The sequence below is a fragment of the Ipomoea nil genome, unplaced genomic scaffold (genome assembly GCF_001879475.1).
Source record: "Ipomoea nil cultivar Tokyo-kokei standard unplaced genomic scaffold, Asagao_1.1 scaffold0117, whole genome shotgun sequence".
Taxonomy (NCBI): Eukaryota; Viridiplantae; Streptophyta; class Magnoliopsida; order Solanales; family Convolvulaceae; genus Ipomoea; species Ipomoea nil.
This window is the reverse complement of record NW_017616545.1, coordinates 2,489,836-2,561,924: the sequence shown is the minus strand read 5'-3', so window position 1 is coordinate 2,561,924 and position 72,089 is coordinate 2,489,836. Positions and strand designations below refer to the sequence as shown.

Genomic DNA, 72,089 nt, shown 5'->3' with positions numbered 1-72,089 from the left:
TGACAACACAAGTGGCTGAATTGACTAAACAGATGAACTTATTGATGACTCGTGATAGTTCGAATAGAGAATTTTGTTCTTATTGCAATACATATGGTCATAATTCTTCTGTTTGTATGAATGCAGAGTCATCACAACCATCTTATGAGGAAGCTTATTACATGGGATCCAACATGGGTAGGCAACAACCAAGAAATGATCCATTTTCTAATACATATAATCCAGGTTGGCGAAATCACCCTAACTTCTCATGGAGAGATCAAGGTAATGCAAGACCAATGGGACCACCCGGATTCCAGCAACAAGGACTATCAGGATTCCAGCAGCAACAATACAGACCTTTCCAGCAGCCACCTGCACCACAACAGTCTCAACTTCCTGATCAGGAGAAATAGCCTCAATTGGAGGAGATGTTTATGCAATACATGGCTAACCAGGACACGATGATGAAGAAAATGGATGCAAAGATTGATAAGGTTGCACAGTCTAACCAAGCATCCATTCATAATTTAGAAGTGCAAGTAGGTCAGTTGGCTAAATTGGTTGCAGAAAAAGATCGAGGTAAGTTTCCTAGTACCACTGAAATAAACCCTAGGGAAGGAGCTATGGCTGTCACGTTGAGAAGTGGTAAGATATTGAATGAAATTATGAAAGAAAATGAACCCACGAGGGTTGAGAAAGAGAGTGAGAAAGAAGAGGAGCAAGTGCCAAAAGAGAATTCTAGTGATCAAAACCTTACTTTCTCTACAGTAAAACCATATATACCCCCCATACCATATCCACAGAGTTTGCAAAAGAGGAACCAGGACAATAACTTTAAAAGATTTTTAGAGGTTTTTAAAAAATTGCAAATTAATATTCCTTTTGCAGAAGCACTTGCCAATATGCCATCTTATGCCAAGTACATTAAGGAAATTGTATCTAATAAAAAGGAATTGGAAGAGTTTGCTACTGTGCACCTAAATGAGGAGTGTAGTGCTATTCTACAAAGCAAATTACCTCCTAAGCTAATGGATCCAGGAAGTTTTTCTATTCCTTGCACTATTGGTAATACTGTCATTGATAAATGCTTATGTGATCTAGGTGCCAGTATTAACCTTATGCCTTTAACTCTTTTCAAGAAGTTGGAAATAGCTGAAATGAAGCCAACAAAAATCTCTCTTCAACTTGCTGATAGATCAGTCAAGTACCCGCTTGGAGTAGTGGAGGATATATTGGTAAAAGTTGGTAAATTTTATTTTCCTGCTGATTTTCTGATTCTTGATATGGGTAGTGACACAGATACATCTCTTATACTTGGTAGGCCATTTTTGTTGACAGGAGGAATATTAATTGATATGCCTTTAGGGAAATTGATTTTTAGAGTAGGTAAAGAAAAAGAGGAATTCTCTATTTTTAAAGCTGTAAAATTACCGACTTTTGATGAATCATGTCTTTTTGTTGATGTTATTGAGAAACCTTCAGAAGAAGAATTTGTTAAGCATTCACCTAGTGAAACACAACATCAACTTGAACTTAAACTACCTTCATTGCGGTTCAAATACGAATTTTTGAGTGACTATGATACTTTTCTTATGTTTTCTTATGCTCATTTACTTCATGCAAAAGAAGAGAGATTGTGGAGAACATTGACTAAAGCTTGGCATGACAAAAATAATTTTTGGAGAGAATTCAATGTAGGGCAAGAAGTTTTGTTGTCTAGTTCTTGTCTTAAGCTTTTTCTAGAGAAATTGAAGTCTAGATGGTTTGGTCCTTCCATGGTCCCTAAAGTTTGTTCGTATGAGGCCATAGAGATGGAAAGAGAGAAAAATAGACCATTCATGGTTGCTTCACCAAAAGGCAGCCCCGGAAGAAACTGACAACTAAGAGGGAAGTTTCCTGTTTATTTCATTTTCTCATACTTGCTTTTATATTTAACATTGGGGACAATGTTGAGTTTGAGTGTGGGAAGGGAAAGTAAGATTAGATGATGTTTTCTGCAAGTTTTATGCAAAATAGGCAATATAAAAAAAAAAACTGCATCTTTTCTTGCAATTTTCTGCAACATTTTCTGCATTTTCTCTATTTTTCTGCATTTTGCTACAGTAAAATTCTGCATTTTTCTTTCTACATTTTCTGCACTAATTTTCTGCATTTTATGGGATTTTCAGTGTCATTTCTTTCATTTTCTGCAATTTCTTAGCAAAATAAAGTTTAAAAACTGCCATCTAATGACTATGTTGATTGGGAGATAAGTTCTAGTGTTTTGGGAGTGCATAATATCAATGAATGTGTTTGGCTATATATATGCTTGCATAGAGTTAGTTGTCAAATTCTGTCACACCGTGAGCTGTTGAGCCTAGAGGTTGCCCACTGCAACTTATTTTCTTTTTGAGTGTTTATTTGCCCTCTTTGATTGTGTTACTTCTAGAACTTGCTTCATACCATTTCATAGCTACATGTTATATGATGACACGAGAATGATTAAGGCATTAGGATTTAGCCTTATAGCCTTTAAAATGACCACATCCTTGCACATGTTATTTTTCCCCTAGTGAACCATTTTGAGCTTTATAATAAATATAAGACATTTTTCTTCATTAGCCAATCCCAAAGAACCTTTGCTCATAAAAAGAAGCCTTTTAACCCGTCCTTGAGTCAGTAGAAGTCATTATTTCATTTATCTGTGCAAGATGACCAAAAGTGATGAAGTATGGGTGAGATTGGAGTTGAAAGGTGATTGTACAATTGGTTTTCTTTGAGTGAGGAATTGTTTGTGTTAGGAATAAAGTGTAATGGTTTTGATATGCCAAATTTGTATTTGTAGATCCCCCAATTTTATTTATAGGTCTAGTAGAGTCTTAGACCGTGATCGGGAAATTATTTAATTTTGAAAAGAGAAAAACAGAGGAAAATGGATGAAAATAGAAGAAGAAGATATAAAGCCGAAAATCAAGAATTTGTCTGGAGAAAATGACAAATTGAAGAAGAAGTTGAATGATATGAATTCACGTCGCTACTACTCAAAGAAGATATCCCAGAAGAATTTTCGTGAAGAAAATTAATATTGGAAGAATGCATGAAGTTGACTTGGAGATCAAGCATCTATGGAAAGAAAGAAGTACATCAAATATCATTGGAGATTTAATCAAAAGCTGTACGGACGAAATGGCTCAAATTCGAAACTCACCATCAACAATTTTACAAGGTAAAATTTGAGAAGTCAAATTGAATTAATTTGATGGAGTTAGGCGCTAGTTTAAAGCTTTGGGCGCCGATTACAAGTGGAAATTGGGAAGCAATTTCACTTGGATGGCAATTGAGATGCAATTGCACTTGGGAGCCAATTCAAAGGAATTGGGAGCCGATTTCATAGAAATTGAAATTGGGAGCTAGTTTCGAAGGAGCCAGTTTCAGAGAAATTGAGATTAATTGAAATTGGGAGCTAGTTCAGAGAAATTGAAATTGGGAGCAAGTTTCAAATGGAATCAATTCAAGTTGGGAGCCAATGTAGAATTGAAATTGGGAGCCAATTCAAGTTGTAGTATGGGATGCAATTCAGATTGGGGACCAATTAAAAGAAGACATTGAGGAGCTATTGAATTGAGATGAAATTCAAAGAGAAGTCCAATTTCGAAGTCAACATTGAGAAGTAATTGGAGAAGTCCAATTTCGAAGTCAACATTGAGAAGTAATTGGAGAAGTCCAATTTCGAAGTCAACATTGAGAAGTAATTGGAGCACCAGGAGATGTTGGGAGCCAATTGCAAGTCAAAGTCAATTGGCAGCCAATTGCAATGGAGAAATTCAAATTGGGTGCCAATTACAAGCCAATTGAAATTGGGTGTCAATTACAAAGGAGAAATTCAAATTGGGTGGAAGTTCAAAGCCAGTTTGAAGTCTGAGAACACCCAGACGTGAGAATGAAGAAGATGAAGCAGAACTTACAGTGAAAAATACTAGTCTAACTAGTATGGGATTAAAATAAAGATTATTTTTTGAATCCCAGAGATACAAGGACCACTTCAGAGCTAATCAGAGAAGCCATTCTACACCAAAACTGAGACCCATATATTTCCATCCAACGTTAAAACAGAGGAATATCAGATGAAGTTTGGGAGCTCATTTACATGGAGATGAAGATCTTTCAAACGGCTAGCTTATCTCTTTCTGACATTTTTGCAGAAGATAAGATAAGATCTCTGACATGGGAGCGTCTCTTTCCAACGGACGAATTCTCATCACCAGCTATAAAATGATGAAGATATGAAGACTTGAAGAAAAGCAGTGAACAAGAGAGCAGAAAATTCGAATCCATCAAGGGATCGAATAGAGCAATTAATCTTAAAAGAGCAGAGAGCTAAAATTCTAAGAGCTAAAATCTTCAAGTGTGAGAAAAGAACTCAGAGAGCTTCAAGAGAAAAATATTCTGAGAGTTCTTAAACAGAGCAATGCAGAGCAAAATATCAAGTGCTTTACTTGATATATTCAAAGAGAGAAAACACTCAGAGCTGTCAAGAGAAATCATTCTAGAGTGTTTATCTTCATCAAAGAGACCTGCGCATCATTGAAGATCATCTACAGAGTCTCAGAAGTTGGAAGCAAGACAACACTTGTTTTGGAGCAAAACAAGAGAAGGGAGGAAAGTAGCACGGAGCTGTGAAATCCTGGATTGTCACACGGAGCTGTGAGATCCGAAGCAGCAGTGTCGGAGGCACTGGGCGTGATTGGTGTGGGCTTGGTGATCAAATTAAAGCACCAGATCACGGGATACGTTTCTACCGGAGTGTGGAAGACGGGGGGAAAGTAACGCGGAGTCGTGAAATCCTGGGATAGTAGCGCGGCGACGTGAAACCCGAAGCAGCAGTGTGGTGTCACTGGGCGTGATTAGTGCGGGCTTTGTGATCAAAGCACTAGATCACGGAAATTCATTGTATCTTGGAACCAAGGAGTGGTAGATATAGTGAATTGGCTCTTGGAGAAAAGAGCAAGTGGAGTAGGAGGATTACACCACCTCGCGAACCACTATAATTGTCTTGTGTTCTTTACTGCTTTCTTTACATACCGCTCTTTACATATACGCTCTCACGAAGATATACTGCTCACACAATCTCACACACACTTTATGTTTATTTATTTCCGCTGTGCACCATACTCTAACAATCTAGTTTAGAGTTTTGGTTTATCTCTGTCTTAGCAATTGTTGTGCTGTGCGAAAAAGTTTGACAGTCTATTCACCCCCCCCCCCCCTCTAGACTTTCACCTAACCTCTTTTGGGACCAACAATTGGTATCAGAGCAGGTGCCTATCCGAGTCAGAATTTGTCTCTAACTGATACCAACAATTGGTATCAGAGCCTGTAGCCTATTTGAGTCAGTTTATACCAACCTTTGGCATTTAAACACGTTGCCCAACTGGGTTAATTGTTTTTGACTGCTAGGCTGATCCATTCTACAAAGTGTGTGAATTGGATTAATCTTTCATATCTCTCGTGATGATGATGAAGAAAGATTTAGCTCAAAATCTATTATTCTCTCTTGATAAATTTGATGATTGGAAAGTTCGTATGCAGGTACACTTATCGGCTTTACACGATGAAATGTGGGAAGTTATTTCCACTGGCCCTATAGAAATATTAAAAGTCAATACGGCGTTTGTTATATCCCCGGATGCTCCACAGTACGTACAAAAGCCAAAATCGGAATGGACATCGGACGATAGAACGCGGAATAATCTTGACAATATTGCCAAGGATATTCTATTCAAAGCCGTTGATGATACAATATTTCCGAAGATCCGAAAGTGTGCCACTGCCAAAGAAATATGGGAAACTCTCATCAAGATTGGCGAAGGAGATGAACAAGAAAAAGACAATAAGCTCACAATCGCCATGAAGAAGTTCGAAGATTTCAAAATGCTCTCAAATGAAAGTGTTGCAGACATGGAAGCTCGAATGATCAAAGTTCTTGGAGAGATTAGTGATCTTGGCAAAAATATTAGCCAAAAAGAAATTAATCTCAAAATCCTACGAGGCTTACCATCTGCATGGGATATGAAGGTTACGGCTATGCGCGATCACCGAGATCTAAGAATGTTGTCAACAGACAAATTATTTAGTGATCTAAAAGCATATGAGTTCGAAATGAAGGCCAAAGATGATGATGTTCATGAAGCTCGAAATGCTGCTCTAATGGCCGAACAACCGTCAACCTCCAGGTCAGTAGAAAATAATGTTGATTTTATGACTGACGAACAATTTGCTCTTTTTGTCAAAAAGCTTAGAAGATTTATGCGAAAAGGAGACAACAAAAATTCTGCTCGTGGAAAATTCATCCCTCGCATAACACAAGAAGAAAAAGTCGAAGAAAATAAGGATTTGTGCTACAATTGCAGCAAACCTGGACATTTTAAAATAAATTGTCCGTATCCGACCGTTAGCAAGTATCAAGGAAAAAATGTTGAATCTACGCCGAACAAATCCAAAAGCAAAAGGTTCAAGCGCGACAAAAGAAAAGGTCTCGTTGGCAACGAACCAAACGAAAATGATGATTCGGAGGATTCATCATCAAGCGATGAAAGCTCATATTCGGATGATGATACGGCGCTAATATGCAAGTCAAATGAGTTGAGTACAAGTGAAGATTGTCTTATGGCTCTTGACGCAGAGGAAGAAGAGGTAAGTTCTAATTCTTTCAATTCTGTTAATTCCTCTTTTTCTCGTGAATCTATTGACAATCTAATGCGAGAATGTCAAGAGATTATGCTCACTCATCCTCAACTCAAGGAGCGCAATAATATTCTAATTCTTGAAAAAGAAGAAATGAATAAAAAATTGCAAGATGCTTTACTTGAAGTGAGTAAATTGAAGAATGAAAATATTCATCTTCAAGAAGAGTGTAAAGCAAGAGAGGTTAGAGAACATAATCTTAGAGCTACTATTGCTACGTTCACTAATTCGTCTAAAATTATAGATAAAATGGTGAACATGCAAAAGCCATCAGGAGATAGAACCGGAATTGGTTATGACTCCACATGTTCTCAAACCCCTCAAAATCTGACTAATTCTACTACTACTTTAAATAATAAAGTTCAAGTGGTAAAATTTGTTAAAAGTCAGAATAGCACAATGAGACAAGGACTTGGCTATCAATCAAATGCAAAGTTGAATGTTGAAAGGCCGAAACAAGTTTATACTACGGCAAAGCAACAAAAATTCTACAAGCAAAGATATGCCAAAGAGTCAAGTGCAAAAAGATTTCATAGAAAAGAGGGAAGCTTTTCTAGAAATAAAGTTGGGAGATTTTATCCCACTCAAAAAGATTGGTTGTGCAACAGATGTAATACTTTTTATAGATCAAAACAACCATTCTCTTCCCAGGTGCCAAAATATAAAAATAATTTTCAAAACCCGGCGCCAAAAATATTTTCTAAAGTGAGTTATGATTATCGTGTCTCAAATGGTTACAAATCGCCTCATCTTAATTCAATAAGATCAAGGTGGGTTTGGTTACCAAAAATCACTAACAGTAAAGGACCCAAGCAAGAATGGGTACCTAAAATTAATTAATCTTTTTTGCAGGATGTTTGGTACATTGATAGTGGTTGCTCACGCCACATGACTAGAAATAAATCCTATCTAGTTAATTTCAAAGAAATTGATGGACCAAAAGTTATATTCGGAGGAAATCAAAATTATGGAATTACAAAAGGAGTTGGCATGATCAAGAAAAATGGTTTGAAGATTGAAGATGTCTCTTTCGTTGAAGGATTAAAATTTAATTTGTTGAGCACTAGTCAATTTTGTGATAAAGGCTATCTTGTAGAATTTTCTAAAGATAATTGCCTAATCAAAAATGAGCTCACAAATGAGATTATTTTATCTGGAAAACAGCGAAAGAATATGTATATTGTGGATTGGAGCACTAGCAAAGATTCAGTGTGCCTAATGGCCAGAAATTCAAATGAAGCTAATTGGGAATGGCACAGAAAGCTCAACCACTTAAACTTCAAGACCATCAATCAGCTTGCAAAGAAGAATCTAGTAGAAGGCTTGCCAGATATTATCTTCAAGAAGGACCAAGTGTGTGATGCATGCCAACGCGGAAAGCAAATCAAATCATCATTCAAATCAAAGACACACGAGTCAACGTCAAGACCGCTAAGCTTACTACATATGGACTTATTTGGACCGGTTGATCCAATAAGTGTAAGTGGTAAGAAATATACTCTCGTTGTTGTTGATGATTTTTCCAGGTACACTTGGACCGTGTTTCTCAAAAAGAAAAATGAAGTTGAGCAAGTACTACCAAAGCTGTTGAAGCAACTACAAAATGAGAAAGAATTGCAAATATCAAAAATACGAACGGATCGCGGAACCGAGTTCGTGAATGGAGTTATACAAGCTTTTTGCAATTCACATGGAATTTCTCATCAATTATCTGCCGCAAGAACACCGCAACAAAACGGTGTTGCCGAAAGAAGAAACCGGACGCTCAAAGAAGCCGCACGAGTGATGATTAGTGCTGCCGGTCTCCCGAAACGCTATTGGGCGGAAGCTATCAACACTGCTTGTTACACGCAAAATCGAAGCATGATCCATAAGCAGCACAAGAAGACGCCATATGAGCTATATAAAGGGAGAAAACCAAATATTGGTTATTTCCATATTTTTGGATGCAAATGTTTTATTCATATTAATGATAAATTGCATCTAAAAGCTTTTGATGAGCGTGCAGATGAAGGAATTTTTCTAGGATATTCAGCTACCAGCAAGGCGTACAGAGTTCTGAATAAAAGATCAATGGTGGTTGAAGAATCCATACACGTGGTATTTGATGAAAAATCACAAATCAAAAATGGCGCTCTGGACGAAGAAATTGCACAAAATGGTAACAAGTGTCATATTGATTTTTGTGATACTAATGATACGTGTGAAGATGATGTTTTGCAGGGAATGGATGAGTTGGAAATTAATTCTCTAGAAAATCCCATCCCTCACCCAGAAGAAGTTGGAAATTCTTTAAATAATAATTTTGGGAGTGATGCCTCACGTGGGAATGGAAATGCAGTACAAGTTGGTGATCCAATTAATGATCAAATTGCATGTGATGTTGGTAATCAATTTCAAGACAATTTAATTGATGAAATTCGAACCAACACTGCAAATTCAAACAAATGGATCCACCCAGTACCATGCACCCATTTCAACCAGATTTAAGATGGCTCAAAAATCACCCTCCAGAATTAATTATTGGGAATATCCATGAAGGCGTGAAAACAAGATCATCTACCATGGAAGCATTGTTCACGTGTTATCTATCTCAGATTGAACCAAAAGAAATTGACGAAGCTCTCAATGATCCGGATTGGATAAACGCTATGCAAGAGGAGCTCGATCAATTCAAAAGAAATGATGTTTGGGAACTTGTTCCAAGACCGGCGAACCACAATGTTGTAGGAACCAAATGGGTCTTCCGGAACAAAGCAAACGAAGAAGGCGTGACTGTTAGGAATAAAGCAAGGCTCGTTGCAAAAGGATACTCTCAAGAAGAAGGAATTGATTTTGATGAAACTTTTGCACCGGTGGCCCGACTTGAAGCAATCAGAATTTTCCTAGCCTACGCCGCACACAAAGATTTCACCGTTTATCAAATGGACGTGAAAAGCGCATTCTTGAATGGTCTACTCGAAGAAGAAGTTTATGTCAAACAACCCCCAGGTTTTGAGGTAAAAGGCGAAGGAGATAAAGTCTACAAACTTAAAAAGGCATTGTATGGGTTGAAACAAGCACCTAGAGCTTGGTATGATACTCTGTCAATGTTCTTGATAAGCTGTGGATTCACCAAAGGCCTTGTTGACAAAACTTTATTTAGAATTCAAGATGATGATCATATTTTATTAGTGCAAATATATGTTGATGATATTATTTTTGGAAGTACTAACAATTCTTTGTGTGAGAAATTTTCGAAGCTTATGCAGAATAAATTCGAAATGAGCATGATGGGTGAATTGAATTACTTCTTGGGCTTACAAGTCAAACAACTGAAAGAAGGAGTATTCATCAATCAAGCAAAGTACACCCGCGACTTGATAAAGAAGTTTGGCCTTGATGGAAAATCATCGATCAAAATTCCAATGAGCACATCAACAAGGCTAGACAAAGATGAAGATGGAAAAGATGTCGATCAAACAAAATATAGAGGAATGATTGGTTCACTTCTATATCTTACTGCAAGCAGGCCGGACATTTCTTATGCTGTGGGCGTGTGTGCAAGATTCCAAGCAAATCCAAAAGAAAGCCACCTCACCGCAACAAAGAAGATCATACGATATCTGAAAGGCACAATCAATGTTGGATTGTGGTATCCAAAAGGTACAGATTTTACTCTAACGGGTTTTTCAGATGCGGATTTTGCAGGTTGCAAAATAGACAGAAAAAGCACTTCCGGGACATGCCAGTTCTTGGGGGGAAGGCTTGTTTCTTGGTTCAGCAAAAAGCAAAATTCCATCGCAACTAGTACCGCCGAGGCCGAATATATTGCTGCAGGAAGTTGTTGTGCGCAAATTTTGTGGATGAAGCAACAATTGAAGGATTACGGAGTTAATTGTGATGACGTTAGTATTTATTGTGATAATACTAGTGCAATCGCTATCACTCACAATCCGGTGCTTCACTCAAGAACCAAACACATCGACATTCGACATCATTTTATAAGGGATCACGTTGAAAAGAAAAATCTGATGATCGAATATATCCCTACGGAAAACCAAGTTGCTGATATTCTCACGAAGCCTTTATGCGAAACGAGATTTTCTACCTTAAGGCACGAGTTGGGAATGATCGAAATGAGCTAAGTATCACTGGACTTAAACTCTCTATTTAAATTGATACTTGTGCTCAAAATAAATTGTTTTATATGAATAAATTGTTTTATGTGTTTATATGCATGTTTTTACTCGAAATTTTTATATGATAAAATTGCAATATGTGTTAGGAATTTATTTGTGCATTTACATGTATTATTTAACGTGAGATCATATGCCATGCAAATTAATTTGACAAAATGTGCAATTCGTGATTTATTTGATGTTTTGTTTAAAATTGCATGTTTTAATGTGTTAATCAGTTTTTGAGTATGTGTTCATGTTTCTGTAAATTAACTAACTTGTTTGCATGAACAATTTGCTCTAAAAATGATTTATATGGGATGCAATTCAGATTGGGGACCAATTAAAAGAAGACATTGAGGAGCAATTGAATTGAGATGAAATTCAAAGAGAAGTCCAATTTCGAAGTCAACATTGAGAAGTAATTGGAGCACCAGGAGATGTTGGGAGCCAATTGCAAGTCAAAGTCAATTGGCAGCCAATTACAATGGAGAAATTCAAATTAGGTGCCAATTACAAGCCAATTGAAATTGGGTGTCAATTACAAAGGAGAAATTCAAATTGGGTGGAAGTTCAAAGCCAGTTTGAAGTCTGAGAACACCCAGACGTGAGAATGAAGAAGATGAAGCAGAACTTACAGTGAAAAATATTCTCACAAGGAAAATACTAGTCTAACTAGTATGGGATTAAAATAAAGATTATTTTTTGAATCCCAGAGATACAAGGACCACTTCATAGCTAATCAGAGAAGCCATTCTACACCAAAACTAAGACCCAGATATTTCCATCCAACGTTAAAACAGAGGAATATCAGATGAAGTTTGGGAGCTCATTTACATGGAGATGAAGATCTTTCAAACGGCTAGCTTATCTCTTTCTGACATTTTTGCAGAAGATAAGATAAGATCTCTGACATGGGAGCGTCTCTTTCCAACGGACGAATTCTCATCACCAGCTATAAAATGATGAAGATATGAAGACTTGAAGAAAAGCAGTGAACAAGAGAGCAGAAAATTCGAATCCATCAAGGGATCGAATAGAGCAATTAAGCTTAAAAGAGCAGAGAGCTAAAATTCTAAGAGCTAAAATCTTCAAGTGTGAGAAAAGAACTCAGAGAGCTTCAAGAGAAAAATATTCTGAGAGTTCTTAAACAGAGCAATGCAGAGCAAAATATCAAGTGCTTTACTTGATATATTCAAAGAGAGAAAACACTCAGAGCTGTCAAGAGAAATCATTCTAGAGTGTTTATCTTCATCAAAGAGACCTGCGCATCATTGAAGATCATCTACAGAGTCTCAGAAGTTGGAAGCAAGACAACACTTGTTTTGGAGCAAAACAAGAGAAGGGAGGAAAGTAGCACGGAGCTGTGAAATCCTGGATTGTCACACGGAGCTGTGAGATCCGAAGCAGCAGTGTCGGAGGCACTGGGCGTGATTGGTGTGGGCTTGGTGATCAAAGCACCAGATCATGGGATACGTTTCTACCGGAGTGTGGAAGACGGGGGGAAAGTAACGCGGAGTCGTGAAATCCTGGGATAGTAGCGCGGTGACGTGAAACCCGAAGCAGCAGTGTGGTGTCACTGGGCGTGATTAGTGCGGGCTTTGTGATCAAAGCACTAGATCACGGAAATTCATTGTATCTTGGAACCAAGGAGTGGTAGATATAGTGAATTGGCTCTTGGAGAAAAGAGCAAGTGGAGTAGGAGGATTACACCACCTCGCGAACCACTATAATTGTCTTGTGTTCTTTACTGCTTTCTTTACATACCGCTCTTTACATATACGCTCTCACGAAGATATACTGCTCACACAATCTCACACACACTTTATGTTTATTTATTTCCGCTGTGCACCATACTCTAACAATCTAGTTAAGAGTTTTGGTTTATCTCTGTCTTAGCAATTGTTGTGCTGTGCAAAAAAGTTTGAAAGTCTATTCACCCCCCCCCCCCTCTAGACTTTCACCTAACCTCTTTTGGGACCAACAGTTTGTGATCAAAGGGGGTGAAAATGAAAAAAAATGAACAAAATGATATGTTCTATTTTGTGGGTTGAAAAATCTTGTTAGCCCAAACTTTTGTGCTCATTTTATTCTTAAAATGATTTGTGAGCAATGAAGGCATGATAGAAATTTGAATATTATGGGAAGAGTACTATTGAGGGTTATGTGGAAACGATGAGGTATTTATTCGGTTTTACCAGAAAAAAACCAGAGGAAAAAGAGAAAAAAAAAAGAGTAAACAAATGAAAAAAAAGGAAAAAATGAAAATGGAAAAAAAGATGAAAAAAGAGATGGAGGTTTTGAAAGTTGTTTATTAGTGAAAAGGATGAGGGGGAATGAAACAATGATAGCTTGTTTTAATAGAGTTCATTGTATGGGTAGAATACGAGTACGTGCTCTTGATATGGTGAAATTATGACTCTACTGATCCCTTGGACTTTATTTGTATTTCCTTATATCCTTTCTTTCTTAAACCACATACCCTTGGCCCCATTACAACCCAGAAATAAAGACCTTTTGACTCGTGTTTTTCATATAATTTTGGTAGTGGAGTTTTGGTGGACAAGCAAGCCTATGGCAAGTGCACTCTCAATAGAGGATGGTGTGTACCTTTCTTATACATATATTTGTGAGAGATTGAGTGAACAACCGTAAGGACTACTATTCTCTATTGTCTTGTGTGCGTATGACTTTGAACTCTCATGAACTATTATGTGTTTACCATCTCCTTGAATTGAATGCCTAGTTGACATGGTTATGGTTGGTAGTTTGATTTCATTGAATAAGTTTGCTTGGGGACAAGCAAAACCTTGAGTGTGGGGAAGTTTGATAAGCTTAATTTCTAGGCATTATTTAAAGTAATTTTAGTAAATGATTTGCATAAATAAATTAAGTTTTAGTGTTAATTTTATTATAAATATTATATTTAGTTATATGTTATTAGTTTAGACTGGTTTAGATGGGTTTTAATAGATATTAGGCTAATGTTGTATTTTTATTAATATAAATAGGAGTTTTATTTTAGCTTTAGTATTAGATTTATTTGGTAATTTTATATCTTGAATTTTAAATAGGTGTTTTAATTATTTAGTTTAGTTAAGTGGTGTCATTAGGTTATTATAATTATCTTTTATTTTAACTTTATTTTATTTTGGAAGATTATGAGTTCAAGCCTTAGTGGAGGCGTTATTGGTTCTTTGTGTTTCAGTAGGTTGAGAAAGTATATAAACAGATACTACAATGTAATAGATCCAGTAACTTTCAAAAAAAAAAATTTTATTTTATTTTATTTTATTTTATCTTTCTTTGAGGTGTTTGGGCAGCAGTAGAAAAGCAAAAAGAAAGGGATTATATTAAGTTGGGGGGTTGTTTTGTTTAAGGGGGGAGACGGCAGAGCATAGAAAAAGGAGAATAGAGAATATAGACGAAAACAAGGAAAAACAAAATACGAAAGAGGGGAAGACGAAAGTTTGGAGCAGCGGCGACTTTCGCGAGGAGATTTCAGCAAAGAATTTTTGAGCTTCAATCGCATCTATCATCTCTTAGTTTTGAATTATTTTTCTTCCTTACTTCTTGTTTAAATTTCCAGAATATTATTTCTTGAATTTTTCTTACATTTAATTATGATATTTGGCTAGAACTTTAATTAGGGATTTGGATTAGCCTACATCAGATTGATTGACTATTTTTTATGTGTTGATTCTTCCAATTTGAATTTAATAATTGAACTTGATTATATTTATTTTATTTATTTTAATTGTGGATTGTGTGACTGGCCATTGCGTAATTCTAATATTAGGGTTCATAAGAACCTAGAACTCATAAGATAAACACAATTGACCTAAACTAGACATAGCTTTAGGTATTTGTGGTGATATTTGATTGTTGCTTAATGGGTTTAATTAATGTTGGTGAGATATCGACGGATGATCACAGTTAATTGGATACAACCTAGTAGCTCGACTGAGTATTAGGATATATTTGAAACAATCATCACTATAGTCATAAGAATTAATACTTAGGAGAGTTAGTTAATTATCTAATAGGTGAACCCAAATCCCTAGTCTTCTCTTAATTGGAATTTTTCTTAACTTTAGATTCATAATTATTCTTTTTAATCACATTAATACTATTTATTTGCATTTTTCCGTATCATCAAAATTGATTATTCAAGATAACAGTTAATAGTGTTCTTCGTGGGATCGACCCTGGAATACTCCAGGAATTTATACTGTGATTGACTCTGTGCGCTTGCAGATTATAGCAATCAGATTCCTTTGGTTATCAACAAATGATTCTTCAAGCTTTCCCGTGTGAGTGTGGATAACATGGTCCACATGTGTATAGACTCCTTGGATCAAACTGTAACACCCCCCCCAAACAAGACCTATATAAAAGCCTTAACACATGCAGATTAAATGACAAAACTAGCACAGCGGAAGATAAAACGAAACTGGATAAAAGAAATCCAACGGGGTGTCACGCCACGTCTACCAAACACGGTAAACGCTACGGAAAACAATCTGCAAGTGTATACATCTATCCCAAAATATCAGTCTAACTACATCGGCGCACAGGCCACAAAAGCAAGGATAAAGGTGATAAGCTACCAGGCTCTAGACATCGCGCTCGTCTAAACATCACCTGAAAGATACAAAAATAAAAAATGGGACGACACCCGGTCAACGAATAATGCTGGTAACCCACCAATACTGTTAAGTATCATAAATAGATAGATATAAGTCATAAAAACCATTTTCGAAACGGAATACATATATATATAAGTCAAAACCAAGATCAACTATCAACACAAGACTCATCACTCTCAAGGATAACATGGGAACACATCCCAAACCACAAATGTTAACCACACGCAAAGGATAAAGACTCACCCAACGGCAACACATGCCAAACAACACAAGCCTCCGTGACTACACACGTCACGAGAGAAGATCACACAACGCCGGCTTTACAAGCCCTCGCAACATCACCCATCGCGAGTTGGTATGCCTTCCTTATGCCCAGTTCCAACCTTATGGCTACCCCCAACCTTGTACCTTCTTTCCAACCATTACCTCCAGGACCCCTGTACTTCTTCGTCCAACCTTATTCCCCTGGGACCGTCGTCCCCCACCAACAACCACCAATGAAAACCACCAATCACGGCAACACATGACCGGATAACACATGTTATCCCCCAAAAACGTGGACCCATCACTCAGGCCACAACTCCATAATCACGTCACGGCCACCACGAGGACCGCAGCAATACCTTCGTAACTAGTGTCCCATACCACTAATCGTGCAATCCAGGTAGAGCCACACACGCACCAAAACTCAACAAGAGTCAAACAACGGATCACAACGAAGGTTTGAAACATACTCAATCAAGGAACGGGTCACAACCTAACGACAACAACGATGGATAACACAAGTTATCATCAACCAAACGGAAGGTACAAACCACACACACGCTAGCATTAAGACAACAAACTAGCATGCTTATCAACAGGGAAACTCAAGATAGTTATGAGGAACACACAAGACACCTCTTGTTCCAACGAAACACAATGTTGAACACTTAGCACGATTCAAGACACCAAAATCCTACATGGATACCTACCATATAGTTCTAGACGTACGAAACATCAAGAAGACACTCAAATAGTTCCACAAAGGAACAACGGGAAGCCAAAAAGCCAAATACCGAGTCAAACAAATCACGGGGAACAAATCCTGAACGAACACAACCGTGTTCCCCGCGGGTGGACCCACAGGTAGTGCCCAACCCGTGGTCCCGCCCGCGGGAACACATCCCCACAGGCCTATGTACCCGCCGGTAGGCCTGAGGGTGGTGCCCCGCCCGCTGTTCCGCCCGCGGGAACATCCCTGTTCCACAACAAATCCCTTCGGGGATTTTTTTCTCCAAACACAAATTCAAGTCCAAAACATGCCAAATCTCACCAAACACAACAAATGACTTGAACCCTGGAAAATGCAAAGCAATGGCACGAAGGAACCCTAAACACAACCTCTTGATATGCAATATCACAAGACAAATGCATAAACCCTCACATTTCATAGCAAAACACAAGTAGAATCCAAGAAATCACATATAGGTAAGCAAAATAGGTTTTGTAGAGCATGGGTTACCTCTTGAAGACCAAAAAACTTCACTTTACACCACAACAAGCTCTCCGCAAGGCTTACTTTCCAAACCCACTTCAAGATCAAACCAAAAGATCATAAAGATCATACCTTTAAGAAAAAAACAACTAAGATGGAACCAAAAACACAAGATGAACTTAGATCTTACCCTCCTAGATGCCCAAATAGGTGAAAGGTTGAATCTTGGAAGCAAATCTTGGAATCTTGAGAAGGGTCTCAACTTGGCTTGGAGAATAAGCTACACTTCTTTTCTAGAGAGAAGGTAGAACTAATTTCTAAGAATTGTAGGGAATGAAATGAAGATGTCTTCTAGGTTAGGTTACAATACTAACTCTTGGTGAAAAGACAAGAATACCCTTACTAACCCTTAGAAAGTGTAAGGAACAAGGGAACTCCCTTCAAAGTGTGGATTTTTGGGGTGTCACATCCTCTCCCCCTTCAAAGAAGCTTCGTCCCCGAAGCTTGGGTACGACGAATGAAAAGCGAACGGTGAAAGGAAACAACATTGTGAGATGAAGTTCAAGAATAACTCTTTTGGTCAAAGACTCCAAAAGAACTCACAAGGATTCCAAAGCAAAGAAGAAGGCATTTCAAATTCAAGGATTGGCAAGAGGTCAACAAACGGATAGATTGAGCATCAAGAACTCTAACCTCAACACAACCACCAACTTCTAGACAACAACCAAGAACTAAACTACTAACTCCAAACACCACCATCAAACTAGCTAAACAACAAGGAAACAAACAAAACAAGCAAGCACACAAAGCACACAACAACCTATCACCAAGCTAACAACGGCTAAGAAAGAAACAACAAGGAAAAAGCGAACGGGATTACCGCAACACAAACTAAAACTCCTCGCTCTCCGACTCCTCGGCCACTTCGGACTCCTCTTCGTCTTCATCCCTGTGGCTAGAACTGGCTTCAATCTGGTCCAGCCTCTGATGCACTGCAACGAACTGCGCCTTCATAAACGCAAATCCTTCGGCGATCATGCTGTTCTGCTGACGAAGCAAGGCGACGACGTAATGCTCCCTCTTTGTGCGAGCTTCCTTCCCTCTCCGGCATTCCTCACTGTCCGAATCACTTTCCTCAGCTTCGGTGGCCTCCGGTGCTCCTTTTCCTTCCTCTTGGTCTGCTTCCTCCTCAGCTTCTTCGTCACCGCCCAAACTCTAGACTGCGAGGCTCAACTTCCCGGCATGGATTCCAAGCTAAGCAGCTAACTCCGCCCTCTCATCAGGTGCTTTCCTTGCAACCTCTTCTAGGGTGATGTACTCACCATCATCCAACCGAAACAGATTACAACTCCGGAGAGTGGTGGTATCCAACACCCTCTTTCCTACGGCCTTCGGGAGGCAACCATCCACACTAACACCTTTCTTAACCAAGATCCAACTCAGCACCATCCCATACGGCAAGCTCTTCCGATTGTGATCCTGGCAAAACACCATGTGTTGCATCATCAAAGCAGGCAGGTTGAACTTAACCATGTTCTTCAGACAAAAAGCAAAGGTGCACTCCAACTTACCCAACAAACTGCTCTTGTTGTTATTAGGCAACAAACAATCCGACACCAACATCACCAAGCTCCTTTGCTCCACAGACAACCACTTCTTTTCCGGCCTAGAGGCTTGAGTGAAACCACTCGTTTGGCCCAACAGATAGCTCAAATAGTCACGGTATCCCATGGTATCCGTACTAACCCAAGAATGACCACTGTACTGAGCCACTCCGGTAGCAGACAAACTCAACAATTGAGCCAACCTTTTCTCAGACAACACAACCTTCACACCTCTAACCTTAGAGGTGATCTCCAACTTATCGCCCTCCTTTGTCACAACCATGTGACGATAAAACTCTTTCACCAAACTCTGGTAAGTCTCGGCCCTTATGGCGAGAAACCCATCCAACAAACCTTGATACCTAAGCATATCCAACAAAGAACTAGGGAAATATTCCGGATCAAAAGCTTTACCTTCAAGAACGAGGTAATGGGTATCCACCCATTCCGCTTTCCTTGCCAAACTTGACCTTCTAGGCACGATTGAAGATGACCCAAAGCTCAACAAAAAGGACCCAAGGCTCCTCCTTTTTCTCTTCTCTCTCACGCTGCTCTCTCTCTCTCTCTCTCTCTTTCTCTCGCTACGCTCTCTCTCTCTCTCGCTGCTCTCTCTCTCTCGGCGGCACGGGTCCGGTGAACAGCGACGGCGGCGAGGCGGTGGCTCAGCGACGACGGGGCGACGGCAGGTGGTGGTGGCGGGTTGCAGATGAAGCTAAGGGGAGGGGGTGGGTGCTTGGTAGTTCACTGGTAGGGAAGGAAGAAAGAAAAAAAGAGTTTGGGAATTTAGGGATTTGGTTGAAATTGGGGGAAAAGATGATTTAATTTGGGGTTTTTGGGTAAAGTGGGAGTTTATGGTTTAGATGGAATTAAAATTGGTTAGGTTTCAAGAAAGACAATTGGCTCAAGAGGTTTAGAAGTTGGGTTGACAAATATTAGGCTTGGGTTTCAAACTCAAAGGTTATAATTAAACATTAGGCTTGGCTTTTAAGCTACACAAGGAAAGGTTCTTGGTATGAATTTTGCTATTTTCCAATTCAAAGAATACTTGGAAAATTTAGGAAGTGCACAAGGAATTGTTGTAAGAACAACCAAGTACAAGGGTTGATTGATAACTTCACAACGAAGCTCATATACCAACTAAAGAAATTACTTAGCAAGAAGAGTCTACACTAAGCCTAAAAAGAATTGCTATCAAAGAAAGCGTACCTAGGATTGCCAAGCAAGAGACAACTATGAAACACAAGGTAACACTCAAGATACAACGAACACGATGATTTTGGAAAAGAAACAAGGATAGGCTAGAAGAAAGGGGTTACCTGCCACTTCATCCTCCATCAAGCCCTCCGACTCAGCCTGAGAACGCGTCATCACAAAAACTCTTCCGGGTGGCCTAGCTCCGACAGCTCCGCGACCCGAACTCCCTCCTGGTGCTCCTCCGGCTCTCGGGGGTGGCGGCAACGCTCTCTGACCGGCAAGCTGGGGACACTCTGCGACTCTGTGACCACGATCCCCGCATCGGAAGCACCTAAACACCTGGCCATAACAATCATGGCCCGCGTGCACCTTCCCACATCTTCGACAACCAACCGACTTAGCTTGATCCTGATGCTCCACTCTGATAGGTCCTTGAGAAGAAGAAGACACGGCCTTAACTTGAAAGCTCGGTCGGGGCTTCTTGAAGGTGGAAGAACCTCCGCTCTCAACTCTCTTCCTAGCTAACTCAAACGATCCTTTCTGAAGCTGCTGAACACGATACAGATCCGCGGCACACAGATACGCATCCTTAAGGGAACTGGGCCTACTCACCGTCAACGCTTTTCGTGCCTCATAATTCAGACCGGCAACGAAACGCTCAACCTTAGCAAGCTTTGTAGGCACAAGCATCCTTGCGAAGCGCGCCAGCTCTAAGAACTTCTTGTGGTATTCGACCACAGATAAAGATCCTTGCTGTAGATGAAGGAACTCATCAAACATGGCGGCTCGCACATGCGCTGGGTAGAACCTTTTGCGCATTCTGTCCTTGAGCGCGGTCCAATCAAACCTAGGCTCTTCAAGGAAGGTCGGACCTTCGTGGACCCACCACAGATCAGCTTCTTGGCAGAAGTAGAACGTTGCCGGTTCTACTCTCCTTTCTTCAGGACAACCCACAACGATGAAGATCTTATCAAACACCCGTAGCCACAGGGTCTTCCTCGCCAGCGAAGGTTGGCGGCCGATGCCCCGACACCAAACGACCTACATCGCGATGCCCAGCAGGGGGAGGAGGCGGCACAGCTTGATTGTTGTTCAACAAGGCTTCACTGAGCGTCTGCATCGTCTGCGTCAGCTGATGGATATTCTGAGCGAGCTGCTCGTTGGTCGGGGTCTCCGGGCTGCGAGCACGGGGACGAGGAGGCATCGCAACCTTCTACAACGACAACGAGATTACCAAAAAGAGCAAGCAAGCAAGACAAAAAGCAACACACATCTCACCGCGCAACCTAGAGTCCTAAGCCTAACACTTAGCTTCTTAAGGTCGCTTAGAGGTCTCAGAACACACTTAACCACTTAGAGAGTCTCCACTTAACCCTTCCTAGGCTCAAAACTAGGCTCTGATACCAACTGTAACACCCCCCAAACAAGACCTATATAAAAGCCTTAACACATGCAGATTAAACGACAAAACTAGAACAGCGGAAGATAAAACGAAACTGGGTAAAAGAAATCCAACGGGGTGTCACGCCACGTCTACCAAACACAGTAAACGCTACGGCAAACAATCTGCAAGTGTATACATCTATCCCAAAACATCAGTCTAACTACATTGGCGCACAGGCCACAAAAGCAAGGATAAAGGTGCTAACCTACCAGGCTCTAGACATCGCGCTCGTCTAAACATCACCTGAAAGATACAAAGATAAACATTGGGCCGACGCCCGGTCAGCGAATAATGCTGGTAATCCACCAATACCATTAAGTATCATAAATAGATAGATATAAGTCATAAAAACCATTTTTGAAATGGAATACATATATATATATAAGTCAAAACCAACATCAACTGTCAACACAAGACTCATCACTCTCAAGGATAACATGGGAACACATCCAAAACCACAAAGGTTAACCACACGTAAAGGATAAAGACTCACCCAATGGCAACACATGCCAATCAACACAAGCCTCCGTGACTACACACGTTACGAGAGAAGATTACACAACGCCGGCTTTACAAGGCCTCGCAACATCACCCATCACGAGTTGGTATGCCTTCCTTATGCCCTGTTCGAACCTTATGGCTACCCCCAACCTTGTACCTTCTTTCCAACCATTACCTCCAAGATCCTTGTACTTCTTAGTCCAACATTATTCCCCCGGGACCGTCGTCCCCTACCAACAACCACCAATAACGGAAACACATGCCCAGATAACACATGATATCCCCCAAAAATATGGACCCATCACTCAGGCCACAACTCCATAATCACATCACGGCCACCACGAGGACCGCTGCAATACCTTGGTGACTAGTGTCCCATTCCACTAATCGTGCAATCCAGGTAGAGCCACACACGCACCATAACTCAACAAGAGTCAAACAACGGATCACAACGAAGGTATGAAACATACTCAATCAAGGAACGGGTCACAGCCCAACGACAACAACCATGGATAACACAAGTCATCATCAACCAAACGGAAGGTACAAACCACACACACGCTAGCATTAAGACAACAAACTAGCATGCTTATCAACGGGGAAACTCAAGATAGTTCCGAGGAACACACAAGACACCTCTTGGTCCAACGAAACACAATGTTGAACACTTAGCACGATTCAAGACACCAAAATCCTAAATGGATACCTACTATATAGTTCTAGACGTACGAAACATCTTGAAGACACTCAAATAGTTCCACAAAACAACAACGGGAAGCCAAAAGACCAAATACCGAGTCAAACAAATCACGGGGAACAAATCCCGAACGAACTATACCGTGTTCCCCGCGGGTGGACCCACGGGTAGTGCCCCACCTGTGGTCCCGCCCGCGGGAACACATCCCCACAGGCCTATGTACCCGCGGGTAGGCCTGCAGGTGGTGCCCCGCCCGCCGTTCCGCCCGCGGGAACATCCCTGTTCCACAACAAATCCCTTCGGGGATTTTCTTCTCCAAACACAAATTCAAGTCCAAAACATGCCAAATCTCACCAAACACAACAAAATGACTTGAGCCATGGAAAATGCCAAGCAATGGCACAACGGAACCCTAAACACAAGCTCTAGATATGCAATATCACAAGACAAATGCATAAACCCTCACATTTCATAGCAAAACACAAGTAGAATCCAAGAAATCACATATAGGTAAGCAAAATAGGTTTTGAAGAGAATGGGTTACCTCTTGAAGACCAAAAGACTTCACTTTACACCTCAACGAGCTCTCCACAAGGCTTACTTTCCAAACCCACTTCAAGATCAAACCAAAAGATCATAAAGATCCTACCTTTAAGAAAAAGACAACTAAGATGGAACCAAAAACACAAGATGAACTTAGATCTTACCCTCCTAGATGCCCAAATAGGTGAAAGGTTGAATCTTGGAAGCATATCTTGGAATCTTGACAAGGGTCTCAACTTGGCTTGGAGAATAAGCTACACTTCTTTTCTAGAGAGAAGGTAGAACTAATTTCTAAGAATTGTAGGGAATGAAACGAAGAAGTCTTCTAGGTTAGGTTACAATACTAACTCTTGGTGAAAAGACAAGAATACCCTTACTAACCCTTAGAAAGTGTAAGGAACAAGGGAACTCCCTTCAAAGCACAAGGCACAACACAACTTAAAGGTTGACTAGTCAAATTCTAGTCCTTGAGTATTAAAAATCAGGATTTTAGGAATTAATTCCCCAAATACAATAGGATTAATTACTCAATTAATCCATGGATTGAATGTGGATTTTTTGGGTGTCACACAAACCTTCCATCTTGTCCACTAAGCCGATAATTTTGACATTTTCCAGCTTCTTTAGACTTTCATCCGAGGCAGTAGCTTCATGATTTAGTTCTTGGACAGTGTGTTGAGTGCTTGCTCTTCCTTGAGCTGAGTTGTCACCAGGCAGTTGACTTTGTTCTTGTTCCCACCTTGCTCTTTCTGGGATAAACTGTTCAAGCACAAAGGTGTCATTTTGACCACTCTCAAAATGTTGAGAATGTCCTTCTTCAGTGTGTTGACTTCCTTGCATGGCTTGAATTTCAATTTATGCATGGCTCACCTCAGTCTGATTCAAAACACTCACATCATATCGATCAATATCAAGATAATTCGGATTCACAAAATCATTTCCTTGATCAGTAAACTGACCAAAGAATTCAGTTTGAGAACCACTTGCCATTTCCGGATCTGTGATGTGTCGAGACATCTCAAGCATTCGATCAATTTCAACATCATTTAAAAAATCATTCCCGGTTGGCAGATTTCCTTGAACTTCATGAGCTTGAACTTGTGCAATCATTTTTGCTTTCAATTTGGCTAGAAACGCAGCATTAACAACAGAAATCCTTGTGGCTTGAGAGATAACATTACAATCAATCCAATTTAAAGCAAATATTTCCTCATTCACCATGCTAGGTCCACGTGATATCAACTTTTGATATGTACCAACTCTCCAATCTCTCCAATTTAGTACCCTTTGGTATTCACTTACCAAGATTGAGTCTAACCCATCAAATTGACATATAATCTCACTTTGAACTTCCTCCATGACTTCTACCCGAGAGGTTGGGTTATTTTGAGCATTGTTTTGGTTCGAGTTTTGATTGAGACTTGTGGTGTGAGTTTGGCTTAAGTTTTGGTTATTGTGGCTAGATGTATGAGTGTTGTTTGGATTGGGATTGTGGCTAGAAGTATGAGTGTTGCTTGGATTGGGATTGTGGCTAGAAGTATGAGTGTGACTCGGAGGATCATTGGCTTGGGGTTCGGGTGGAGGATTTTCATTGATGATATCTTCTACCAATCTTTTTCGGGCGGGTAGTGCTCTGGTGGTTCTTTTTCTCTTGTTAGACTCATTTATCACTTCAAAGTCTTTGTAAAGAACCCTATTATTTCCAAAAGGTTTCCTTGCTCTCATGATCAACCCTTTGTGTTTTAAGATTTCACCAATTTACAAACCAAATCCTAACACATGGTTAAACGTCCCATTATTGATTTTTGCTCCATTAACAAAATGACATATTCTGCTGAACACCAACTTACTCCAATTTGCCTTAACATCAGTCATAATAGCATGCAAAAAACCAATTCTTTTTGGAGATATATCCTGCATACTATTTATTTTGCACATAATGCATTTGTATATCACATTGATCAACATTTCATATTCCGACTTCAAATCAGTTTTATCTCCAGATTGATTAGGTTCAACTGATGACTTCTCATTCCTAATCTCTGTCCAGACCTCAGTTCGGTCATATACATGCATGTCTAAATTTAACAATGGTTGTTCCAGTGTAGATATAGGCAGTCCAAGGTTGAAAATAACTCATTTTCTCCAATGGAGATGGGAGTTCCATTAACAGTGGACTCAATGGTCCAACCGTTCACCTTGGCGTTGACATAAAAGTCGGCTACATCCTCACAATAATATCCAGACTAGGAATAGGAACATAACCTCATTAGACCACTATTTTGGATTGCATGGATGATCCTTTGAGCAAGCTCTAAATTTTTGGCAGTTTTGAGAAATCCAAATGGGTAGAAGCTTCATCCGGCTTTGATATTGGTGGCCAGTTTGGTGAGATTCATCTGCACGGGTTGTTCTTCATGGACTTGTGAGCTTGATTGGCCGATTGTTTCCATTGTGTAGTTGAGGATTGATGAGGATTTAGAGATGAAAGAGTTTTGGTAGTGTTCGGCTATGGAAGATGAAGAGTTTGGAAGGGTTTTAAAGTGGAGAAGATGATGACCTTTGACCTTTTGACCTGTTTGAGTGGAAGGGGTGTTTTTACGAAGAGGTCTTTCACTTATGGTGTAGGGCTTCTAAGTGTTGAGGGGTATTTTTGGAATTCCACTTGTTGACATACTAATTGTCAGTCTAGGTTTTATATTCTCCATTCGATTTGTCTGCTTTGTGGCTCCAAATTTAGAAGTATAGAATCATTTTTGACCTGCCACATAAACAAATAGTACTAAGTCTATTCCAATAACGAAAACAATAATAAAGATAATAAAAATAATAAAAATAATAAAGGTGATAGTGGTCGAAAAAATGAATGGATAGATAACTAAATAAATGTGATGAAGTAGATGCTATCAACTACCATAACTAGATGCTTTTATTTATGCTAATAGGCAATCATCACAACTATCTTGTCACACATAAATAAGGTAGATATTGCATGTAAGAAAATCTTGTAAATATTTATATATACACGGTTAAAGAGGGAGGTATTTATGCATAGAAAATAAAAACAAAACATAGTATTTAATGCAAATTATCCTAGAAGTGACATTTTGGGGCATGTTGTACACATAGGCAATAAAATGTGACCGAAAAAGAATGATAAAAAAATGAACTTATAGTTAAATGAGATTTAGTGACTTAGCTCAGCTCGATCATGCCCATCTCGTGTCTCAATTTTGCAAACCCTGATTCACATAGAGGCTTTGTGAGAATATCAGCTATTTGATCTTCGGTCGGGATGTATTCTTTTGTTAATTCTTTCTTTTCAACATGATCCCGGATAAAATGGTGTCTCACATCAATGTGTTTTATTCTTGAATGTAACACGGGATTGTGTGTTATGGCTATAGCACTTGTATTGTCACACAATATGTTGACATTTTCACAATTCACGCCATAATTTTCAGTTGTTGTTTCATCCAACGAATTTGCGCATAACAACTCCCAGCAGCTATATATTCAGCTTTAGCGGTGCTTGTAGCTATGTAGTTTTGCTTTTTGCTAAACCATGATACCAATCTTCCCCCTAAGAACTGGCATGTCCCTGAGGTACTTTTTGATCGATTTTACATTCTTTAAAATCTGCATCTAAGAAACCAGTTAGTGTAAAATTACCTTCTTTGGGATACCATAATCCCACATTGACTGTTCCTTTTTGGTATCGAATGATTTTTTTGGTAGCAAGAAGATGACTTTCTTTTGGCTTTGATTGAAACCTAGCACATACTCCCACTAAGTAAGATATATCTGGTCGGCTTGCAGTGAGGTATAATAATGGTCCAATCATTCATCGATATTTTGTTTCGTTAACGTCCTTGCCTTCATCATCTTTATCCAATCTTAAAGACGTGCTCATCGGGATCTTGATTGAGGATTTTCCATCTTGACCAAATTTCTTTATGAGATCTTTTGTATATTTGGCCTGATTGATGAATATTCCTTCGTTGAGTTGCTTTACTTGTAGTCCAAGAAAGTAGTTCAACTCTCCCATCATGCTCATCTCAAACTTATTCTGCATGAGCTTAGAAAATTTCTCACATAAAGTTTTATTAGTACTACCGAAAATAATATCATCAACATAAATTTGTACCAATAAAATGTGATCATTTTCTTGAATTCTAAAAAAGGTTTTATCAACAAGGCCTTTTGTGAAACCACAGTTAATTCAAAACGTTGATAAGGTGTCATACCAAGCTCTCGGTGCTTGTTTTAACCCATATAACGCCTTCTTTAATCTTTAGACCTTATTAATATCACCTTTTACCTCGAAACCAGGTGGTTGCTCAACGTAGACTTCTTCTTCAAGTAAGCCATTTAAAAATGTACTTTTCACGTCCATTTGATAGACAATGAAATTCTTGTACGCGGCATAAGCTAGAAATATTCTGATGGCTTCTAGTCTTGCAACAGGTGCAAAAGTTTCATCAAAGTCTTTTCCTTCTTCTTGTGAATATCCTTTTGCCACTAATCTTGCTTTATTTCGAACAACAATTCCTTCTTCATTGGCTTTATTCCGGAAGACCGATTTTGTTCCAATTACATTGTAATTTTCAGGTCTTGGAACTAATTCCCATACATCATTTCTTTCAATTGATCAAGCTCTTCTTGCATCTATATTTGAGGACCTTGTTTTTACTCCTTCTCGTGGATCTCAAATTACTAGCTCTGGAGGATGATTTTTGAGCCATCTCAAGTCAGGTTGTAGATTGCATGGATTTTCCACATTTCCTTGCTCAGTAGGTAAGCTGGAGGTAGACACATTTTGCTCATCAGATTGTTCTCCAACTTGTGCTTCTGCTTGAGAAATTTGATTTCCCACGTGTGGATCTTCATTTACTTCCACGTGTCCTTCACTATTGCAATCAATGTCCAATTGCTCCATACCCTGTACAACTTGATTCTTAAAAGATATGTCAGTATCATTAAATGATTTTTCAACTTGACAACTTTCCTGATCATTTTTGTTGCTCTGAGTTTCCTTTTTATGAGCTTCATCAAATGTAACATGAATTGATTCTTCTACCACCATTGATTTCTTGTTCAATACTCTGAATGCTTTGCTGGTAGATGATTATCCCAAAAATATTCCTTCATAGGGTCTACTGGACCGAATAGATCCATGTGTAGTAGACTTAGCGATCTTGTTGTAGATTCTTGAGCTTTGGATTTGAATGATGACTTGATCTGCTTTCCTCTTTGGCAAGCATCACATATTTCATCTTCCTTGTAAACGATGTCGGGTAGACCTTCAACGAGTTTGTTTCTTGCTAGCTTGTTGATAGTCTTGAAGTTTAGATGGTTCAACTTCCTATGCCATCCCAACTTTTTGCGTGTGAGTTGTTTGCTAATAGACATACTGATTCTTTAGTCGTGTTCCAATCCACCACATACATATTTTTCTTTCTTATTCCTTCGAGCACAACTTCCCCCGAGGAATTATCCTTCACTTGACATTTGTCTTTGAAGAATTCTACTAGATATCCTTTGTCACAAAATTGACTTATACTCAACAAGTTGAATTTTAGACCTTCAACAAAGGATACATCTTTGATTTTCAAACCATTGCGAAGTATCGTACCAATTTATTTTGTTATGCCGTAACGTTCATTTCCACCGAATACGACTTTTGGTCCTTTGATATATTTAAGATTCACAAGACTAGATTTATTTGCAGTCATGTGTCTAGAACATCCACTATCGAAGTACCAAATTTCCTGCAAATAAATTACACATTTTTAGGTACGTACCCAACTTGATTTGGGTCTTTGGGTGTTAGTCATTTTTGGTACCCAAATCCACCTTGTACTCACTGATCTAAGTTTAGGTGATTGGTAACCATTAAACACATTATAATCATATTTAATTTTTGAAAACATTTTTGGTGCCGGTTTTTGAAAATAGACTCGATTTTTTGGCACTTGGGAAGAAGATTGTTTGAGCTTATGATAGGCATTAAATCTGGACTTAGTCCATGGTTTAATATCATCAAACCAATCTTGTTTAGAGGGATAAAGTCTCCATGCCCCGATTCTCGGATTCCTTCCCATTTTCCTATGAAGGCTTTGTGCACTTGACTCATTGGTGTGTTTCCATTTAGGAACAAACTTTTGCCTTTTTATATACTGTTTAGGCGAAATATTGTTTCTTTGAGGCTTCGGCCTAACATCATTAATTTTGACATTAGTTTGATAACCAATTCCTTGTCTCGCTGTGCTTTCTTGACCTTTTACAAATTTTACTACTTGGACTTTATTATTTAAAGTAGTAGTAGAATTGGTCAATTTCTCGAAGGCTTGAGAATACGATAGATCATAACCAAGTCCGGTTTTATCACTTGAGGGTTTTTGCATATTTACCATTTTGTCCATTATTTTGGATGAATGTGTAAATGTTGCTATAACCTCTCTAAGGTTGTGTTCTCTCACTTCCGTTGATTTACACTCTTCTTGAAGACAAATAATTTTATCTTTCAAGTCTTTCACTTCAAGTAGAGCATTTTGCCATTTTTCATTTAATTGATCTTTTTCAAGAATCAAAAGATAATTGCACTCTTTGAGTTGAGAGTGAGTGTCCATTACAGTTTGACATTCTTCCATTAAGTGAAAGAAGAACTCTCTAGAAAATGAAGAATTTTCAGAATCGTAAGAATTAGATGTTACCTCATTTTCCTCATTTTCATTTGCCATAAGACACATATCATCGTAGGATGTGTTGTTGGAGATACTCATGCAAAACATTGCGTTATCATCCTTTGAGGTGTCACTTTCATCACTTGAAGATTCCTCTGACTCACTTGTCTCGAGTGGGTCACTAATAAGTGTTTTTCTTCTCTCCTTTGTGAATCTTTTATCTTTGGTCTTGAATTCTTCCTGTTGAGAGTTAGAGGTATTTGTGTATTGACTTTTACTTACCTTCGGGTGTGGACAACTTGCTGCTAAGTGTCCAGGCTTTCTACAATTGTAACACAAATTTGAATCTTCCTCAACCATTTATTTCTTCGAATTCTTTATTGCATTCCACGATTTTCCTTGTGGATTTTTCTTGTAGTTGCTTCTCTTCATGAATTTCCTAAATTTCTTGACAAAGAGAGCAAATTGATCATTAGGCAATAATTCAACATTTTGTACTGACCTTGAAGTTGATGGTTGCTCAGCTACGAGTGGGTTGTTCTTCTCTTCATGATCTTCCTCTAATCTTGATTTCATCTCAAATTCATAAGCTTTTAGATAACTAAAGAGCTTATCGGTCGATAGAGTTTTTAGATCCCTATGAACTCTCATGCCCGTGACCTTCATGTCCCATGTAGATGGTAGACCACGTAGAATTTTGAGAGAAATTTCCTCTTGATTAATATCTTTTCCAAGATCATTAATCTCTCATAAGATTTTAGCAAATCTTGTTTCCATGTCGGTAATATTCTCGCCATTTAGCATTTTAAAATCCTCGAATTTCTTTAATGCTATGGTGAGCCTATTATCCTTTTCTTGCTCGTGTCCTTCACCAATTTGAATGAGCGTTTCCCAAACTTCCTTCCCGGATTGAAATTTTCGAACTTTTGGAAATATCGTGTCATCGATAGATTTAAACAAAATATCCTTGGCAATATTGTCCAAGTTATTTCTTGTTCTATCTTCACGAGACCATTCCGCTTTCAGTTTTGGAATGTATTGTTGAGTGTCACTTGTTTGTACGGATGAAGTGTTGACTTGTAAAATCTCAATAGGACCACTCGTAACCACTTCCCACATTTTATCATGTAATGCGGATAGATGTACCTGCATGCGAATTTTCCAATCATCAAAGTTTTCTAAGGAAAACAGTAAATTTTGGACAAGAGCTATATCTCTTTTCATCATTTTGATTTTTCGAGATCTGTCTAGCAGTCAAGGTTGACTCAAATAGACAACTGCTCTGATACCAATTGTTCGTCCCGATAGGGTGGTAAAAGTCTAGAGGAGGGGGGGGGGGGGTGAATAGACTTTTAAACTTTTTCACAATAAATAACTCTTTGGTAATTTCAACTCTAAGTAACAAGTAAATAGATTGAAATGCACAGCGGAATAAATAAGTGTAAAGAGTTATGCCCAATCAATAATTTGAATCACAGGCACGTGTGGAATTAATGCTCAGATGAGGTGTAAATATGACATGAATATCTTGAATATTTAAAGGAGATGGTTCCCTCAATATTTAACAATAATATTAAAGACTATAAATGAGATATCGTATCACATCGACCATATGACGAACGTCACATGCAACACGTCAAACTTGCTTAGAATAATTCAAAGGTTAAGCTCGGAAAGTTTGAGTTACATGCATACGTGAAAACTTGCTAAACCCGAAAGATTAAGATTAACCGTGAATAGTAAACGGGTTAGTCGGATAGGATAGATAAATAGAGCGAATTAAGTAAGTGCGGTATGTAAATGAGAGAGGCAATTTATAGTGGTTCGGAAGTGGCGTAATATTCCTAGTCCACTTTACTCCATTCACTTCTAGGAGTAATTCACTATTTTCCACACACAGTTACAATAGTGAATAAGCGCTACACAAGCACTTCTTCCGGATGTCTTGCACACAGCTACACCCAACTCCGAGTGTGTCGCACACAGCTACACTCAGCTACGAGTATTTCGCACACAACTATACTCAACGCCAACCAAGTGTTTTGCACACAGCTAAACTTAGCAATCACGAGTCTTCTGCACACAGCTACACTCACAAGATTATTTTTGCACATAGCTATACTCTTCTAACAATTACAAATACAAATGTAATTGTATATCTCTCCAACTATTTTTTAGACTATTCAGACTAAGTCTCTAATGGATATTTGAGCACTTGCACTTTTCGAATTTTTTGTATTCACCTCTATCACTTTCTATATATTCGTATTTTTCTTCAAGTCTTCATGGCCTTTTTATAGATAACCAAATATATCCGTTGGAGTGGGATAATTTGATATTTGACATTTGAATCTTATAGCCTGATATTGTTGACAGTGGTAGGTCTTCAATTTTGATTTGATCGTCAACTTGCCTGACAAGATAATATTTTAATTCAACTTGATTTTCAAGTTGTTTCTAAAATATTATTTTCCTTGTCTATTTTGAAGTTCCAATGTCTCTTTGGCAATAAGTTCTTCTGATAGAATTTATTTCTAGGATAAGATCTTTTATCCATGCCTTCATAAATTTTTCCCCGTTCTGACCATATCTTTAGGCAATTAGGATTCTTGTGACATGTGAGATGTATCAATATAAATTCTTTTCGAATTTATACAATTTCTGATCTTCTTGCTTCTTTGTCACATTGTGCTTGTTTGACTTGGCACTTCTTGCTTCTTTGACTTTGAACATTGTGCTTTTCTGATTTGAGGGATTCTGCTTCATCTTGAAACATTGTGCTCCTTCTTTGAAATCCGGCTTATAAAAAATAAATCCTTAAAGGGGATTGAACTCGGGTGTAATCATTGTGTGTAAGGACTTCTACCATTTCGCCGTTAGGCTCATCCAATTTTTCTTTACAACGTCGTTGTTTAGTACTTCAGTTCCGAATGAATACTTGTACGACCAAAATTAATTCTCCCAATTAATTTTGTTCTCCCTTTGTATACTGACTTGATATACTGAATTATGATGCTTGTACTAAAGACCTAAAATCTAAGGGGATCTAAAATACATTTGGCTCATCAAAACTTTATTACAAAAATATTCCTATCACTGGTAGCTAGATGGTTTGGTAGGTGGGTGAAGGTAATGATATAAAAATAAGTAGAGTGAATGTGCATAAGTAAAGATAATGGTGGAATATAATTCCTATCAATATCTTGCTTTTCTATTTCTAAAATGAAACAAAAAATAAATACAATTTCTAAAATATATTTCTTTCGAAAACCAAATAGTGGAATATAATTCATATTCTATATCTTATTTCTTTTCGATTCCCTCTTGAATATTTAAGGGCTACTTAGTATGGACAAATTTGATTCCATTATCATTTCTTATATTTCCATTTTTTATACTCTTTACCTTTTCTACATTGAGAAACAAATAGACCCAATACTCTAAATGAAATTTTTTCTTCGTCGCACCCGCCCCCCCCCCCGCCCCCCCCCCCCCCAATTTCCTCCAACTACAAATATCTAACCCTAATCCTTTATGTGCTAATTACCATTTCCCCCACTACCCTCCTCTCTCTCTCTCTCTCTCTCTCTCTCTCTCTCTCTCTCTCTCTCTCTCTCTCTCTCTCTCTCTCTCTCTCTCTCTATCTCCAAGCACAAAAATCATCTCTCTTATCCCTCCCTTTCCATTTCACATATTTATATTATTTATACTCTTTACCTTTTTTGTATGGAAAACAAATAGGCCCAATTCTCTAACCGGAATTTGTTTTTGTCACCCGCCCAATTTCATATAGTCTAAATGTCTAACCCTCGAAATTTATATGATGTTTACCATTTCGCCCCTCTACCTCCATCTTTCTAAGAACCAAAATACTCTCTCTTATTCATCCCTTTCCATTTCGTATATCTCCATTACTTATACTTTAACCTTTTTTTCAAATGGAAAACAAATAGGCCCAATTCTCTAAATGGAATTTGTTTTTTGTCTGCTCACCCAATTTCCTCTAGTCTAAATGTCTAACCCTAACAATTTATATGCGCTTGACCATTTCCCCCCTCTACCCTGTACCCCCTCTCCCTCTCTCTCTCTCTCTCTAAGCACTGAAATCCCCTCTCTCAATATTCCTCACACTTTAATCCTCTATCTCGGTCTCAATATCTTTTGTACTCTCGTCTCTCGATTGAAAAAACATGGTCTGAATACATCTATCAACCCGATTTCTTCCATCGTCATCAAAGCTCCTTAGATTGAGAAGGTAATCTCTAGTCTTGTTCTCTGTGTTAACTATATGACTTGAAATTTTTTTGAGAAGTGTAGATCTATGTTTTCCGTTTGAACAACCACAGAAAAATTGTTTTCTTTGTAAAGAAATTGAAATTGGGAAAACATGGGCACATTCATTTCGAAGCATATTCTGTTGAATACATTTTCTATTTTTCATAATTTTTTTTTTACTTAATACACCCACATATGCAATTTTGTTGACAATGAAAAGTGGGATAGAGATATAAACTACTGCCACAAATAGCTTTTTAGCTATTTTGTTAATTCTCTCTCCAACTTCTCAAAAAAATTGAAGTTTTCATTTTCATTAGAAAGCTATATAATGTGGTTAAACCTGTTCATTTGTCAATCTATAAAATTTGAATTTAATGGTATTAAATTCTTTTATTCATAAAGCATTAAAAATGTAGTGGTAAATGATGAAAATATAAAGAAATATTGTAGCTATGTTGGTTGTTGTGGCTTTGTGTGGAGGTAGATGGGATTAAGTTAGAGACATAATGGTAAAACACGTAAAAGAAATATGAATCCCATGAATGCATATGCAATAATCGATAAGTAAACAGTTGTGGGGTGTTGATAGTTAGGGATGGATTAAATAGGTAGATGGTAGTAAGAATTAATGAATAGGTCATAGTGCTTAAAAAGAATATTGTTATACTAGAGGAAAATATGAAATAGTGAAGTGAATGCGCATAATTAAGTAAAGATAATGTTGATTATAAATTATGTATTGGGCGTTGGCCAGGTATGCCGAGTTCAGCCCCTAATCGATTCGAGACTTGACGTTGTGGCTTACCCTGGAGGGATGTGATTAAATAATTAATGTCTACGTACTTATCACCAATTGGTTTTAAGTAGGATATGACAATCAAATAGTTAAGGACTCTGTGATTTAGCGTGTTTGACGTATAATAGTCGCAAGATGGGTGACCACTTGGGAACTTAGCATAGTGCTGCTCTGAGATCCATCAATTGGTATCAGAGCGGAGGTCAAGGGTTCTAATCGATAGCGAGGTGAAAGTCTAGTATAGTCCCAGATGGGATGTGGGCGTAGGTCGGGCCAAGTGTAGTCTTTGGTGGGAGAAGATGGGCGCGGAGGCTAAGGACCGAGTGAGGCATGCAGTGCAACTGGGCTTGGTGTTCAAAGGTTGGGGCAAGTGCTGGGAGGGGGATTGTTGGGCGTCGGGCGAGTTGGCCGAGTTCAGCCCCTGCTCGATTCGAGATGTGGCACTGTGGCTTAACGTGGAGGGATGTGGTTAAATGATTAATGTACACCTACTTATCAACAATTGGTTTTAGGTTGGATATGACAACTAGATAGCCGAAGAACTCTATGGTTAATTGTGCTTAACTTACAACCGTAACATGATGTGTGGCCCTTGGGACGTAAGCATATTGTAGCTATGATTTCCATATTCCTTAACTTCTATTCCTTTTGTACTGACATTCAAATTTCTTGTGAATATAGGGTAGGATCAAAGTTCAATATAAATAAACAATAAAATTTTTTCCTGTTTTCAGACAACAAATGGAATTGTAATCTAAGACACAATCAAAATGTCATTTACTACTCCTAACTCTTAAGCTCCATAAGCCACAACCAAAATTGAATCACGATATAATCATGGAAATCCTAAAACGGCTGCCTGTGAAGTCTCTATTCCAATTTAGGTGTGTTTCAAAAGCTTGGCGTGTGTTAATCTCATCTCCAATATTTGCCAAATTGAATCAAAATTGTCATTGCATTCAAAAATGGATAATATGATCATGACATATAGTAATGTAAATCAGCTTAGCTATATATAATTGTTTTCTCTAGCAGAAACAAGCAATCACCAGTTTCACATGCTTATTACATATGACTGCTCGCCCTTAGTCCCTAGAGGTGGTTTTGAGTTTTCAGGTTCTTGGAATGGGCTGTTTTGTTTTCGTGCAAAATCTAAAAAAATAATAAATTATAACCCTTCATCAAATGTAAACCTCAAGAATATCCCAGATGTCTGGCAGTTGGGCTACAATAGCATATTTGCATTTGGCTACGACGAGCATAATGACGATTACAAGGCTGTTTATGCTTATTATGCTGACTATAGTGATGAGAATATGGTTTTGGTGTACAGTTTGAAGTATGGGACCTGGAAAAGAAGAAAAAGAGGGTTTATTAGTGGGTTTGTTAATCCCATAACTGTTGTGTTTGTGAGTGGTAATCTCAACTGGTGCAACAATAATTTAGATGACAGTGACTGGAATTGGAACATAATTTCCTATAATTTAACCACTCAAACTGCCAAATCTATAATGTTATCCATCCATGAACATGGGGCTGCCTTTTTTATAAGTGGATCAAGATGATTGCTTTTTGCAGGTTTTCATTATAAACGTCAAATGGAAGTTTGGGTAATGAATGAGTATAGAGTTGAAGAATCTTGGACAAAACTACTCTGCATTTGAAACTTACTAGTTCATCATCCATTTCCCCGGGGTTTAGAGAATACTGCATACATGGCTATGTGTAATGCTAAACTCTATATTGCACATGTTTCTAAAAATTGTGATATTCTCATAATGGTTGGGACCAGCTGAGGCTCCATATGCTTAATGGTAAAATTAAAGGGGTAAGAATTTTAATATCCCCTATGTTTTTGGTTATACGGTAACTAGTTATGTAGACACCTTTAGCTTGTTTCACTAGCCATGATCGGTCTGTAAATGGTGATTAATGAAGTGGGTTGGCTTCTAGGCGGCCAAAAACAACAACCTTAGTAGCCAGCCCACTTGGTCAATCATTATTTACATACCAATCATGGCTGGTGAAGCAAGCTATGGGTTTGATTATACGGTAACTAGTTATGCAGACACCTTTAGCTTGTTTCACTAGCCATGATCGGTCTGTAAATGGTGATTGATGAAGTGGGTTGGCTTCTAGGCGGCCAAAAACAACAGCCTTAGTAGACAGCTCACTTGGTCAATCATTATTTACATACCAATCAAGGCTGGTGAAACAAGCTAAGGGTGTCCACCTAACTAGTCACCGTATAACCAACAATGTATTGCATATTAAAATTCTTACCCCTTAATCCTTTGGAGCTTCAAATGATGCCCAACCATCGTTAGAATATCTCCAATTTTAGAAACATGTGCAATTGAGAGTTTAGCATTAGACATAGCTATGTATGCAGTGTTCTCTAAACCCCGGGGAAGTGGATGATGAACTGGTAAGTTTCAAAAGCAAACTAGTTGATGGGCGTCGATACCAACAAATAATAAATTACTTACTCTATAATTTGCAACAATGATGAGTAAGGTCGTAACCCTAGAGATTGGTTCGATTTAATTTTAAGCCAAGATTAAATTAAGAATTGAATGACGATTCAAGTTCAAAATGCAAATAATAAAATGACAAAAATATTAATATCAAATAAAATGAATCAATAAAAAACTAGTATCCAACCCAAGGCATAATATCATAATTGATTCCAAGAAGTGATCATTGAAATAAAGTGTAAATCTGTTTATCCTACACCAAACTTGTTATGGTTATTAACAAGCTCTAACAACCTATCTCTCCTTACTTTATCGGTAATCAAAATAGGCTCTTCAATTACTTCCCTAGACAATTAACATCCCTAAACAAGCTCTTAGGATTTAATTAATTTCCAGCATTAAAAATTAGAAAGACTACCAATTCTAGCCAACAGACTCGCAAGCTCGGTCCATTTAAACTAGATTATACATCTTCATAACATAAGATTGAAAATCTAATTTATAATCAACTATGTTATTTCACCACTAATGTTTAGAATACTTAAACAATTACGGATTCAAGAATTCTAAATGGCAATTTACTGGAATGAAAATTGAACAACGGATCCTATTTGCACAATATAATCAAAGCATTAGTATATCAAGATAATAGAAGATATATAAATAATATAGCATAAAAGAAAACCAAATTAAGTCTCACAATCCTAAAAGAACCAAAACTTCAATTATTCTTGAGTTGGAAAATAAACTTAGCAGAACATAATAATTAAAAGTTTACAGAGAAATAAAATTGTTCTCCAAACTGATGAAAATTCAGTCCTATTTATACTAGTTCAGGCTCCTAAAAACAACCCTAATTTCTCTAACATTCACAAATAAAATCAATTTCTTCAACCACATAAAACTTAGAAAATAAATAATCTTAAATTTCCTAACCATAGAAAATTAGCAATTACTCTCTGCTTCATGCCTTCACCATTGTCTCGTCCAACTCGTAGCAATTCACGGATGCCCAACAGACGGAGTCTTCGATTCATAGCAATTCGTGGACGCCATTCGAAGAAAAGGTCTTCCTTTGGTGTCGATGATTCTGCTGTACGCACAAAGCTAATTAAAACAAAACAAAAATAAAAGCAAATAAAACAAAAGACACTTGGGCTAGCCGATAAAACAATTAAAACATTGGCATTGGCTAACTAATTAAAATAATAAAAAGGAAAATAATTAACCCAAGTCATCAACTAAACCCAATTCTTACTAATTTGCTCATCAAGTCTAATTATTTATATAATTATTATATTAGTACAAAATATAAAATAAAGTTTAAAATAAATATAATACTAAATAAATAAAACTTATTTATTATAAGAATTAATCTAAATTAAATATATTAATAGTGCTTATCAAAATTCCCCACACTAATCATTTGCTTGTCCTCAAGCACAAACATTATTCAAGAAAAATATAAACATGTGAAAACTCATAACACTTCATGAACATCGGTCTCAAACACATTATAAATAGTTAGTTAGCAGTTTATTTGAAAATAGAGTGAACTAAGTAACCAAGCTCTCATGGGAATATCACTCATAACGCACAAGTGTTTGAAGGGTGTGTGTATTTCACTCAAATCAATACCTATAGAAGTGCTCTGCCATAGGCTTGCATATCTTCTCATTCTCCACTACAAGATAACATGCATGATCAGATCATAAGGACTTTTTCATGGTTGTAATGGGGCTAGGGTAAAGGGTAGGAATTATTTTGGAAAGTAGTTCAAAAAAACCTTAAAAACTTAGAGGAGCAAAGATTGAATGAACATAACCAAAATAAAGGCCAAATAAACCAAATCTCTCTTGTTATTTTGATAGTTCAACACCAACCAAATAATCTACCACATCCCATAAGAAACAATTCATAGTTTAGCGAAAATAATAATAATAACAAAATAATAATAATAGTAATTCTTTTTTTTCTTTCTTCTGTTCTGTTTCGTTTCTTTTTTCTTTTTTTTTCCTTTTTTTGTTGCTTTTCTTTTCGCATTTTCATCTTTTTTATTTTTTCTTTTCATTTTCTTTTGATTCTTTTGTTTTTTTTTTTTTGAAGAATCACAATATCCATCACATGTTTCACCATCTTTAGTTTATAAACAATCTCAAATTGAAACAACTACATCAACTCACTTATCTTTTCTTTTTTGAAATACCAACCAAAAAAACTCATAGAAGTCCAATGACAAATTCATTATTTCCACTAATAGACATTTTGCCAAACATCTTTACCCACACTCACTCTTTATGCATTTACCCAATCAAAGCTCCCCTAGTCCTTTAGGCAAGGTTAAGGAAATCATTTTCAGGTATGAAGCTTATAATGTGGTTCCATAACAACAAAAATACAGTTAAAAATGCTCAAAGTGGCTAACAAAGGATAAATAAATCATGGTTTGAATAGGCTATTTGGCTAGGCTATTTGGCTAGTGAGGCTCAAAATCAAAGATGGCCTTAATCATATTAAAAATCATGCATGCATCAAATTAGCTTTAAAGAGAATCAAGGCAAGTTCTAGACATACATATCTATGGAAGATATCACATAAGAACAAATTAATTGGACTGAAGTGTCAGTCAGAGGCTCAATAATCTCACAGGTTCATGCTTGCTTAGTTTAGCCACCACCATATCAAACAAAATACTAAACAAAATATTCATAATACGCAAGACCAATTATTCAATTATGTTATGAATTCTAGTAAAATTATTATATTTTTTGAAAAAATTTATTAGTAATTTTTTTTTTTTGAAGGGAAGAATCAAATAATGAATAATAGTTAAATTCCCTCCCCACACTTATTCCTGACATTGTCCCCAATGTTAAATAGAATGTAAAGATAAGAGAAAAATTAATAAAAATGCAAAACAAATAAATGAAAGAATTGAATAAACTCCCCTTGGGTTTCCTCCCAAGCAGCTCCTTTCTTTAACGTCTTTGGCTAGACTCCATCGCCGTCCTAAAGCATCCTCAATGTTAGGATTTCTGTTCAGCGCAACATTCATTTCCTCATCACCAATCAAATCAGAATTATCCTCCTGTGATAAAATATCCACAGCAAAAACAGATGATATGCCATTCAAATGTTTAATGGAAGTATTAAATATATCAAATTTAACAATTTCACTATCAAACTCCATTGTTAATGTACCATCATGCACATCAATTTTTGACTTAGTTGTTTTCAGAAATGGCCTTCCCAACAATATTAGTGTTGAATCACAAGAATTATTATCTTCCTCCATATCAACTACATAAAAATCAGCAGGAAAAACTAACCCTTGCACCTGTACTAAAATATCTTACAAAACACCCCTAGGATACACATTAGATCTATCAGCAAGTTGAAGAATTATACCCGTTTCTTTTAATGGACCAACATTCAGAGATGAATAAACAGACAAGGGCATGACATTAATTGAAGCTCCAAGGTCTAACATTGCTCTTTCAATATTAATATTACCAATCTTGCAAGGGATAGCAAACATACCTGGGTCTTTACACTTGGGAGGTAATTTTTTCTAAAGGATAGCTGAAACATTTTCCCCCATGCTTACCATTTCATTGCCTTTTACCTTTCTTTTATTTGTGCACAACTCTTTGAGAAATTTAGCATACCGAGGAATTTGTTAATAGCATCAAGTAAAGGAATATTTACCTCAACTTTCCGGAAGGTTTCAAGAATTTCTTTCTCTTCTTCATTCTTTTTAGATTTAGCCAATCTACTAGGAGAAGGTGGAGGAATTACCAAAGACTTCGGGAGCCCCCCAATAAGATTTTGATCATTTTGAGGCTGAGAGACCTCTTTTTCAGTTTCCTCATCTTGGTTGGGTGTTTTTCTTACTTCAGTATGTTCTTTCGACTCTTTTCCACTTCTCAATGTAATTGCACTTACATTTTGCTTTGGGTTCACAACAGTTTGTGATGGCAATTTACCTTGAGACTCCAATCTACTCATGGTAGATACTAGTTGGCTCACCTGACTTTCCAAATGTTGAATACTTGTTCTTGTTTCTTGCTGAAATTGTTGTGTGTTAGTAGCAAGTGACTTAACAATATCTTCCAATGGCATACCTGAATTAGAAGATGATTGTTGTCAGGATGAAGGTTGTTGTTGTGGAACATGCTGATATTGTTGAAATTGTGGGCGTGCTTTATAGCTAAAATTAGGATGATCCCTCCATCCTGGGTTGTATGTATTTGAGTAGGGATCATAATTCCTTTGGGATGGTCCCGGAAATCCTCCAACTGCATTAGCTTGCTCACAAGAGTTGTATTGAAGCGTCGGACACATGTCAGTTGGATGGCCAGTAAAAGCACAAATCCCACAAGCTTTTACTTGTTGCACATTTCCTACAACTAACTGTTGAACAAGAGTAGTTAATTGAGATAATTTATTGTCAAGGGAAGAAATATTTACCTCATTCACTCTTCTTAGAGATGCGTCTTGTCTACATCCAAATTGTTGTGAATTAGCAGCCATGATGGATATCAAATCTCTAGCTTCACGAGGAGTTTTGTTTACTATAGCACCTCCACTAGCTGCATCCATCATATTTCTTTCCATGGGCAGCAATCCTTCATAGAAGTATTGAATAAGGAGTTGTTCAGAAACTCCATGTTGGGGGCAACTTGCACACAGTTGCTTGAAGCGTTCCCAGTATTCGTGGAGGGTCTCTACGTCTCTTTGCTTAATGCCACATATTTCTCTTCTAATGCTAGCTGCTCGTGATGCTGGAAAAAACTTTTCAAGAAATAGTCTTACCATATCCGCCCATGTGGTTATTGTGCTAGGAGGGAGGTAAAATAACCAATCCTTTGCTTTCTCGGTTAATGAAAACGGGAAGGCACGCAGTTTAATTTGATCTTCCGTCACTGCTTGTGGTTTGAAGCTCGAACACACCACGTGGAACTCCTTTAGGTGCTTATGTGGATCTTCATTTTCAAGTCCACGAAAAGTCGAAAGTAATTGAATCAAACCTGACCTTAATTCAAAACCAACCTCTAATGCAGGATGTTGAATACAAAGCGGTTGTTGATTCACATTTGGTGCCGAAAGCTCCCGCAAGGTCCTTTGTTCTTCGGCCATTGCTTGCTCTACTTCGGGATTGCAACAAGAAGCAGTTGATTCAGTTGTGGTATTTGATTGAAGGGATGTTGATGACAGGGCTTGATTTTTGCGCAATTTAGTTTCCTTTCTCAACCTTTTAGCAGTCTTCTCGATCTCAGGATCGTATTGCAATTGACCTGTACGAGAAGAACGTGGCATAAAAATAATCTATTTGATACCAATCCCCGGCAACGGCGCCAAAAATTTGATGGGCGTCGATACCAACAAATAATAAATTACTTACTCTATAATTTGCAACAATGATGAGTAAGGTCGTATCCCTAGAGATTGGTTCGATTTAATTTTAAGCCAATATTAAATTAAGAATTGAATGACGATTCAAGTTCAAAATGCAAATAATAAAATGACAAAAATATTAATATCAAATAAAATGAATCAATAGAAAACTAGTATCCAACCCAAGGCATAATATCAGAATTGATTCCAAGAAGTGATCATTGAAATAAAGTGTAAATTTGTTTATCCTACACCAAACTTGTTATGGTTATTAACAAGCTCTAACAACCTATCTCTCCTTACTTTATCGGTAATCAAAATAGGCTCTTCAATTACTTCCCTAGACAATTAACAACCCTAAACAAGCTCTTAGGATTTAATTAATTACCAGCATTAAAAATTAGAAAGACTACCAATTCTAGCCAACAGACTCGCAAGCTCGGTCCATTTAAACTAGATTATACATCTTCATAACATAAGATTGATAATCTAATTTATAATCAACTATGTTATTTCACCACTAATATTTAGAATACTTAAACAATTACGGATTCAAGAATTCTAAATGGCAATTTACTGGAATGAATATTGAACAACGGATCCTATTTGCACAATTAATCAAAGCAGTAGTATATCAAGATAATAGAAGATATATAAATAATATAGCATAAAAGAAAACCAAATTAAGTCTCACAATCCTAAAAGAACCAAAACTTCAATTATTCTTGAGTTGGAAAATAAACTTAGCAGAACATAATAATTAAAAGTTTACAGAGAAATAAAATTGTTCTCCAAACTGATGAAAATTCAGTCCTATTTATACTAGTTCAGGCTCCTAAAAACAACCCTAATTTCTATAACATTCACAAATAAAATCAATTTCTTCAACCACATAAAACATAGAAAATAAATAATCTTAAATTTCCTAACCATAGAAAATTAGCAATTACTTTCTGCTTCACGCCTTCACCATTGTCTCGTCCAAGTCGTAGCAATTCACGGATGCCCAACAGACGGAGTCTTCGATTCATAGCAATTCGTGGACGCCATTCGAAGAAAAGGTCTTCCTTTGGTGTCGATGATTCTACTGTACGCACAAAGCTAATTAAAACAAAACAAAAATAAAAGCAAATAAAACAAAAGACACTTGGGCTAGCCGATAAAACAATTAAACCATTGGCATTGGCTAACTAATTAAAATAATAAAAAGGAAAATAATTAACCCAAGTCATCAACTAAACCCAATTCTTACTAATTTGCTCATCAAGTCTAATTATTTATATAATTATTATATTAGTACAAAATATAAAATAAAGTTTAAAATAAATATAATACTAAATAAATAAAACTAATTTATTATAAAAATTAATCTAAATTAAATATATAAATTGTGCTTATCACTAGTTTAGTACAAAATTCTTCAACTCCATACTCATTGCTTACACAAAGTTCCATTTGACGTTTGTAATGAAAACCTGCAAAAAGCAATCCTCTTGAGTCATTTATACAAATAGCAGCCCCATATTCATGATTGGGTAAAGCTATTACTTTGGCAGTTTCAATGGTTAAATTAAAAGAAATTATGTTCCAATTCCAGTCACTGTTATCTAATTTGTTGTTGCACCAGTTGACACTACCACTCACAAACACAACATTTTTGAGATTAACAAACCCACTACTAAACCTTTCACTTTTTTTCCATGGCCTATGCTTAAAACTATACACCAGAACCACATTTTCATCACCATAGTTAGCATAATAAGCATAAACAACTTTGTAGTCGTCATTATGCTTGTCGTTTCCAAATCCAAATATGCTCATGTAGCCCAAGTGCCAGACATATGTGATTGTTTTGAGGTTTCCATTTGATGAAGGGTTCCAAATTATTATTTTATATTATTTTGCACGAAAACAAAAGAGCACATTCCAAGAACCCAAAAATTTTAAACTAGCTCTAGGGACTTAAGAGTGAGTGGCCATATGTAATAAGCTTGTGAAATGATGATTGCTTGTTTTCTATTAGAGAAAACAAAGACATTTAGCAAATATGATTTACACTACTATATGTCATGGTCATATTATCCACTTTAGAATGCAATGAAAATTTAGATGCTATTTGGCACATTTTTGAGTTGAGATTAAATCACGCCAAGATCTTGAAACACATCTAAATTGGAATAGAGACTTCACAGGCAGCCTTTTAAGGATTTCCATGATTATATCTTGATTCAATTTTAGTTGTGACATATGGCGCTTTGGAGTTAGGAGTAGTGAGTGACATCTTGATTGTGTCTTAGATTACAATTCCTTTTGTTGTCTAAAAACAAGAAAAAAAATTTGATTGTTTATTTATATTGAACTTTGATCCTTCAAAATATTCAAAAGAAATTTGAATGTCTGTACAAAAGGAATAAAAGTATAGAAATATGGATCTCACAGCTGCACTATGCTTACATCCTAGGTGGTCACCCATCATGTGACTATTGTAAGTCAAGCATGCTTAATCACATAGTTCCTTAGCTATCTGGTTGTCATATCTTCTTTAAAACAAATTGGTGATAAATAGGTGGACATTAATCATTTAACCAAATCTTTCCATGGTAAGCCGCAACACCACGTCTCGAATCAAGCAGGGGCTAAACACGACCAACTCGGCCGACGCCCAAAAATCCCCCTCCTAGCACCTGTCGCAACCTTTGAACGCCAAGCCCAATTGTGCAGCATGTCTGACTCGGTCATTAGCCTTTGCGCCCATCATTCCCCTCCATGGACTGGACTTGGGACGTCTTACGCTCACATCCCATCTAGGACTGGGCTCGGCTTTCGCCTCGCCATTGATTTGAACCCGTGACCTCAGATTTGATACCAATTGATGAATCTCAGTGCAACACTATGCTTACTTCCCAGGGGTCTCCTATCCTCGAACTATTGTAAGTGAAGCACGCTTAACCACAGAGTTCATTGGCTATCTGGTTACTATATCCTACTTAAATCAAATTAGTGATAAATAGGTAGACATTAATAATCATTTAACAATTTAACCACATCCCTCCATGGTAACCACAACGCCACGTCTTGAATCGAGCAGGGGCTGATCTCGGCCAACCTAGTGTACGTCCAACACATCATTTATAGTAAACATTATGTTTACTCACTTATAAACATTCACTTCACTTATTTTTATAATCTTATACATTCACCCACCTACCAAAACCATCAACCACCACCTACCTACCTCAACTATCACTATTTCATATTTTCCTATAGCATAATCATATTCTTTTTAAGCACCATGACTTATTTATTAATTCCTACTACCATCTACCTATTTAATCCATCCATCCCCAACTATCAACACCCCACAATTATTGTGATTTCATGTATGCGTAATAGTCTATAACTCTGGTTAACTGTTTGACTTGACAAATTAACAAATTGTTCATATCTCAAAACCCTAAACATGTGTTCTAACAGTTATAGCAACAATATAAAATTAAATATGTAAATCAAAACATGCAGAAAGTAAATGACACAAGGTATTGTTTACCTAGTTCGATACAATTCGTATCTACGTCTTGGGGACCACCATCGGTGCGGGGCACCCAATTCACGCTCTGATCAGCAATTCATATAGAAGGTAAGAGAAGACCATTCTCACCCAATGCTTGCCACACACGGTAGTAACCCAATCCGTAGAGGGTGTAGTAGATTGCCAAGGGCGGAGATCTGTGCAAACAGCAGTCCAAGAAGTCCCTTATTGGAGAGCCACACTGTTGCTGTCTGTCTCGCTAACTCACTCTTCACTGTACCAAAATCTCATGGATTACGGTCCACTGATTTAGCTTCAAAGTGTTTCTTCTAAATATTATTCTTAAACTCAGATCATAAACGCTTGAGAAAAAAATATGCCAGAGTAGTCGTTCAGAGGGTAGAGAGAGTTTTTTGTGATTTAGATGTTGAAGATCATTTCTTGTTATTGTCTCTATAATGAATCATCTCTCTATATATGTATATCTCTGAATCTTAGAAGACAAGTAATCTTAAAGATATTTCATGCAGAAGATTACTGTCTTACCCCTTGAGGTGTAACAGCAGATAAGGACTTTCTTGTAAAATAACCTCAAGTGATGTAATAAGTGCTCTTCCAAGTAATCTCGGATAAGTCGGTGTAGTCCAACAGCTAGTTTCCAAGGCTCTGATGTAGTGTCTATTCTGTCAGATAGTCACTTAGCATACTAACTGACACTAAACCTAAGTTATCTGATTTTCCATAATAATAAAGTCAATTATATGTTGGGGTTTACAACATTTAAACACTAACAAAACTCCCCCATTTGATATTATTTGTCAAAACAATTCAATTAAAACTAATACAAGTAAACCAAACAATAAAAACCAAGAGCAGTTACTAAAATAAACACATAAATTATAAAGTCCTTTCCAAGGACAATTGTTCAAACTTTATAGACCCAAGTAACCAACACACGTAAAATAGTGCGGTCTGTAAACCAAGTAACCAAATAAGCATCCAAATTAAAGTAACTAATTATCTAGAAATTACTCCCCCTCAATACGTTTCTCCTCGTTTTTGTCAAAGTAATAGACAAAGCAATTTCAAACAACTGGAGATTTATCAGTTTGGTCATCAACAACATTTGGATCAGAGTTTGACAGACTATGTCGAAGTAGAACAGTGGCAAGCTCGGTTCTGGCACTATCAAGCTGTTGGTTTATAATCTTGCTGGCTATCTTCAAATCATTGACTTTCCTATTCAATTTTAGGGAGCATCGTATATCATGAACTTAGCGAGTGAGACTTTCTTCATTTTCATCAGATGGAGCTAGCACAAGAGATGGTATAGCAAGCTTTACATACATCCTTCACATTTTTCCCACTCAATAACCTTTCATCAACTTTGTATAAGGAGGATGACCTCATAACTTCATGCGCTAGTGGAGACAATCCCTGAGAAATGAGAATACCAAAGATTAGATTAGGGAAATTCAATTTTACCTTTTGCTCTCTAGGATGTATGAATGATCGGATGCGGTCAAATGTGATCTTTCCAAGATCAAAGCCCTGCAAAGTGCCAATTCGATATAGAAATGCAGCTAGTTCCTTGGTCACTGAGTAATGATGAGCAGAGGGGATCCAGTGGTATGTGGAAAACCGATGTAGGATCACATATTTTGAACTTAGGTCAGCACTGTAGATTACATCTAGCTGAGCTGATTGTTGATTGACCAGTGAGAATAGACTCCTCCAGTAGGAGTCTTGGCAACATGATCCCAATTTGTAATATCCTCCCCAGGTTTTGCCTTAAGTCCATAAAATTTATAGATAACCTCTGGACTGAACTTGTACCATGTCCCTCGGATAAAGACTTTGTAGTGTTTTGGATTGCTTGGATCAGTGATTGACTCAGAAAGGTTGCAGTGAACGCACTAATCAGCAGTTTAGAATATGGCCCTACATTTTCAACAATTGCCATCAACCCAACCTCTTGAAGTAAAGCGATCACATCACACATAGAGTTTAGTTGATTGACATCCACATTCCTCTAGAAAATTAGTTCTCTTCTTAGCATGGATTCCCATTTGCTCTCCGTTTCTTCATTCAGTAAAACATGAATGAATTGAGCAACTGTATCAGCTTGATCAGGGTTTTCAACAACCTCAGGAGTAAAACTCCTTTTCTTGCAGGTTTGGAAGCAGTCTTTTTAGTCTATGGAATAGGAGCAGGTGCAGCCAGGGGTGTTTTTCCCTTTGTGGCATATCTCAAATTCTTAGAAGACTTGTTAAACTGGTGGATTTTTCTCTGGATCAGTAGAAATAGGAACCTTTCTTCTCTTGTCAGAACAAGCTATCAAGGTTGACTCAGCAGATGGATCTACACACTTCTCAGGTTCTCTTTTTCTTTTTATCTATTTTGCTTGAGAGCTCTTGTTTGTGGTAACAGGAGATTATGGTCTCATCAATGAATTCAATATTCCCAGATTCAACATCAGGTTATGACACATGAGTTTCCTCAGTAGGATGATCAGTCATTTCCACATAAGTTTCACAAAGATTAACAACACCAAAAGTATAACCAACTTATACAATATTTGATTTCTAAAATAAAATACTACCCCGGCCCAAGGTAACTAATATGCGATGATGTGAAGAAAATAAGATACATCCAAAATGAGCAAAGAGCTAAGTAAGGTTCGCTTCACCTCGTAAAACACCTTTAGAATATATTATTTGAAAAAACCATTGATATTCAAAATAAATATGGAGCATGTAATTTCTTTTCTTTTCACATAAATAAGTTATAACCAATATAATAATATAATTTATCTTAATAAAAACTCACATACACGTGTGTATATATATATATATATATATATATATATATATATATATATATATATATATATATATATATATATATATTCAAGAGGCTGAAATGGTACTAGCTACTGATTCTAATTTTTTAAAGTTCCATGATGTTTTGCATGTCCCTGGTCTCTCCTCTTCTTTACTGTCTGTTCAGCGCTTTGCGAAAGACAATAGTGTTTTCTTTGAGTTTCACCCACTTTGTTTCTATGTGAAGGACATTTTGACAAAGAATGTTCTTTTTAAGGGGCATGCGTCTGGGGTCTCTACAAGTGGCCCACGTCTTCTGTGTCTCCTGCTCATTTGTTGCTGCACGGTCCTCTTACGTTTGGCACATGCGGCTGGGGCATCCTCATTCTAGAGTCTTACGTCAAATTTTAGCGTCTCCGTCTGTTAGTAAACTTAATTCTAGTGATCTTCCCAATGTTTGTCCGTCTTGTCAATTGGGAAAATCTTCTCGTTTTCCATTATCTCGTGTTGAAACGACTAGTATGCACCCTTTAGAATTAATTTATTCTGATATTTGGGGCCCTGCAGCGTTACTTTCTGCGAATGGCTTTAAATATTTTGTATTGTTTATGGATGATTATACACATTATATGTGGTATTATCCGATGCGTGCTAAATCTCAATTATATGCCATATTCGATAAGTTTCGGTCACTTGTTGAACGTTCCTTTTCTCAAAAGATTATTTCTTTCAATCTGATTTAGGGGGAGAATATAAAAGCTTGGTTCCACTCTTTTTTCTCTAGGTATTCGTCACAGGCAATCATGTGCGTATACTCATGAGCAGAATGGTTGAGTAGAACACAGGCATCGTCATTTTGCTGAGACAGTACTGTCTTTGATGGCTCAAGCATCTGTTCTTTCTCGTGTTTGGGACTATGCGTTTGAGACTGCTGTCTATCTTATAAATAAAATGCCTACTCGTGTTCTGTCTGATGAGTCTCCGCATTTTCGTTTTTATCGTTCTCCCCCTTCCTACTCCTACTTGCGGATGTTTGGTTGTTTGTGCTTTCTTGTCCTTCGTCCATATAATCGCAATAAACTCCAGTTTCGTTCGTCTCCATGTGTCTTTCTATGTTATCCACTACTGGAAATTATAGAATTTCCGACCACCTGAAAGTAATCTTAAATCAAGTTGAAACCAAAAAGTGGTCGGAAATAGCAACAAAGGTTTTTCCGGATACCAAAAGTGATCGGAACAAGGCTTTCGACTTGATTTAAGATCACTTTCAGGTGGTAGGAAATTCCATAATTTTCAGTAGTGATCCTCCGTCTTATCGTGGCTATCGTTGTTTGGACACTAACACTAACAAGGTTTTTATCTATCGCCACGTGCGATTCGATGAGACTATGTTTCCCTTAGTTCTCCTGTTGCCTCGCAGGTTGCTAGACCATGTTTCGAACCTTGGGCTACTGGACCGATTGTGACGAGCCGAGGCGGTGGTGTCTCGGCTACGGCTGTTGATGACGCTCGGCAGTCTGATGAGCCCTTCTCGGCTTCGGGCGATGGTGACGATAACGGTCCCGAGCAGTCCGCATCGAGTGAGCGGACTATCTCAGACCAGCAGGTTGAGTAGCGCAGCAGGCCGCGTGGACGTCCTCAGCGAGTCACTCTTCCTCCTCGGTCGCATGCTATGAACACTCGTAGCTCGGGTCCGCATCAACATGTCGCCTTAACCAGTGTTTCTACCATAGTGCCTGAGCCCACCTGTTACACTCAGGCAGTCAAATCTCCTGAGTGGTGTGATGCGATGGACGCAGAGTTCAATGCCTTGGTCCATAATCATACGTGGCGTCTTGTTCCGTTTCGACCAGGTATGAATGTTGTTGGTTGCAAATGGGTTTTCAGAACCAAACGGAAGGCCGATGGTTCAATAAAATGTCATAAAGCTAGGTTGGTGGCCAAGGGTTTTAAACAGGTTGCTGGAGAGAACTTTTTTGAGACCTTTAATCCTGTGGTTAAGCCCACTACGGTACGCCTTCTCTTATCATTAAATGTATCTCGTGGGTGGACTATTCGCCAGTTGGATATTCACAACGCCTTTTTAAATGGCGAGCTAGCTGAGACTGTTTATATGTGTCAACCGCCTGGTCATGCTGACAAGTCATTAATTAATCACATGTGTTTGCTTCAAAAATCTCTATAAGGGTTCAAACACGCTCTGCGTGTTTGGTTCACAAGATTGCATGATTTTCTTGTCTCTGTGGGCTTCTCGCCTTCAAAGACGGATGTGTCTCTTTTTATCTATTCTCGTGACAATATTCATCTTTATTTCTTGGTGTATGTTGATGACATTTTGATTATGGGTTCTGACTCAGACCGTGTTGCTGCTCTTATTGATAAATTAGCACTTGAGTTTAAGGTTCGTGATATGGGTGTGCCATCTTTCCTTTTGGGCATTGAAACTGCCCCGTTATCTGTTGGTATGCTTTTATCACAACAACGGTATATGAGGGATATTCTTAAACGTGCTGGCTTGGTGGACTGCAAAACAGTAATCATGCCCGTCTCTTCTGCGAAAATCACCGACGAAGTCGCTGTTCCCTATGCCGATCCTACACAGTATAGGAGTCTTGCAGGTGCTCTCCAGTATCTTACGATAACTCGCCCTGGTTTATCTTATGCTGTTAATCTTGTGTCAGCACAAGCATGCGCCCACTACTATGGACTGGGCCTCTCTGAAAATAGTCATGCAGTATGTCAAGGGTACCCTGAATCTTGGTCTGCAAATTTCTCGGTCTACATCTATGGATATTCACGCCTATTCTGACTCATATTGGGCTGGCGATCCAAATGATCGCAAGTCTACTAGTGGCTTTGCTGTGTTCTTGGGTAGTAATCTTATATCTTGGGTATGTCGGAAGCAACGGACTGTGGCACGTTCCTCAACTGAAGCAGAATACAAGGGACTAACTGATGTATCTGCAGAGATTACATGGCTTGTTTCCCTGTTAAACGAAATCGGCATCCCTTCTGCATCTCCTCCTCGACTATGGTGTTAAATAGCCTAGGCATACAACCGAACCACCACAATCTATGAGTAGTTGTTGGACCTTCTAACCCTACAAAGCAGGAAGAAATAATCCATTCAATAGATTAAAACATACGTAAATATATTATGTCTTCTTACTACTTACTTATGTGCCAATCCAGTGTTTCATGCCCACACGAAGCACATTGAGATTGACTATCATTTTGTTCGTGATACAGTAGCTAAAAGCGAGTTAGATGTGCACTTTATTTCAACCAAGGATCAAATAGTGGATATCTTTACAAAGTCTCTTTCGTCTCTATGTTTTAATTCTCTCTGTGACAAGCTCAATGTTTTGGCTAGTCAACCTTGTGTTTGAGGGGAGTATTTGGACTATATTATTCATATTAGACAAGGACTATATTATTCGTGTTAGACTAGGACTCTATCTAGTATCTATATATTCGCTCTCTGTACTCTCAGACATTATTACTGAACACAACACTTTTACATACACTCTCATCATTATATAAGGTATTTCTATAATTTGAATGCTTATGTCATTTCTATTTCTAAAACGAACCAAAACCTAAATACAATTCTTAAAATATATTCATTCCAAGAACAAAACAATGGAATATATATAATTCATGTTCTGTATCTTAATTTTCGATTCCCTATTGGATATTATTCTTCTTCCTCCAAACTCAATTACGTAAACCAAATGCTACTTTGTGTGGAATATTTTTTCCATTTCCATTTCCTACATTTACATTTTGTATACTTCATACCTTTTCTACATTAAAAACAAATAGACCGAATTGGCTAAATGGATTTTTTTTTTTGTCGGCCCATCCAATTTCCCCTAACTCCAAATTTCTAACCCTAACCCTTTATATACTCGTTACCATTTCCCCCATCTACCATCCCGGCCTACCCCTCCCTCTCTCTCTTAAAGCACCAAAATCCCATCTCGTCTCTTGATTAAAAAACAAGGTTTCCTTCAATCGTCATTGAAACTCCTTAGATTGAGAAGGTAATCGCTAGTCTCATCCCCTTTGCTAGCTATAAGACTTGATTTTTGTTTTGTTTTGTTTTGTTTTGCTTTGTTTTTTTTTTTTTTTTTTTTTTTTTTTTTTTTTTTTTTTGTTTATTTTACAAGTGTACATGTATGTTGTCCATTTGAACAACCAACAAAAAAAAATTGTTTTTTTGTAAAGAAATTGAAATGGGGAAAATATGGACAAATTTATTTTGAAACATATTTTATTGAATACATTATCTATTTTTCCTAAATTTTTGATACTTAATACACCCGTATTTACAAACTCGTCCCCAATTAAATACGAGGAAGAGAAAAAAAAAAAACACTACTAAAATTCAAATAGCTTTTGCGCTATTTTGATACAATTCTCTCTCTCTCTCTCTCTATCTCTATCTCTATCTCTCTCTATATCTCTCTTTATATATATACTTCTAAAAAAATTTCAAGTTTTCATTTTCATTAGAAAGCTATTAAATCTGTTCAAATCTATTTATTTATCAATTTATAAAATATGAAACTAATAGGCATTAATTTTTTTTCTTCATAAAGCAATAAATATGTAGTGACAATTGATAAAAGTATCAAGTAATATTGTAACTATGTAGGTTGTTATGGCCTTGTGGTTAGGTAGATGGGATAAAGTTGGAAATAACAGTAAAACGGGATGATGGGATGATGGATAGTCAGTAGAGATAGTGGCAAATAGCTACGTGGGAATAATTTTATTTTTTAAAATTCTTATTTGCAGTTAATTAAAAATTAAATATTCAGAATGTGATAAATGAGATGATGGATAGTAAGTAGAGATAGTGGTGTGGAATGTAGTTCTTGATTCTTAAAAAAAAAAAGTAGAGATAGTGGCAAATAGCTACCTGGGAATAATTTTATTTTTTAAAATTCTTATTAGCAGTTAATTAAAAATTAAATATTCATTTATTCTCATAGATAATTAATTTTTTTTGAGTACTTATAGATAATTAGTTAAAAACAAAATAAATTAATTCTATAATAATATACATACTGAAATTAATCAATGATGTAACACTAGCAATATTTATTGGAATCTTTTTGTAATTTGTATGGCTTTTATTCCTTTTGTACTGACATTCAAATTTTTTTTATGGATAATGTGAATGATATTAGATAACAATTACATTCAAATTTCAAATTTCTTATTCCTTTTTAACTGACATTCATATTTTTTAAGGATATGAGTTTGGTATAAATATATAATTAATTTTTTTTTCTATTTTCAGATAACAAAAGCTAAGGAAGTTTAATCTAAGACACACAATCAAGATGTCATTCCCTACTCCTAAGCGAAAGCGCCATATGCCACAACCAAATTTGAATCAAGATATTATCACAGAAATCCTTAAAAGGCTGTCTGTGAAGTCTCGCCTGCAATTTAGGTGTGTTTCAAAAGCTTGGCGTGATTTAATCTCATCTCCAGAATTTGTCAAATTGCACCTACATTTTCAATCGAAAAAAGATAATAAGGTCATGACTTATAGCAGCGCAAATTGGATTTCTAGCTATATGTCCTTGTTTTCTATTACAGAGAAGAAGCAATCATCATTTCGCAAGTTTATTACATATGACCGCTTGGTCTTAATCCCTGAAGGTGGTTTCGAATTGTTGGGTTCTTGCAATGGGCTCCTTTGCTTTCGTGCTAAACGGTATAGAATAATCATTTGGAACGCATCATTAAATGGAAACATCAAAACAATCCCAGATGTCTGGCAGTTGGGCAACATCAGCATTTTTAGATTTGGGTACGATGAGTGTAATGATGACTATAAGGTTGTTTATGCTTATTATGATGGCAATGGTGATGAGACTGTAGTCTTGGTTTACAGTTTTAAGCATGGGTCATGGAAAAGAAGTGAAAGAGGATTTACTAGTGGGTTTGTTCATCCAAGAATTGCTGTGTTTGTGAGTGGTAGTCTCAACTGGTGCAACAACAACTTACATGAAAGTGACTGGAATTGGGATATAATTTCTTTTAACTTAACCACTGAAACTGCCAAACCTATGGCGTTACCCAGCCATGAACATGTCGCCGCTATTTGTATAAGTGAATCAAGAGGATTGCTTTTTGCAGGTTTTCATCACAAACGTCAAATGGAAGTTTGGGTGATGAATGAGTATGGAGTTGAAGAATCTTGGACTAAACTAGTCTGCATTTCAAACTTACCAGTTCATCATCCAGTTTCCCGGGGTTTCGAGAACACTACATATATGGCTATATGTAATTCAAAACTTGCAATTGCACATGTTTCTGAAAATGGGGATATTCTAATGATGGTTGGACATCAGCTAAAGCTCCATAGGCCTAATGCTAAAGGGGGAAAGAATTTTAATATCCCCTTTGGTCTTGGTTATATGGTAACTTGTTACGTGGAGACCCTTGTTTCCCCGGCCATGATTGGTCTGTAAATGATAGATGAAGTGGGCTACCAGGCGGCCAACAACAACAACAACAATGATTATTGTGTTATTGGCATTTTAGTGTTGTGAAGTAAATTTTACTAGCCATCGCTGTTGAGAACTATTGATTTGTGTGAATGCAAACAAGGTAAGCTATCCTAGAAATGATTATAAGTTAAATTTCATTGCATTTTAAAATGTACAGACACACTGTTTTCAATATATATGTGAAGCTTTGTACTCTTGGACTAGACGTATTCTGATCTTAACCCCCAACGCATCGTGTTAAGGGTTATGGCTTTGAGAGATTATATTATCTTGTAATCTTGAGGATAGAAAAAAGGAGACATAGATGAAAGCTTGAAACTTGAATATGGGGTAAATTTCTTCCATAGAGTGGGGGTTTTAATTTATTGACTATTGACGTTTATCAATTTTTTTCTCAAACTTTTAATTTGACCATATATTGTCTCATGATTATTGATCTTTAACAATTTTCATCATTTACGTACTTTTGATATAACCATAAATGGTCCATTGACTATTAATTTTGTTCTAAATTTAAAATATGAACCAAATCTAGAACAAAATCAATAGTTAGTGCACTATTTTCTCCTCCAATACCTTCTGCCGTTGGAACTTCAAGAACATTCCCATTAAGTTATGGTATAGAGTGCTTTCCTAATTTAGTCTTTTTTAACGGTTCAGTACCCTATGCAACTTTATCCACAACCTTGTGAAACTGATGAGGTTCTTCTACCCGTCTCTTAGTCCCTTAGCTTCCAATTAGTCAGTCACCAGGTTGATAGAGTCTTTGCCAAATTTGCTCTCATCGAAAACGTTCTCAGATGTGATTTGAACATCTTCTTCTGGTTCCTCATCTCCTTCCAAATTCTCCTTTGTCTCCAAAATTTCAATAGTGGCTCCAACTTCTTTTGATCTCTCTATTCCTTCTAGAGTAACTTCAGCTTGTGGCTCCCTTCAACCATTGACATGGAAGAATGTCCAGGAGCCACTGTTAGGCTTGCCTCATGTTCAGCTCTAGAGAGATGGGTGGCAGCTTCTAGATTTCACTGATCATAATTATTTTTGTCATCGTCGTGGATAGAAGGCCCTTATTCTTTAAATGTTTTCTTCCCAATCAACTTAGAACCATTTTGGATCAAGAATTCTTCTATGGGACTAAATTTATAAATTTTAGAGTGCATTTCATCTCCAATTATGTTGTAGATTGCGTCTTCCATTATACGCATATTTATAACACATTCTTAACTATATTTTACTCCACACTTATTTGTGTGCTTTATTGTCTTAGGCATATGATTGCAATATATTTCTCAATCAAATAATTACTCGGAGTAACGAGTTATCGATGCACAGGGAAGTGGGGTGTATCAAGCACTAGCTACTAATCTATTCTTGTGAAGCTAATCCTAACGAAAGACATGGATGATTGAGTGAAACTAATTTAAAAACAAAGTGTGCAGGTTTGGGAAAACAGTAGAGAGAGAATGAGATTCCTGGAATTCAAGTATTTAATCATCTAGTGCCAATCTTATGAACAAATCAATATATAGATTTAAAAGCTCTAATACCAATTGAGATTTCAAGTGTTCCTCGATAATATCCGATTGACCTAAACTTACTTAACTGTTTATTTCAATTACAAATACTGACTCAATTTTGGTTTAATCAGACGTTAAGCTAGATTTCAAATTTGTGTAGTAAAATAATCAAATGGTAAGAAAATGAACACAAGGGTTTGTTTACCTAGTTTGATGCAATCACATATACGTCTAAAGAACCACCAACGATCGATCCAATTCATTATCTCCAAAGATGTTCAAACCGATAGTATGAGAATTGTCTCACTAGTGATGTGATATACCCTAGTTTGTATGTACCCAATATGCAAAACACCATAGATGGGTTATAGAGCTCGAAGAACCACACTTTCAGCTATCCAAAGGAGATCAGAGATCCATGTTCCAACTGTCCGACACAGTGATTCACCCATCGCTCAACCAGAGTTAACAAGGAACACGACCCTCATGTAAAGATTTAATCTCCAATGTTTTCCTCAAGATCAATGTAACTTAGTTCATCAATGGATATCTTGAGAGAGAGAGAGAGAGAGAGAGAGAGAGAGAGAGAGTTCCGAAGAGTATATCTTGTGAATTCTGTTAGATTGATGAAATCTTCAATTAATTCTTCATTATCTCTCTATTACTACCTTTTCTAAATGTTTTTATACATGGAAATGAGAGAGGGTAATAACTAATAACAAGATATTTTCGTGTAAATCCAATTACCCTTTCACCCTTGAGGTTTAATTGAGAGAATAGATCTTTAACCGTTAGATCTCTCAATTAAATAAGGATAGACTTGTAAAACACCTAAGTTAAGATACCTACTTAGCTAGCTGTAAAATAGTTATCAATTAAGGAGTAGATTTTGGACGCCTCTGGTGCAGGTTTTGTTTCACTAGATCTTCAGTTAGCTCACGAACCAGTAGCACTAAGTCCTAATCTACCTATTGTCATAATAATTTGCAGTTACGAAAATGGGGTATACATGCTAAACTCTACCAGTTTACCATTTCTACATGGAAAAAAATAGACCCAATTCTCTAAATGGAATTTCTTTTCGTAAGCCCGCCCGATTTCCTCCATCTCCAAATGTCTAACCCTAACCCTTTATATGCTCGTTACCATTCCCCCCTCCACCATAACTCTCTCTCTCTCTCTTTAAGAACCAAAATCCTCACTCTTAATCCTCCATTTCCATTTCCTATATTTACATGTTTCACATTTTCTATATGAAAAACAAATAGGCCCAATTCTCTTAATGGAATTTGTTTTCGTTGGGCCTCCCAATTTTCTCCAAGTCCAAATGTCTAATCCTAACCCTTTATATGTTCTTTACCATTTCCACCCACTACCTCTCTCTCTCTCTCTCTAAACACCGAAATCCTCTGTATCAAGTCTCATCTCACTTTAATCTTCTCTCTCGCCCTCTATCACTTTTGACTCTCGTATCTCGATTGAAGAGCAAGGTGTCTATACATCTATCAACTCGATCTCTTCCATTGTAATCGAACTCCTTAGATTGATAAGGTAATCTCTAGCCTCATCTCCTTTACTAGCTATACGGCATGAATTTTTTTTGAAAAGTGTAGATCTATGTTTTGCATTTAGACTACAAAAAAAATTGTTTTCTTTGTAATGAAATTGAAATTGGGAAAACATTTTCATTTCGAAACATATTTTATTGAATACATTTTTTATATTTCCTAAATTTTGCTTACTTAATACGCTCGAATTTGCAAGTTTTTCGGGAATTAAAAGTGAAAAAGATATGTAAACCAATACCAAACTTCAAATAGCTTTTGGATTATTTTTTTAAAATTTTCTCTCTGATCTCTTTGTCTCTCTCTGTCACTCTCTCTATATATATATATATATATATATATATATATAGGGTCAGGTTCCTGTGAGGTCAGGTCTTCCCGTGCAGTCAGTGCGGTATACACCATTAGGTATGCATAAATGTACCACACAGTGTTCGTAAATACACCATTATGTGTGGTGTATATTTTGGCATTTCATTCTGGTGTATTTTCGAACACTGTATGGTGCATTTATGCATACCTAATGGTGTATGCCGCGCTGACCGCACGAGAGGACCTGACCTCACAGGAACCAATATATATATATATATATATATATATATATATATATATATATATATATATATGTATATATGTATATATGTATGTATGTATGTATGTATGTATGTATGTGTGTGTGTATAATATGGTTAAATCAACTTATTTTTTAATTTATAAAATATGAAATTAATTGGTGTTAGTGTTTTAATTGCTCAAAAAAAAACCCCAACTTATAATTGACAATATTATTATGGCATACTAAGATAGGAATAGTGTCGGTCTGTTCTACAGCGGACTGATCAATCAGGTACAACAACAGAAGGACTGACACTGAAGATCTGTTTTAGGAAGCTGGTTACTGAAAAGCTGTACGCGGTTTTTACAAAAGACAGATTTGGAAAGAAGATCAGCGTATATGTCTTGGGAAGGTATGGACCGAATCTTTAAGATTAAATTCTTCAAATATTTTCCTACCATCTACAATCAAAGATATCTATGTAGAGAGTGTTCTGGTTATGGAACTATAAGTACTCTTATTCGACGAGAATTAGGGTTACGCTTTTAAAGAGAGAAGAAACACTCCTTATCAGTTTTATGAGATCAGATCTTTGATTACTATGCCTCTTCTCAATACTACATGTTCATGGTGATTAAGATGAAGAACTTGAGAAGAATCACTGCTGCTTAAACGAAAGGACACTACGATCACACTGTTGTGGGAAGAACCGTAAAGAACGTCATTGAAGTGGACTACATCAGAGTTGGCTCGCGAAGTGAAGGGATTCCATTAGACTTCTGTATGCATGGCTCTCCACCTTCAAGAATCCACTAAACCTGTGTAGACTGGTCAGTCCATTTCATTAGTTGGTTAATCCAGTTAATCTGATTAAAATGAGGAAATGCAAAATTACATGTGGTATCAGACCTTTTAAGTCTACATAGTGACTTGATCCGTACGGGTTTTTAGTTTTGGATTGTTCTCTTTCTTTTGGAAGTGCCTCTGTGTGTTCGTTGGCTGGTTGTCTTTGTTCAGGATGGATACAAGTATGAAACTACCAGAACTAGATGGTCATAACTACTCCTTCTGGAAGGCTCATATGGAGATCTATCTCCAAGCACAAGGTACTAGGGCTTATCGAACTGTCCTATCTGGGTGGAGTCGTCCAACTGTTTAGAATGCTGATGGAACCACTGGGGACAAGCCCATGGAGACTTGGACAGACGATAAAATGAATGCCTCTGATCTAATCAACAAAGCGTTGAACTCTATTGTAGGATCTCTGCATGAATCTGTCTTTACCTTAGTCACAGGGGTAAAAGAAGCTAAACGTGTATGGGAAATTCTTGAAACTAGATTTGAGGAAACTAGTGATGTCAAGCAGTCAAAGCTACAAATGGTGCTGTCAGAATTTGAAGCTCTTAGTATGAATGAATAGGAAACCATTTAAGGCTTTCACAGTCGGGTCCAGAATCTGATGAACAGAGCCTCAATTCTTGGTGAACCATTCACTAATGAGAGAGTAGTCAAAAAGATCCTTCGATCTTTACCTAAACGCTTCCTGATGAAAGTAACTGCTATTCAGGAACACACAGGCTGGGAAAAGAAGACTGTAGGAGAACTTATGGGAAGTTTACACACATATGAACTTGAAGTGCTTGCTGATGATGATCTTGCTGGCAACAGAAAAGGAAATTCAGTGGCTTTTGTGGCTGAAGCTGATCAAGAATCTGACACAGATGACATAGATGATGAAACCTTGGCTCTTCTAACAAAGAATTTTAAGAAAATATTGAAAGGATTTAACAAAAAGAATCAAGGTCAGCCTACCAGGACACAATACAAAGGCAATAACTCCTCATATCAGAAAGCCAAAACCTCACCTTTTTCACAGAACAATCAACCCCAGACTGGCCGAACAAGACAAAATAGAAACAGTTCCGTAGATACAAGGAGATCTCTCAACCGGTCAGTGCAGTGTAGATTGTGTGAAGGTTTTGGACACATACAGGCTAAATGTGCAACGTATCTTAAGAGGAAAAAGGCTATGTCAGTGGCTACACTAAGTGATGATGAGGAGGAAACATCTAATGATCAGTGAGATGATAATGTGGGAAACTTTGTAGCCTTCTTTACAGCCACAGAGAATCAGTCAGACGGAAACGAATCAGATGGAGAATCTTATATATCAACAGATGATTTTGAAGAGAGGCATACTCAACTTGAAATGGAATTTGCTAAACTTGTTGCAAGCTGGGAACAACTAGTGAAAGTAAAAAAAAATCTGAATGACGAGCTGAAGCAATGTAACACCCCGTGTTATGGCCTTCAATCCCGGATTAATTATTTAATTAATCCCGTTAATAATAATTAAATATGATTTAATTCGGTTAGGTTTCCCTTTAATTAATTAATAGAGGTCCACCATGAACCGTGGACCCTTGCCTAAACTAGAGTCTTAAGCCTATTAGGAATAAAGAGGGTAAACCTTTTACTAATCAGATTCTAATTAGGAATCCTAGACATATATACCTATTAGGAATAAAGAAAGTAGGCCTTTATTATTCAGAGTATGATTAGGATTCCTGATTCTATAAATAGGGGATTAGAAAGCAATTAGAACCCACATCATAATAAATAGCACCACACAAGAATTCCTAAGAATTCCCCACCACCAAATGTAGGATAAATCAAGAAAAAGATATCATAGTGAAAAGAGCCTTAATAGCCAAGGAATCTAATTAAGGCTAAGAGGTAACCCATGTCTCAACAAAACTTATTTTCTTCGCTATAATCTCTTTCCTTGGCCTCCCTCTATATGCTTGTGACTTGATTAATTCCTCTATGCTACATGTGAAATATCCTTGATGATTGATGAGATGATTTGTGTGTATTTTTGATAATCTTGATAATGAAAAGAGGTTCTTGATATTGATGTAATGATTCTTGACAAATCTTGATAGTTCTTGATGTTAAAGATAAATTGTGATTTTGATGAATTGGGAGGGATTAGAGCCCTAGGATGGATTGGGAATTTGTGTTATAATATTATTGATATAAATTGGGTGGGAATTCACATGATCGGGTGTTGTTTATGTTAGAGGTCATAATAGGATGAGTTATACGTGATTCTTGCCTTTGATCCATTAATTGACTGCGTGGTGTCGTTAATTGCGTTTAAATGTGTCTAAGCATGGTTTCGGGTTCCACAAAGGATCCCGGGACGGATTTGTGATGAATGAGTTAGTGGGGGTAGGTGGGGGTAGGGGAACCCACCACCTATCCGCTGCCCAAAGAGGCGGTGCCCGACAGCGGGCAGCCACCGGGCAGCCGGCTACCCGCTGCCCGGAACAGCGCCCACTGGCGGGTGACCCCCACCCACCGGCTACCCGCTGGTCCACACCCCACTCCGGGTCCCCGGCTTCCCCGTTTGATGTTCCCCGTTCCCCATGGTGTCCCAACGGACCCCGTTTATCGTGCCTGAGTCTAGTTTGGAATTTTGGGTACCATTCGTAGGTTAAACGAGTCTTAGGAATTGCATGCTAGTTGAATTGGTAACCTGTGGACCGAGGTGGAAGTTATATGAGCCCTTAGGAACTATTCTTAGTGTGTGAATGATCACATGTAAGCTTAATTATATGTTCCCCCTTCCCTATGTGAATTATGTGTCATTATGTGCTATTATGTTTTACGTGATGCATGACCCCAACTTGGTTAAGACCAATTGGGCTATACAGGCAGTTGAATGGGCTGAGAACAATCCCAACTGTTAACCAGGCCGGTTAAGATCGGTTAGGGATATTGATATGATATAGGACTGAGGTCCACTATACGGGTAGTTGAATGGGTTGAGAACCATCCCAACTGTAAACCAGGCTGGTAGAGACCGGTCAGGTATATAAAGATTATGTATAGGACTGAAGGTCCACATGGGCCTCGGTGATATGACCCACCGACCGGGATGCGCCAGGCGGTATGGGGCCAACAAGCTGAGGAAGGTTGTAGTCCACCGACCTGAGTAATCAGGCGGTGTGTAGGGCTATGACTGGCTGCGACCCACCGAGTGGTGGGACATCGGTAGGTAGGACCGTAGTCTCCGAGGATCTTTGCCCACCGACTGAGTTTAGCTCAGCGGTGTGTCGGGCTTGATCCGCTACAGCCCGCCGATTGTGCGCACCAACGGTGTGTAGGGTCGTAAGTCCCCCCTTGTAAAGGGGATCACGGTCCACCGACTCGGCGCGTCAGCGGTGTGTCGGATCGTGGTCCGACGTTGAGTTCGTCAACGGTTCTCCAAGGGTTGGTTGCGATCAACTCCCCTCGTACTGCGGTACTGAGGTAGGGTGCTGCGGGGCCGTGTTAATGCTATAGGCATTAACCCTCATGTTCGGGGCATGCGATTGGTCCCGTGGCGCCATCGATGATTATGTGATATGAATGATGATTGGATGATTATGTGGATTGGAATTGAGAAGTGGCTTGTGACCGTAAATGCGTATTCCTTATGATGTTATTACTATTATTGTCTGATGTGCTTATCCCTATTTGCTGAGTCTATTCCTGGTTTTAAAACTAATGTCTCTTAAGTATATATCTTCCTGCTTCGAAATGATTTTTGTATATCTATATATATATATATATATATATATATATATATATATATATATATATATATATATATATATATATATATATATATATATATATATATATCTATACTATATTTCAACGCGTTGGAGTGGGTTACCAGCATCTCTCGCTGAACAGATATATTTGGTTTTCAGGCACAGAGGAGTAAACACTGGAGCGCACTAGAGACTTGGAGCGTAGAGTAGATAGTTTTCCCTTCGGCCTGCGTGCAATGCTTATGTATTTACATTATTGAGGATATTAGTTAGTTAGCCTGTGCACCTAAGTTCTCTAACTCAGGTGTGGCATAGCACCCCGTACTCCTTTATATTATGTTTTGGGATTTAATGAGAATCTACCTTTATTATATAAGTCTTAAAAGTTGAAAAATTTCGGGGTGTTACAGTTGGTATCAGAGCCTAAGTTTGACCCTAGGATAAGACTCTTAAGACTAAATTTTAAGACAATAGGCTTGGACTCTAAGTATTTAGGAACATAGGATTCAGGAATCTTAGGACGCGCGGTGAGATTATGAGCCTACCTATCACCACATAACTTCCCCTCACTCTATCCTCCATTTAATTTAAAGAACTCCCCCCTTCGATTATCGCATCAAGGTAAGTGTACAACACTCTAACTCGTCATTACAATAAACATTGGCCCGGAAAACCATCAGCATGGCGCCAACAAAAGCCAGTCAAGGACCCCTGATCCCTCCGCCCACAAATCTCTAGCTCGGAATCTACAACGACTAAACTCAGGTCGCCCAAGCACTAAAGCAACGGAATCATCCGTGACAACAACCGACCACCACCACCAAGCAGGAACTCGGATTTCACTCGACAAGTTTCAAATCATCGGCCACCCACCATCTCAGGGGAGGAGTACCCCGCGATCCTCGAAGAATAAATCCGGACCTTTAACTAAATCCTCGGGTTAATGGAATGCCCGGTGGAACGCCGCATAGAGATAGCCCCATTATACTTCAGACACGAGGCCGATCTTTGGTAGATCCATGAAGGACCTACCTATAGGCGAGAACCGGGATTCAACTGGGAAACCCTGAAGGCTTGGCCACAGGGACGTCTCTACCCCGGACATGAAAGGACAACCATGTACACGGAATCCCTTCGCCTAAAACATGGATAACTATAGTGGTCTCGGCTTTGAAACTCGAAAGACTTAAACCGTAACGGCTTACACTAGCACCGCTGATCTTCAGCGAATCCAACTTCTACAATGGGGAATTCAGGAACAGGCCCGAAAGAAGAAGTAACAGAATTGGGAGACCGCTCCCTCCAGCATGAGCGAACCCTTTCGGAACTGGTTAAGAATGGGCGCAACTATCCCAGCCCGGAGATTGGGAACGCCAATTAAATGCAAGAAAGTAACGTAGTACGTAAACAACATTTTTTCATAATCGTTAGCACGAATTGTCGAAAGGGGCTCGATGTGACAAAAAGAGGCAACAGGCGCATGGAAAGTGTCATACAACTAGAGCCTCCTGGCAATAAAGGTCTTACCTTGGAATAAGGACCTTGATGGTTTTAAGGCACCGTAAGAAGTACATGTAACACACAAAATCGCCAAAATACCATGCAACGTCAAGAGAAGCCAATCAAATGCATTCCAAGGAAGAGAAATGCATCACCAAGCACCTAGTCACCAAAGGATTGAACAAAGAACGAGCGACAAGCCGAACCCAAAGAAAAACCAAGAAGGCTTTTCATTAATCAAGCAAGGAAAAGACAAAGTTGACTTATAACCAACTACCCAGTGAAGGAAACGAGGTTGCCGATTGGAAACCGGACCCGACCTACTGAGCGGAAAGAACATACGAGAGTCTTGACTCATCTATAACTCGTACCTAAGAATCAATAAAACTATACGATGGGTCATCCTATGTATTCAAGCCCTTTTATTGTGCACATGGTCATGGGACTTGTCGGGACTTGAATCTGTGCATTTTTGGGATTTTTCCCGAAAGAATTTACTCTTCCAAGTCACCTTCCCGCTGGTCCCCAACGGGACCTTGATGGGACCCCAACGGGTCCTTGACGGGACCTTGGCAGGACCTTGACGGGGCCCTGGCAGGAGCTTGGCAGGCGGACGACCGCCCACCTCGCGGCCACTGGTACAATGTGCTGATTTCTTAACTCCTCATTTTATTGATTCGTGGCGCACTTGTGTGCCTCGATTGATGAACGCGAGTCTTGGGTAAGGAACCATGGGCCACCCAAACATAGTGTCCTCGGTAAAAGATCTTGGCACGCGAGACACCGTCGGGAATGCACAACCAATTGCATTACACGAGTAGTTGAAGTTGGACTCTACGATGCAACCTACTAGGGATGATTGGCATAAAGGATTGTGCAAACCAAGGAGGCGAGTTGGGAACTCGTGCTAAGGACTCACAAAAGCCTTAAAAGTAAAAATGCTAAGGATTGACCGGGATTCCCTCAAACCATGGTTATCGTTCAAACAAATCAGAGGACTCCTTACAAGTTGTATGGAATCAAGAACTACGTAGTCCATGGTGCTAGGCAAAAAGTAAAGAGCACATTTGTGCCAAGATCTCAAAGGGTCATTAAGAATCCACAAGGAAATGAGATGACTCGTAAAGTCACCAAGTTATTCCATAACGAGATTAGGTAACCAACTGCGCTTCAAGAAGAAAAAGAGCATGCAAGGACACCTTCATCATTAAAAGTAACACAAAAGGGCACAACAAGCCGAACCTCGGGGAAGACATGAAGTCTTACTAAGAATTTCATTCACTAAAGAGGAGATGAAATTCAATAAGAAGAGAAAGCCAACCCAAGGTTTATCGACTCCCAAGAGACTTTGGGAAGAATTTGGGAAGTGCACCCCAAGAGATTCGCTTGGATTGACCAAACTTGGTCAAGACCTTGGACGCATTAAAGAAGTAAGTGTTAAATCATCACGGGAGACTCCCTCAAGATAGGAGAGAAGGATGAAACTTTAGCCTGGGAAGCAAGGTCTAACAAGGAACTTAAAGTCAAGCAAGTGCCAACACCAAGGAAGAAGGATCATCAGTTCGTCAATACGTCGTGATCGAAGCATCAAACCAAAATAGTCACTTGAGATCGAGAACCCTTAACCCACCCTAGCCGAATTCCTTCCCCTTCCGCGGAAAATCGGCCCCCTCCTTATTTCAAAACCCTTTCTACACTTCAACCCACATTCTTGATTCCCTAATTTAATGATTCCATACAAGGTGGCAACCTCACACCCTAAGTTGTGACCTTGAAAACTTTGATCCTAATTCCTAAATTCACTTCGTCCTCAGGTTGAAACCCACCCTCTTAGCACTTTATACCTAATCGTTCCCAAAAACCCAGCACACATAGACACACAATTATAGAGTTTCCCCGTAGAATACTTTCTCCATAGGACCACCGTACTACTTTTGACTCGTTACCCCCGCAATGATTTCTAAGCTTCGGGGACGAAGCTTCTCGTAAGGGGGGGAGAGTGTAACACCCCGCGTTACGGCCTTCAATCCCGGATTAATTATTTAATTAATCCCATTAATAATAATTATATATGATTTAATTCGGTAAGGTTTCCCTTTAATTAATTAATAAAGGTCCACCATGAACCGTGGACCCTTGCCTAAACTAGAGTCTTAAGCCTATTAGGAATAAAGAGGGTAAACCTTTTACTAATCAGATTCTAATTAGGAATCCTAGACATATATACCTATTAGGAATAAAGAAAGTAGGCCTTTATTATTCAGAGTATGATTAGGATTCCTGATTCTATAAATAGGGGATTAGAGAGCAATTAGAACCCACATCATAATAAATAGCTCCACACAAGAATTCCCAAGAATTCCCCACCACCAAACGTAGGATAAATCAAGAAAAAGATATTATAGAGAAAAGAGCCTTAATAGCCAAGGAATCTAATTAAGGTTAAGAGGTAACCCATGTCTCAACAAAACCTATTTTCTTCGCTATAATCTCTTTCCTTGGCCTCCCTCTATATGCTTGTGTCTTGATTAATTCCTCTATGCTACATATGAAATATCCTTGATGATTGATGAGATGATTTGTGTGTATTCTTGATAATCTTGATAATGAAAAGAGGTTCTTGATATTGATGTAATGATTCTTGACAAATCTTTATAGTTCTTGATGTTAAAGATAAATTGTGATTTTGATGAATTGGGAGGGATTAGAGCACTAGGATGGATTGGGAATTTGTGTTATAATATTATTGATATAAATTGGGTGGGAATTCGCATGATCGGGTGTTGTTTATATTAGAGGTCATAATAGGATGAGTTATACGTGATTCTTGCCTTTGATCCATTAATTGACTGCGTGGTGTCGTTAATTGGGTTTAAAAGTGTCTAAGCATGGTTTCGGGATACACAAAGGATCCCGGGACGGATTTGTGATGAATGAGTCAGTGGGGGGTAGGTGGGGGTAGGGGAACAACGCCCGGAACAGCGCCCACCGGCGGGTGACCCCCACCCACTGGCTACCCACTGGTCCACACCCCACCCCGGGTCCCCGGCTTCCCTGTTTGATGTTCCCCGTTCCCCATGGTGTCCCAACGGACCCCGTTTATCGTGCCTGAGTCTAGTTTGGAATTTCGGGTACCATTCGTAGGTTAAACGAGTCTTAGGAATTGCATGCTAGTTGAATTGGTAACCCGTGGACCTAGGTGGAAGTTATATGAGCCCTTAGAAACTATTCTTAGTGTGTGAATGATCACATATAAGCTTAATTATATGTTCCCCCTTCCCTATGTGAATTATGTGTCATTATGTGCTATTATGTTTTACGTGATGCATGACCCCAACTTGGTTAAGACCAATTGGGCTATACAGGCTGTTGAATGGGCTGAGAACAATCCCAACTGTTAACCAGGCCGGTTAAGATCGGTCAGGGATATTGATATGATAAAGGACTGAGGTCCATTATACGGGCAGTTGAATGGGTTGAGAACCATCCCAACTGTAAACCAGGCTGGCAGAGACCGGTCAGGTATATAAAGATTATGTATAGGACTGAAGGTCCACATGGGCCTCAGTGATATGACCCACCGACCGGGATGCGCCGGGTGGTATGGGGCCAACAAGCCGAGGAAGGTTGTAGTCCACCGACCTGAGTAATCAGGCGGTGTGTAGGGCTACGACTGGCTGCGACCCAACGAGTGGTGGGACATCGGTAGGTAGGACCGTAGTCTCCGAGGATCTTTGCCCACCGACTGAGTTTAGCTCAGCGGTGTGTCGGGCTTGATCCGCTACGGCCCGCCGATTGTGCGCACCAACGGTGTGTAGGGTTGTAAGTCCCCCCTTGTAAATTGGATCACGGTCCACCGACTGGGCACGTCAGCGGTGTGTCGGATCGTGGTCCGACGTTGAGTTCGTCAGCGGTTCTCCAAGGGTTGGTTGCGATCAACTCCCCTCGTACTGCGGTACTGAGGTAGGGTGCTGCCGGGCCGTGTTAATGCTATAGGCATTAACCCTCATGTTCGGGGCATGCGATTGGTCCCGTGGCACCATCGATGATTATGTGATATGAATGATGATTGGATGATTATGTGGATTGGAATTGAGAAGTGGCTTGTGACCGTAAATGCGTATTCCTTATGATGTTATTACTATTATTGTCTGATGTGCTTATCCCTATTTGCTGAGTCTATTCCTAGTTTTAAAACTAGTGTCTCTTAAGTATATATCTTCCTACTTCGAAATGATTTTTGTATATCTATATATATATCTATCTATACTATATTTCAACGCGTTGGAGTGGGTTACCAGCATCTCTCGCTGAACAGATATATTTGGCTTTCAGGCACAGAGGAGTAGACACTGGAGCGCGCTAGAGACTTGGAGCGTAGAGTAGATTGTTTTCCTTTCGGCCTGCGTGCCATGCTTATGTATTTACATTATTGAGGATATTAGTTAGTTAGCCTGTTCACCTGAGTTCTCTAACTCAGGTGTGGCATAGCACCCCGTACTCCTTTATATTATGTTTTGGGATTTAATGAGAATCTACCTTTATTATATAAGTCTTAAAAGTTGAAAAATTTCAGGGTGTTACAAGCAAAGGGATGATCTTCTGAAAAAACTAAATACAGATCTTGTGCTAAACGAAGATCTTATTACACAGATAAGATCCCGAGAAGGAAAACTGATTAAGAAATTGGAAGGTCTGAAGAAAAATATCCAGATGATGGACACCACATCAACATTAGACAAAATTCTGGACTCTGGTAGAAATCCGAATGATAAAAATGGTCTAGGATTTGAACGAGGTGAATCTTCGAATAATGCTCCTATGTTTGTCAAAGAGGGTATGTCTACGGGCACAACAATATACAGGTTTGAGCAAGCACAGTCATCCCGGTCAGTTCAGAAATATGATAAGAGAAAGATATATGATCGAACTGCAGATACTGACTTCGGCAAAGTAACTCATCAATCTCATTATTCAAGGTTCAAAAATAAGTTTGTCAGAGTTAGACAATACACTCCCATTTGCCACTACTGTCAAACAAAAGGTCACACTCGGCCTGAGTGTTATTTTTTCTACAGAGATCAAAGGAAGGAAAAATATCAGAACAAGACTATTACACCGTTCACTAGACGGGTTTGGGTCAGAAAGTCAGATGTTATATGCTACCCCACTATAGTTCTGACTGCATCTACGACTGAAGCTAAATGGTATTTCGATAGTGGCTGTTCCAGGCATATGACTGGAAATGTGAAGTGTCTCACGGCTGTTCAACAAAGCAGTGGATCTCTTACATATGGCGACAGGCAAAAAGGGAAAATAGTTGGGAAAGGTACCCTGAATGTACCAGGTTTACCTCACATAGAAGAGGGTCTATTAGTCAGTGGTTTGAAAGCAAATTTGATCAGCATCATCAGTTGTGTGATCAAAACTGGAATGTGTGCTTCGATCGTAACTGCTGCAGAGTTAGTGACAAAGCAGATCAACTTGCCATGGAAGGAACACAATCCTCAGACAACTGTTATGATTTGGCAAACGAAAATGCTTGTCACCTATCTAAATCTGATGAATCAAAATTCTGGCATAGACGACTGGGTCACATAAACTTCAGAGATATGGATAAGCTGATCAAATTAGAAGCTGTGAAAGGAGTACCTAAGATCATAATAGAACTGGAGAGAGTTTGTGGTGCATGTGTTATTGGAAAACAAATTAGAACTCCGCACAAAGCCATAAGAGTCATCACTACTGAGAAATGTCTAGAGCTTGTTCACATATTCCTCATGGGGCCAACACAGATTGAAAGCATTGGTGGAAAGAATACATATTTGTGTGTATAGATGATTTCTCTTGATACAGCTGGGTGTAGTTCCTAAGAGAAAAATCTAAAGCCTTCAAGGCTTTTAAAACCTTGTGCATAAGGGTTCAAAAGGAAAAGAACGAGCCTATAATAAAAATTCAGAGACTAAGAAGTGATCATGGAAAAGAATTTGAGAATTCACTATACTCATATTTTTGCTCCGAGCACGGTATATCACATGAGTTCTCAGCTCCTAGAACAGCTCAACAGAATGGTGTGGTGGAAAGAAAGAATCGAACCTTGCAGGAAATGGCTAGAGTTATGTTACATGCTTCTCATCTACCGCGGCGCTTCTGGGCTGAAGCAGTTCACACAGCTTGTCATACAGTGAATAGATTCTATCTTAGACTAGGAATGACCAAAACACCATATGAGATCTTGAAGGGAAAGAAGCCAAACCTAAAGTACTTTCATGTGATTGGGACGAAGTGTTATGTGCTTATTGATAGGGAACAAAGAGGGAAGTTTGAACCTAAGAGTGATGAGAGCATCTTTCTTGGGTACTATCCAAATAGTCGGGCCTACAGAGTCTACAACAAGAGAACTCAATCTGTAATGGAATCAGTAAATGTTGTTATAGACGACAGTCTAGACGAATCAGTGGAAACAACAGTGACTGATCCAGTGACTGAGCTTCCTCTCGGTGAACTGAATACTACAGATAATAACAGTCAGCCCAAATCACAAGAATCCTTAAATGAAGATCAAGAAAGTTCTGAACAGGAGACAACTCTTATAAATGATACAGGTAAAGACAAACCCACCAGAACTCAGAAAAATCTTCCATCAGATAACATCATTGGTGATCCAACAGACGGGATGAAGACCTGGAGCAGAATAAGAAATAATTTGATAGAAATATCTGGATCTGCTTGTTATACCTCAAAGATAGAACCGAGGAATGTAAAAGAAGTTTTACAGGATGATTTGTGGATCAAAGCAATGCAAGAGGAGCTACATCAGTTTGACCGAAATCATTTTTGGGATCTAGTACCAAG

The 72,089-nt window shown here is 38.1% G+C and overlaps 3 protein-coding genes across 3 annotated transcripts; all 3 read left to right on the top strand.

Annotated features, from left to right (window-relative positions):
• The first annotated feature begins 425 nt into the window (after positions 1–425).
• LOC109166137 lies at positions 426–1,859 on the top strand. Its single transcript, XM_019315058.1, has one exon. The coding sequence runs from the start codon at positions 426–428 to the stop codon at positions 1,857–1,859; it is 1,434 nt and encodes a 477-aa protein (XP_019170603.1).
• A 33,933-nt stretch (positions 1,860–35,792) lies between these two features.
• On the top strand, positions 35,793–36,299 carry LOC109166051 (F-box/kelch-repeat protein At3g23880-like). The gene has a single exon (XM_019314971.1). The coding sequence runs from the start codon at positions 35,793–35,795 to the stop codon at positions 36,297–36,299; it is 507 nt and encodes a 168-aa protein (XP_019170516.1).
• An 18,218-nt stretch (positions 36,300–54,517) lies between these two features.
• On the top strand, positions 54,518–55,453 carry LOC109165969 (F-box/kelch-repeat protein At3g23880-like). The gene has a single exon (XM_019314890.1). The coding sequence runs from the start codon at positions 54,518–54,520 to the stop codon at positions 55,451–55,453; it is 936 nt and encodes a 311-aa protein (XP_019170435.1).
• The last annotated feature ends 16,636 nt before the right edge of the window (positions 55,454–72,089 follow it).

What these genes read in the sequence shown, in the direction of transcription:
- LOC109166137 (XM_019315058.1), top strand. Translation starts at nt 426, where the DNA reads ATGGCTAACCAGGACACGATGATGAAGAAAATGGATGCAAAGATTGAT.
- LOC109165969 (XM_019314890.1), top strand. Translation starts at nt 54,518, where the DNA reads ATGACTTATAGCAGCGCAAATTGGATTTCTAGCTATATGTCCTTGTTT.
- LOC109166051 (XM_019314971.1), top strand. Translation starts at nt 35,793, where the DNA reads ATGCTTATTACATATGACTGCTCGCCCTTAGTCCCTAGAGGTGGTTTT.